The following is a 72,089-nucleotide window of genomic DNA, read 5'->3' as shown; positions in this document are numbered from 1 at the left end:
CCTAATCTTCCCTGAGAAGTCACCGGGCATATAAGGGGGTTTACTCTGTCCTTTTGGTGGAGGGAACGGGGGGCAGGCTTAGTTCAGGCAGGGTCCCCTATGCTTTCTGTTGCTTGCTATGGACAGATTGGCCTACCTTCCCCAATACTGGCAATTGCTGGGCTGTGACTAGTTCTCCCTATTCTTTTTATATATTTTTTAAGTTTATTTATTTATTTTAAGAGATGGAGAGAGAATGAGAACATGAGTGGAGGAGGGGCAGAGAGAGAGGGAGACAGAAAATCCTAAGGAGGATCTGCACTGATGCCGGGTTTGAACCCATGAATCATGAGATCATGACCTGAGCCAAAATCAAGAGTCCAATGCTCAACTGATGGAGCCACCCAGGTGCCCCTCCCTATTCTTTTTGGAATGAAACATTGGCACCCACCGCTGGAGTCCATGGCTCCAGGCATTCAAGTGCTCCCCAATTCTATTATCACTTTCTCCTGTTCACTGTGACCCTGTCTTTGCAAAGTTGCTTTACTCCTTTCTCAACACTTCCTCCCCATCTAGGGCACATGGGGACTTCTGGATTCTTGTCATACCAAATGCAGACAAAGAGGAACCAGGCCCATATCTCAGGCTCATGCATCTGAATCTACCCTGCAGTATCCCTCAGCCCCACAGGATTGCTTCAGTGCCACACGGGGTCTGGCTTTGGCTGAAGTACAAGTCATTTTAGGGGTCTGCAGCCTCCCCAACAGTCTGTTCTGGAAAATAAGCTATTCCTTTGATATTTACATGCTGTCTCACACTCATTTCTATGTTCCCAAAAGACTTCTGCATTTGATGTATAGGATTCTTAGGTGGGGAATTAGAAGTAAGAGCCTTTTTGCTTTACTGCTATATTTTTTCTTCTCCTTCTAGGATCCCTTAAGGCAAGAAGGGGTGAGCTTTTTCCTTTTTTTTTTTTTTTTTTACTTTTCCTTTCTGAAAAGAACTTGTCCTGTATCATTTTCTCCTCATTCCTAATTTCCTTTAAGACTCCAGTGTCATGTTCAGTCCAAATGGTGGGAGGGGGTGCAAGAAATCAGTCCACCTACAAGAGAAACTAAGTAGGAAAGGATCTCCAAAGCCTTAAAATTGTTACAGATAAAAAAACACTTGGGGCAAAGCCTGGAATCTTCTTGAATTCACAATAGGTAAATAATCCATACTATATGGTCATTTCTGTGCATAATTTAAGTTATTATGCTTTGGATTGGTGGATCCTAAACATCTTATGTGACAAACACCAGACTCGATAATACCACTCTACCATCTCTAGGCATCTTTATGATGGTTGCACCACAACCCTAAGTAACTAATCCTAGTATTAACCAGCAGCTACTCTTAGGAAAGTTCTCCAGAAATTCACTTGGATTCCAAACACCTAATGCCAAAGACAAAGTGTGTGCTTCTCTCATTCTGTTTATTTGTGGATGGTTTTCAGTGATTAGGAAAAGAACCAAACTGTAAATGCAGCTTGTCAACCCCAACAATGTGGCTTTTCAACTTCTGGCTGATCAAAACATGAAAAGGTAACAATTTGACTACTTTTTGTATAAATATAAGTGCATATTTTCACAGCTTTGCTTCCAGACTTAAGCTCCCCCAGCTGATTATTAATTGCCAGGAAATGTCTGCCCAGTCTATCACAGGGTCTTAATTAAGAAAATTCATAGAAATTATAAGGGGGGCGGAGGCCCATGGAATTCAGCAGGTGTAATGAATTCTAAAGAAGCAGTAGTTAGAGATTTCCCAGGGTGTGCTAATAATACACACAAGTTGGAGGACAATAGAATTAAGAATTCTTTTTTCTCCTTTCTACCAATCTCCTCCCTTTTTAAAAGATACTAACTACTCAATCTTTAACCCTCAATTCAGTGCCTCTTCTTTCCAGGGAATTTCTTAGTCTCCCTTTTCTGCACTCGATTAGGCTGCATTAAGTGACCCTTCTCCGCACTCCGACTGGTAAACAGCATTGCTATTGTTCTAACCACACTCTGCTTTATCTGTTACATGTTTGTCTCCCCACAAAAGTCTGTGGCTTTGCCTGGTCCATGCCTTATTCATCAAAATACCTCCTGAATGATATAAAATGTCCAGTCCACAGCTACCTCTCAAAACTTGTGTTGGTTAAATAGAACGTACAAAAATCACCATTTTGAGCTATCCAGAGCACTTTAGAGAGCAAGAGAGCAGAAGGAGTTATTTATTTTTACATTTTAAATATTATGCTTATGAGTGGAGCCCACAGTGAGCAAACCTTTAGTTAATTTACTACCTATTTTTGCCAAGCTGGGAGAGAAAACATTTTTGGATCATATTCCCTGTGAGCTGCTGTGTTTTCCATAATTCATTCCTCCAAGGGCTTTACCAGGGGGCGGGGGCAGGGAGGGGCCCACCGGTAAACAGCAGATGCCCAGCAGGCCCAAGGCATGTCTGACACACGGATGATGAAGGGGAAGGGAGAACAGGAGCAGCAGCTCCTGGGATGACATATTTAGGAGCCTGAGGAGGTGTATTGCTTTAAAATTACTGATCATAAGAAATAGTCCCTGCAAATGGTGTGTGGTATGTGCCCTTCTGTCCACACTAATTCAGTTGGTAAGCACAGGGAAACAGAATTCTTCTTGTTGAAGCTCATAGAAATGTCAAGAGTGAAAAGGATAGGGCCGTTAGAATTCCTTTGCAATCTGAAGCTCTCGCTTGAAGATGAGACAGGAGGAAGGAGCTAAGAGTGAACAGAGGGGAAACACGCAGGAATAATATGTGGTTCAATACTTGCTTAAAGTAAGGGGGATGAAATATTCCCTACCTTAGAAAAAGTCAAGTGATCACTTTTCTGAGGTCGTGCCCTTCCCAGAAGAGAGATTTCTGGGCAGTAGATGAGCACTTTCTCCAAGAAACTGAGGGTTTGACTTTCTTAATCCTGCAAAAGAAGAAAAGTAAAATGCAGTCACTGATGTTTAAAGACGGAAAGGGGAGTCAGCAGTCACTGACTGCAGAACTGTTCATTACAATGACGTTCCTGGATTACATCCTAAGGAAAGGCACTGGCCCTGTTCAAGGAGGACCCATTTGGTTAATAATTATTGAATTTCCATTCACTTTGGAATTTAAAACAGCAAAGTGTAATAGCCACACATTATGAGCAAGGTAGTTAGGGGGTACAAGAAGCAAGAGACATTCTCTGTCCCAAATGACTTTAAGGGCTTGTTGTGAAGATTGTATAAATACATATAAGTGACCAAACAACAGAATATATTGTTGGCATAGAGTGGGCAACAGGTTAATACTGGCATGGATTTCTGCTGAGTGATGAAGTTTGTGGTCTATGTACTAGATACTACTAGATTTTAAGTACATAATATTATCCCAGCTATGCTCATCCCAGACAAATAGTGAGGCCTGGGCTTGGTAATGCCCCCTCCTCAGGCCTGCACACTGAGCCCCTGTGTTTGCTCTTCTCAGGGACTGCTGCCCTTTGGTCTCCTGGGGCTTTTTTCAGACCCAACCCCCTCACTCTGCCCTTCTCTGCTAGCCTGTGTGACTGTGAAAATACATACTAATATACATGAGGGGAATATGGGATGATTTTTGTATTTAGATTTTGTATTTAGACAAGAGATGGATTAGCTCTAACACAGAAGATGCTGCACTTGGAGTCAGAGGTGCAAAGTGTGACCCACTTCTGTCTCTTACAAGCATGTCCCCTTGGGTAGCTCACTGACATACCCAGCCCAAATATCCTCATCTTCACAGGTATCCCAACTGTAGAGAAGGTCACAGTGTGGGCCCACCAGGAATGGAAAGTATTGAGTCCATTAAATGCCTGGAAATACACATGTTCCTGGAAGTCCTTCATGGGTGAGTATAAGAAAAAGTAAGTAAAACATAGGTTATAGCCAATTTTTAACCTCATTTATGAGTCCTGTGAGAACTGGGAAAATTCAGACTACATATAACAGGAAAGTATGTCATTTTCCTTATAAGGTTTTATGAGAGTCAGCCACCAACCACAGTATCCAAAAGTGTCTAATTGCATTGCCCAAACATTTCTTGAAGCTGCTACTTTGCAATTGAAATCATTTAGTAAAAAAAAAAAAGGGGGGGGGGGGTGGCGCCTGGGTGGCTCAGTCGGTTAAGCGTCCAACTTTGGCTCAGGTCATGAACTCGCGGTTTGTGAGTTCGAGCCCCGCATCAGGCTCTGTGCTGACACCTTGGAGCCTGTTTCGGATTCTGTGTCTCCCTCTGTCTCTGCCCCTCCCCTGCTCATGCTCTATCTCTCTCTCTCTCTCAAAAATAAGTAAAATATAAAAAAAAATAATAATAAAAAAAAGTTGTTAATAGTAAAACTAGAAGGCTTAGGTCAGAGGCAAGTAATTCAGGGGTTGTATTCTTGTGTTTTTTTTTTTTTAATTTTTTTTTAAGTTTTATTTATTTATTTTGAGAGAGAGAGAGAGAATGAGCAGAGGAGGGACAGACAGAGGAGAGAGAGAATCCCAAGCAGGCTCCACACTGTCAGTGAAGAGCCTGATGTGGGGCTCGAACTCACAAACTGTTAGATCATGACCTGAGCTGAAATCAAGAATCGGACGCTTAACCAACTGAGCCACCCAGGTGCCCCGGGGGGTTGTATTCTTAATACGAAGGCAATAGTCACACATTCTGTATTTCCTCTGGGGTCACTCCAGCTGCCAGCTTTCAGTACCTTGAGCCACTGACTCCAGCTCATTGATCTCCATGTCCTCCACAACAGCTAATAAAGTGGCTTATGGCACCAGAAGTTCAATATAGATGTGCCAAATAAAAGATGAATAAAATTATAATTAGAAGTTCATGACTGCAAGGAGCCGCAACGCTAATGCAGGCGATACTGTGTTTACCGAGGAATTGTTGAGGAGCCCACCATTGGGAAATGCTATGCTCATGGGGTACACCGTTAATTAACGAACAGCCAAGTGCTGAGTTCAGGAACGAGAAGAGACAATTATAGCTCTGCTGCTGGCGAAGCAGCTCTTTCACTGACATGTAAGCCCTGCATAAAGCCTTGGAAATTTCCATGTTAATAAAAACAACCCTGGAGAATCACAGGAGACAGGGGAATCTGCTTTTTATCCCTGACAGTGTGGTTGTCTCCTAAAATGAGGTTTTGCCAGCCTAATGCAAAATTCTGGTTGCAGGTTTCGTTTACATTCGCAGGCCACCTCTTAGTGCTCTGTAAAAGAGATCAGAGAGAGGTTGTGGATATTAAACTCCTACCAGGCCTCCTCTCATGCTGAGTATAATTAGATTTTAGTCTGAGGTCAGAGGGAAATGGGTAATTGGGGCAAATTGCTATCAAGCCAGGCACTTTCTCATATGACTTAGATTCTGAACTCAAATGAACTTGACCTGTCTTGCACAGTCCTGCCTCTGCTGGGTCTCTCCTGTCACTCCTGGAATCTTCCTCATTACTAACGGCCCTCTGCACACAGCAGGCCTCTTTGGGATCTCTCAGTCATTATTTATGTTCTTGATAGACCCTCTTACTCTTTCCCCCTTAGATCTCTGGCTAAAGATTCCCGTTTTCAGTAGTCCGCAATACTTTGCAACTCTAAGAGAAACGCCCTTACTTAATAGTTCTTTGTGGATTGGCAAGAACTGGACCCCAGCAGGATAGTTTTTCTGGTTGACATCAAGGATTCAGTCAGAGCCAAGCTGGGTAATTGAAAGCATTTTTGTTTAAAAATTGTGCATGGAGAGTTCAATCGAGATGACTGTGATTCATCCATGTGCTGAAAACAGTCACCTAAGTGCGTTTGAAACCTGAAGGGGGAAAAGAAGATACAGTATGCAACCCTCTTTGTCTCTATACAATGTCAAAGATTCTCAGGAGGTTTGGTGTCCTTGTCGATACCCTTTTCCAGGGGCTAACGGTGAGTGTGAGGGAGGACAGCCAGAGCTAACTCAGTGACACTCTGCAGTTCTGGGACTCCAAGCCAATAAGGAGCCAGGACTGGTCCACGTGCAGTATGGAGAGGTGACTGGGTGTTCTAGCAAAGCAGAGGACATATCCTGTAGGAAGAGGGAACCACTCCTGGGAACCAGGGATTAGGGACAAGGACAACAAGACCAGAGTAAATGTCCTAAACTAAAGCAACCAAGCAAGAGGACTAATAATCAATACAATGTTGTCTTTTTTAGTTTCCATTACTGCTGTAACAAATTACTACAAATTTAGGGGCTTAAAACAATGTGCATTTATTATCTCACAGTTCTGGAGGCCAGAAGTACAAAATGCATCTCGCTGGGCTAAAAATCAAAGTGTTGGCAGGTTGCCTTCCTTTCTGGAGGATCTAGGGTGGCATCCACGCTCTTGCCTTTTCCAGCTTCTAGAAGCTTCTTTGACTCGCCCTTCAATCAAATGTTTCTCATGATGTCGTTTCTTTGGTTCTGCCTCTTCTGCTTCCTTCTCCCACTGTTTTGAAATATTCTGGACATCCTGTGTTGCCTTACTTCCACAACACTGACTAGCAGTCAGAAGCTATACCCCATGGCAACAGTGAAGTCCTCTCTAGAGAGATGGAAAAGTCCCAGAAAATCTGTCTACATGTTGTCAGTAAAGGAAGGCTCGGTGAAAAAGCCAAACTTGGTAGCAAACTCTACCTATGCACCCCAAGGGAAACCCAAAGAAACTCAGTATTAGGAGCTCAGTATCCATGGGTGTTACAAACATGCAGACATTTATATAAACTGTTTTCATTCCCTAACGCTCAGAGAACCTGGTGTCTAGATCCATCACACTCTTACTCATTTCCTCCCAGAGTTATCCTCCTGAGATGTGAGAAAGCGGCATTATGTATTCTAGCAGCTGTCAACCAATAGAATATCCAGAATACATAACTGAAACATAACGTGTCTGATCTGAAGGCCAAAGTACGGTGACACTCACATGCACTTAAACAGATATGATACACATTATTTTAACAGGAGTAAAATGAGGAGTTGGTGAGAACACAGGAAAACGGAATGCAGAGTGGTGACACAGAGGAGAGAAACACTGTATCTCTCGGGGAGAGTTTTAGAAGCCTTTCCAGAACGAGGAACCTTTGAACAAGAAGTTTCTGAAAGAAACATGTAGATAGTATGGTTGAATTCCCAAGTAGAAAGAGGCGTCAAGTAAGGTATCAGGAAATCGTAAAATCGTCTGTTGTTCTCAGGAAATAAAAAGAAGTTATGAGCAATGGAATGTTGGCCCTGAGAAGAAATATTTCTTCACTCTCAGAATCAAGATGCACAGCAGCTATGCGCCTAGACCATGATGTTGTTTCAGAAAAATACAGTTGTTTACCTACTCCTTAAAATGTTTTAGGCTGTCCATTTTCATTGTCTTCCTCACTGTGACTCTGTCTGCCCACCTGTTACTTCCTCTTTCCTTAACTACTTTGGTTCCTGTATGTCTTCCATTACTCAGTAATTCAGTAGAGATATGAGGCTTACTGAATCAAAAGGAAACAGGAGTGATGTAAACATATGTGATGGGAGCTGCAGTTTTAATCCATATCTACTGCTATCAGAAATCTTGGTGGATTTCAGCTTTGGCTGTGAGTTTTGTAAGAAATCATTAAAATGTAGATATTTATAGCTAGATGACTATATATATATGTATATGTATATGTATGTATATGTATATATATATATATATATATATATATATATATATATATATCTAGATATGTTATAACATTGAACAAGGTTACATGGCTCTTAACCCTTGCACTCCAAAAACTTAGATCTCAGGTACACCATGTCAGCGTTCCTTTTATTCTGCTTCAGCCCTGCCGAAATCAAGAATCAAGTTTCTCCCTTCAGTGGAAACAGGGTCACAAGCCACCAGGTGGCAGTGGTTGTTAAAAGTGGTTACAAATCAAGAATATTCTGTACTCACTGCACCTCTTTTCATTCTGGCCATATGTGAAGAACTTTTACATGTTCTGAAGGTTCATCTAAAACACCATCCAGACATTCTTTTCTATGGGCAATGTCATTCTCTCAATTTCCTAAGTTTGGAATTTTAAATTATATTATACCCTTCTAATTCCTTAATAGTTATTATCCATTAATCTTTACTTCTTGAGAAAACACTTTTTATTTTATAAAGCATCTCAAATACTCCCAATGGATTCTTTTTTTTTTTTTTTTTTTTTTTTTAGTGTTTATTATTTTTGAGAGAGAGTTGGGGAGGGGACAGAGAGAGAGAGGATGACAGAGAATCTGAAGCAAACTCCTCGCTGAGAGTGGAAAGCCCAATGAGGGGCTCAAACTCATGAACCCTAGGATTAAGACCTGAGATGAAGTCAGACACTCAATCGACTGAGCCACTCGGGCACCCCCTCACAATAGCTTCTTAACTACTGAGCAGAATCCAAGCATTTCAGGCTAATAATCAGGACTCGAACAATCCATGCCAATCTACTTTTTATATGACCATGGAATCATATGGTATAGTGTTTAGAAGATGCTTGATAGAATTTGTCCTTTGATTGATATTTGTATATAATGATAAATATACAAGTTTATACAAATGAAAATATAAGAGATATTGTCCTTCAACCATTTTAATTACTGCTGGCTCTCTGCAAATAATATACCCAAAGCAAGAAGTCATTCAAAGGAAACAAGCCACTGAAGTATAAATATTATTTAAGATTTCATTATCACCTCAAAGTTTAACCACAGACCCATGCTAGAAGACTGTACATCCCCCTGTGATAAGAACTAGCCCTTTCTTCCATCAGATAAACTAGTTCAGTTCATTCATATCAGGAAACAAGCTTAACAACTGATTTAAAATTTCATGGACAGTATTGGTAATAATAATTCCATCTTGCATGCACAGAATGATTTATAAGTACATAAGATGATTTTATTTATTATGCCACTTGAATTTATTATATCATTTGAGATATCACATGTGGTTGACAGAAAAGTATTAGTTGTTCTATCTTACAGAAAAGGGAATTTAATTTTAGTGGAAATAATGTATTTGCCTTGTCCTTGTCCCTGGTGACAAGGACAAGAAGTGGCAGAAATACAACTTACACTGGGTCTCTAGACCCCTGGTTACAAATATGAACTGAATGGACTTGGAATGCTGGAGGAGAAGCAGGCAGTCACTCTGGCTCACTTTACTACTAGAATTTCCCACCCACGTCTGGAAGAATAGCTCTGTCTTGGTATCTAGGGGAAATCCAGAAAAATTAATGGAATTTGATACACTAAAGAACTTCTCTGCCACCCAAATGTAATTTCTAAACTTTTTTTTTTCTTTCAGAAACACTTTTTCATAAGAAAATGTTAAATTGAGCTGCTCTGGTTGAAGGGGACAAAGACCCCAGGAAACTGCAAGTCTGGCTTACTCTGTTGCTCCTGAGATACTTGCAGAACCAGAAGATTCTAAGAAATAGAGAGAGAGAAAAAAAAAAAAAAAAACATTTGCAGTATTCAGGCTCTTTCTTTACAAGCAGCACAAACTGGGTCTAGTTAATGTGGGGGAAAAAGACATTAATACTCTTGAGAACTTTGCTGGTCTCACAGGGAGGCCTGGAGAAGACAGACCAGAACCATGTCTGAGATGATGCACTGGGGTTGACGTGGTGAGGTGGCTGCAGCTGCCCCAGAGACATACTACAGTAGACCTGATTCGACTGCTGCCCCAAAGTCATTCTTGGTGTCACAGCCACTGCCAGCAAAGACAAGTCTCGGTGACTCTTGCATCCTGGGGTCTCCAGTTCCCATTCAGAGTCCAGGACTGTGTCTGATTGAAGGCCTTAATGGCTTGGTTCTAGCTGCGAGGGAAGCTGGTGAACCTGGGGGGGGGGGTGGGGGGAGGGGGGGAAGTCCTGAACACAGAGGGCGTCACATGTTGGGTGGCCGAAACAAGTGACCAAAGCATATTATACGTCTGGTTCATGTTTGTCATTCTCAAACCCAGCCATCCAGATTAATCACCTGGAGAGCTTCAAGGATAAATTAAGTGACAAAATATCATAGAGACCAATTGGATCCGAATCCCTAGCAGCGAGGCCCAGGCATCCATACATTTATATCAGTCTCTACTGGGGAATCTAATACATGGTGAACATTGAAAACCACTGGCTGTGCTGGTCTCTAAAGTAGTTCCAGCTCTGTTTTTAGGATTTGATTACAACAAGCCCAGTGCTCTTTCCACAATGTTTTGCACATTTTACTTTTAGGAAACTGAGTATCTCACACCAAAATAGAGCAGACCCCAGGAATAATCATCCTAAATCTTTTGCCTTCCAGCGTATCCAAGTTTCACAAGAGAAAACCTTTTATCCCTGTTCTTAAGGCAGAAAGAGTGACTTTACATTGTCCCAATGCTACTCTTGGGGGGCTGCCCATGTACCCAGAATTAACTGACGTGAAGTCCATTCTTCCTACTGACCAAAATGAGGAATGAAAGAGAGACAGGAAAAGTCTTTCTCTGACTTACAAAGGAAAGGAAGCACAGCTCTTCTGAAATATAGTGATGGACACTCCACAGCAATCCAGTCCATCTATTAGTTTAACTTATTATCATGTGCCAGGAACCGTGCGAGGCATTGGGGATCCAATCATGGCTCAAACACATGCTTCCTTGCCCCCGTGGCATGTCAGCCTAACGAGGGAGAGTTTTACAAACACTTTGAAGGAAAAGATCTAAGTTCTATCAGAGAGTAATAGGCTGTAGGAGGCCAGGGAGGGGACTGGATTATGGGGGGCGAGGACCATCCCTCTGATGAAATGACTCCGGTGCTGCTTGATGAGTTACTAGGACCAGGTCAGGGCTAGAATGGAGCCACCAACACTCTTCTACGTTTTTTCTCAAGTCAAAGACAATTTCTTTTTCTCCATTTAAAGAGGAGATCAGACAACCAGATGGGCATTTGCTCAACTGGTTTGCTATTTATACTTTGAAACATATTGAGAAATACTGAATCCACTACAGAAGGCAAAACATACAACATTTGGCAAAACCAGTCTCTTGAGGAAATTTCTCAGGAAGTGCTGGGGCCCATCTTTCTTGAACTATATCTGGTTAATAGGACTAGATTTGTGCTTTCCTAGACAGCTCTCTCCAACCATTTGTGAAACAAGGCACAGAATAAATAAAGATATTTATCTCTAGTTTACCACCTCCTGCCTCATAAGAGAAAGCCTGTCTTACGTGTTCATCCTTGAATTGGTCAAATTTCTCTCCTTCAGCACATGGGAGATGAGATCTCAGGCACTATTTCCTGTGTTTCGATTTTCAGTTTGATGATGCCTACTCTGGAGGTGGTCTTTCACTTAAACAACACTGTCCCACTGGAGCTACCTATTTCTGTGGCTTTTCTACACCCAGCTGAAAGGGTAAGAGTGGGCCCATCAACCCGGAATTAGCTGCAGTGCCATCCCTAAAAGACAAGCCCAAAGTGGAGATCATTGATTCACTTCCTACCCATGTCCTTTGGGCAGCAGACCCCAAGGACCTCAAGGATTTCACTGGATGTGACACTGCTATCAGGAGCTCTGGACAGCAGGGCCTACTTGTGGTTGGTTGTAGCCTGACACCAGTGCTTAGAACCAGGAATTCCAGCTCAAGTACAAGCTTTTTCATGTACTAGCCTTGTGACCATGGACAATTCATTTTTCTGGGCCACAGTTTTCTCATCTATAAAATGGCGGCAATGACTCCACCTACATTAGCAAGGTGTCAGAATATTAAAGGAGCCAGTTTCAGATTATCATAAGCCATGACACACTTTACAAATAGAAGGCAGGGTTATCATGATAGCCTTCTATTTATTTCTTCCCTATTCCCCACCCTTTGGTTTTGCAATTTGCCCCCGTCAGGCCAACCTGTCTAGACGCCCTGTCCCTGCCAACATTCTATAAATCTTTTCCCAGAAGCACATTTTCTCCACTATCAGATTGCTCTTGCCCAGGTCTGAATTCTTTTCATCATCATTAATTTGAGGACTTGGTCCGCAAAGGTTTTGTTTTGTTTTGAAAAGAAGAGAAACCAGAAAATCATAGCAAACCCTGGGAAAGAGGTGAAACTAAGGAGAGGTGGAAGGGAAGAGTCTTTGAAATAGTAATTAGGGAGGCAAAGAAGTACTGGGTAAATGTCAAGTCTACTGGTGCACACATATAACATAAAGCCAAACTGATGCACTTTAAAAAAATGTCAAAGTTGACCATGGTTGCTTGTTTGTTTAATTTTTAATTTACAAAGAGTAAAATCCCTCTTCCTGGCATACAGTTCCAAGGGTTTTGACACATGCACTACCATGGCACCCAGAGTACAGAGTTCATCACTCCAAAAGGAGTCTCTCTTGCTTCTCCTTTACAGTCTGCTCCTCCCCCGACCTTTAACCCCTGTCAACCACTGAGCCAGCTCTATGTTGCTACTAGAATTTTAAAACGGGAAATGAAAATCTCCCATCTGGTCGGTAAATGCAGTTTCCTTCCTATCTCAGCATCGCCCTTGGTCTGGAGTTTTGTTGTACTGTAGCTCATAGTAATAAAGTTCAAAGAAGAGCTATTGTTTTCTAAGCATCCCTATCATTGTTTTGGCAAATACTCTCCTGTCTGGGTGCCAGAGAAAGGTCCTGGGGGTGGGGATATATTGTGTTTGCAAAAATGAACACGATCTCATAGAAAGGCCATTTTCAGCACAGAAATTGCAACCCTGGTATAAAATTAGAATTGCTTCTCAAGGAGAAACAGCCTTTATTAAAGTAAGTACAAATTCTTTCTGGAGAATCCCAGGTTTGATATAACTTTTAATTAAGTTTCTCAAAAGCTGGAGCTCATTTATTCTTCCCTCTGTCTGCCACCTAGCAGCAGTATGCAGGGCCCCGTATTCACTGAGACCTTGCTTTGAATTCTAATTCCAATTTGAGTTTTCATATATAATTTTGGCTCATTCCATGAGTTTTCTAAAATCATTTGTTTGAATATCATCAATATCTCCCTCCACTTTCACTATGGAAATCTCTCTGGATTTGGCTATTAAGGAGTTTGAGCTATCTGTTCTCAATACTGGATTGCCATGAGTGTTTTAGAGCCAAATTAAACAAAACGAATTCCCTAAACAAATTAAATTCCAATATGCATTCATTTCTTACCCCGACTAGAGATAAAAAGGTGATAAAATGAACTTTAGAAAAATGATTCTAACAGCAATATTATGAAAAACAGGTGAGCTTTTTGTTGTTTATCTGAGGAGTGAAAGGGCCAAATACTGCAAATACTGTGAAGTTTTAACCAACTTTGAAATTCCAAAGAGAGCTTCCTTTGGCATCCAAAGTTAAAAGCAGACTATGTAATACACAGCAGGCATGTGTGGGAGGCAAAACTCACTCTGCCTTTTTTTTTTTTTTTTTGGTGGCATGACATTCCAGAGGCAAGAGAGCTCACATACGTATTCAGAATTCCCAAAAGCAAATTTTCAAAACTTAACAAGTCAATGCCACATACCTTCACCATCCTTGACCCAATCTGTATTTCATTTCTGCTAGAACTGGATCAATGGAAGTATTTATTTGCACTAGGCAAATAGAGAAGTTTTGTAGGCACTTTGTACATATCATGCCTCCTTCTTTAACCCTGTGTTTATTGGCTGCAAGTTTCACTTGACTGCACAAAATGGATTCACAATTGATAACTCTGAAACATAAGGGCAATTGTGTTTATGGAAGACCATCTTCTAGCTACTGAAACTGGCTGACACCCCCTGTATAATGTCTGATTATAGAACATGCTGGGAAAGGAGCTTATTCTTCAGGTCCTATAGGTATCCATGAAAACTCTTAGAGGCCTAAATAGGAAATAATAAAACAAACATTGACACATATGCTTTTTGTTTTTAATTAGCCATACTGATAAACAGATCTTAATTATTTTCCACTGCCTGAGAGCATATGGGTAATTAGTATGATTTCCTCCTGTTTTCCAAAGAGTGCATTCTGATGGTACAATCTGTGCTTAAAAATGGAAAATAGCTTTGGATTTAGAGAAGGGGTGGTACCATAGAATCAGAGAATGAGGTATACAGAGTGCCAAATTTCTGAGAAGTGGCATCCTGCTTCCAACCGGAAATACTAGCCACATCTCTGAATACCAGGTTTAAACTCAAGTATCCTTAGAATTTTAGAACTGGAAGTGAGATGGTGGGATCTAGTTCTTCACATTTGAAGAAACTGAACTCCCACTGAGTTAAGTACTTACCCAAAGTCACACAGGGAGCTAGGGAGTAGAACAGAAGAAGAACCAGGGTATCACACACTACTCCACTTAGTAACTTCCTCCGACTGTCTGAGACAGGGACCTCCTGACTTTGCCCGCGGCTAACTCTGCAACTTTCAGAGGCTAGAGGAGTCCCAGGTGCCCACTGATGGTTCTTCCTCATGAATTTAATGAACTCTGATGAATTCCGAAGAGATAATTTCCCAGCAAATACCTTCCTCATAAACAAAGCCAATCTTCCTGATGTCCTAAGGGAGTTAATGATCATAGTCAATCGTCTCCACTCTTTAAGATTTCAATAATACAGCCTTCTTTTGACCCTATAGCTATCATATTAACTATAATAATATCATATAATATGCAACATGCAATAATATCATAATAGCTATAATAATATCATAACACAGTGAAAATACCTTTATTTTCACTATTTTACTGTGATTACCTGGCATTCATTGAGCATTTAATATGTTCTAGGTGTTTTGCTTTACACTTTTATACTTTTTTAATTTAATTCTCACAACAAATCAGCATAGTAAGCACTTGTGCTAGTCACTGGCTGCTATCAGATCCACTTTTGGTCCTTCTCCTGCTCTGTTCAGTATTACAGGGTGCTGAATCTTGCAAGTTAAATCACCCATGCTTTCTTGCCAACTTAGCTTTCACTCAGCTTTAGTAAAGAGGGACACTGGCAAAGATGAGAGCATAAGAAGAGGGAAGATGCTGGGTATTTCTGTCCATTTCCTTTGGTTTCAGGCAGCATCTCCAAGAGTAGCTGTGTCTCGTCCATTGTTCTAGCTCTTACTGGGTAGCCCAGGCTCCAGAGCTTTGGTAACACATGTCCTCCCTTTATTCCTCCAGCCCTACAGGTGGTGGGAGCTTCCTGATAGGTTGCCTCAACATCTCTGTTTGCCTTTTCAGCTCTTTCAAGACCTTTTAAATTGGTTGACAGTATTAAAAATTCCCTCTGAACCACCTCACAAGAATTCTGCAATTTGGACTGAAACCTGGCTAATAGAGTATTATTGTCCTCATCCTATAAATGAAGAAACTGAAGGTTAGAGAAATCTGTCTCACTCCAGAGAGATTACTATGGTTTAAATACTATGCCGGACATTTTATACACAAAATATTATGTGGTAATATTTTAATATTACCTCACAAAAATATTTAATCCTCACAAAAATATTATGAGGTAATATTATTATTCCTATTTCACAGATTAAAAAAACGAGGCTCAAGGAACATAAATTACCTATCCAATGTCATACTAGTTAGTGGCAGACCCAGGGTAATGCTGAGATCAGTTTCTAGATCATAGTAAGAGGATAACCAATTAATTAAGAGATGTTGGAATAGGGTACCACTTCTTCCAGAATTTGAGTGGTCAAACTCTTTAGCAAGGTCATGCTAGAAAGTTGAAAAAGGAGGCCTTTGTCACATTGCCATAGCTCAGCTGTTTTACCAGAAGGCTCAGGGCCACCCAGCAGCTTTGCAAATAATCACAGGGCTAAAAGCATCTGTGTACTGCTGTTTAACAATCTGCCCTCCAGGAAAAATTAAAAAGTCCTGATTCATAGTGTTTGCCCATCTCCATAGTGTAAATATTCTCACCACGGCTGATTTTAAGCTATTGATATGATATCAACCAGCTCCCAGAATTCCTGAAACTCCACCATACTACTGGCTAAAGGTCTAAAAGGCACATGATTGGGGTGCCTGGGTGGCTCAGTCAGTTAACTGTCCGACTTTGGTTCAGGTCCTGAACTTGCAGTTTATGAGTTTGAGCCCTGCGCTGGGTTCCATACAGACAGCTCAGAGTCTGGAGCCTGCTTTGCATTCTGTGTCTCCCTCTCTCTCTGCCCCTCCCCCACTCACACTGTCTGTCTGTCTGTCTGTCTCTCTCAAAAATAAACAAAGATTTTTTTTAAAAAGGCACATGGCTAGTTTTTGTTGACCTGATTATATTAAATAAATACATTTTTAGATTAAGGATTTAAAAACTGTAAGTTGATGAATTTCTGTTTTTCAAAAGACATCATCGAAAAATGAACAGCATGCCACAACCTGGAAGATATTACATATATGTATGTATATATATGTATATAATGTGTACATATGTATACATACTCACACGTATATGACAGGACTCATCTAGAATATATAAAGAAATCTTATATAAATCAATAAGAAAAGAAACAAACAATACAGGCTTTTAAAATGGACAAAAGACTTTAACAGACCCCTCATGAAAGACTACACACTTTTTATGGCCCACAAGTATTTGAAAAAACACTCAAAGTCACTAATCGGTTGAAAATGAAAATTGAAACTACAAAGACATACTGCCATATACGCCCAGAAGGGATGAAACAAAAGTGATTGGCAGTATCAAGAATTGATGAGGATGTGGCACCTAATATCTTTATATTTTGCTAGTGATTGTGGACATTTGCAGATCTTTTTGCAATATCTTCTAAAGCTAAATATTTGTTTATCCTATGACATAATTTCACTCATGGCAACAAAAACGAGTGCGGCAAAAGACATGTATAAGAATGTTTCCATCAGGTTTATTTATAATAGCCCCAAACAGAAATGGCCCAAGTGCCCATTAAGAGAAAAATAGATAAAAAATAATACATTATAATAATATTCAACAATAAAAAGAATTAACTGCTGATGCCCCACCCCCCCCCCAAAATTATGGGAATATCTCAAAAATATTATGAAGAGAAAGAAGCCAGACATAAAATTATACATTCTGTGTGCCCCTTTTATAGGAAGTTAAGAACAGGAAAAAGTAACCTATGGGGATAAAAATCAGAATGGTCGTTATCTGAAGGGGGGGGGCTGTATTATTAATTGAAGACATAAATTAGTCTTCTAGGGTGTATCACATATAAACCTTCCTCAAGCTGTACACTTGAGATTTGTGTACTTTATTATATATAAATTGTGCTTTGATTCTTTTTAAGTAATATCTGAGCCTCATAGGCATGTGCATCCTTTTAGTCTCTGGATCATGTACAAGCAAGGCTTCTCAGATGGGAGAATGTTTTAACCCATCATATACTTGAACAAATGCCTCTGTACCAAATACCAGAGTAGTCTGTTTACCATTAACACTCTCTTTATAAAAATTTTCTTACATGACCCCTTAACCTTCACAGACCCCTAATTCAACACTAGACTTATAGTCACTGAGACAGTAACTGAGATGATCTGTATAATGGACTCAGGCAAAGGTTGTTTGATGAATTGCATTCTTTTATGTTTGTTTTGTTTTCATAATTTCCCAGTTCCTGATAATATATCAGGTTCTAAATATTTACCGTCTTCTATCTTTGGAAGGGGATCTAGACCTTTCCAGGTTACTTTAAATTTTTGGATTATTAAATAGGAACTAAGTTCTCTATTTCTTTTTTGTCTTGCCTCATTACTTATTCCTACCCTTAAACATTTCTTAAGTCTCTAGAATATCATTGGTTACTCTTCTATATTTTTTACTTTCTGTCTACTCATTCACCCTCTTACCTCCCAAGTAATTATTCCCCAAATATTTATTCTGCATTATTTCATTTGGTTTGTCTTCTCTCTTATTGGGTATTTTGGACCTTTTTAATTTTTCTGTTCTAAGTTAATTAAAACAAAAGCATAAACTCCAGGCTAAAAAAGAGCAATTGAAACAACTATGCCATTAAAAACAAGACATAATGGCATTATTACCAGTTGTGTGAGTTTAAGAAACTTCCATTGATAAAATGTGGCCAGGGATATTTCACATAAAGTCAAGGGGCTGCTTACCCAGAGATTATCTTCAGGTTATCATTTATGATTCATTGATAGTCTTTGTATACGGTGGCTCCGCTAGCTATGAATACATCTAACTTTAGTTTCATAAGCCCAAAGTAATTTATCTTTTTTAAAAGATGAAGACTAATCAGAACTTCAAGGAACCTTAAAGGTCATCTAGTCTACCTTCTTTCCCCATATTTATATATAGTAGGGGTGGTAGGGGATGGGGGAGGAAGTTTAAAGCAGTTACATCATTTACCTGATGTTATTTACCTAGTAAGAGGCTAAGCTTGTATATAGTACTCAAGTTTCTCGCTTCTTAGCTTATTTCTACCCTTACGAGAAACTTAGCTAAATGTCCTGTTAAAAGTAAGATTCTGATATCTATCATCTGTGCCTGATGTTACCAATCAAATTGAGCTCTAATATTTTATGTACTATGATTTCAAACCTCCCTTCAAGACCACAGTTGGGCTAAACTGCTTGTTAAATTTCAAGTAAACTAGCACATCAAATAAGCCAACCAATTTGTATAAAATACCTTCCTCCTCCATGTTTGTCAAGAGAAAATAAAGTGGGACTCTTGTAACTATTTGATTAAGATAATTTAATACTATTGTCATTATCATTTACATATATGTTATGCTATGGGGCATATAGCTAAGGATAAGAATAAGGCCAATAAAAACAGTGTTCAAAAGACTACAGACCAGAGTGGAGACTGCTGAAGAATGTTACGTACCATAAAATGGGTCCTTGGGATTTTGCTATCGTTTATTCCTCTTTTGTTCATTTGTTTGTTTTTTGGCATAGCACATTCAAAGCAATAAGAATAAAAGGAAATTAAAAAAAAAGCAGAATCATACCTATAAATAGAGAATAAATTGATGATTGCCAGAAGGGAGCGGGGTGGAGGTAAAAAAAAAGTGGGTGAAGGGGAGGGGAGATACAGGCTTCTAGTCATGGCAAGAATAAGTCACGGGAATAAAATGCACATTGTTAAGAATATAGTTAATAATACTGTAATAGTGATACATCAGGACAGACGGCAGCTACACTTGTGGTGAACACAGCGTAATGTATAAACTTTTCAATTCACTATGTTGTACACCTAAAACTAATGAGACATTGTGTGTCAACTATACTCAAATAAAAAATAAAAAAATAAATTTAAAAAAGAATAGGGGTGCCTGGTAGTTCAGTCGATTGAGTGTCCGACTCTTGATTTCTGTTCAGGTCATGATCTCATGGTTTGTGAGTTTGAGTCCTGACTCAGGCTCTTTGCTGACAGTGCAGAGACTGCTCAGGATTCTCTCTTTCTCCCTCTTTGTTTCTCTGCCCCTTCCTCACATGCTCTCTCTCTCTCTCTCTCTCTCTCTCTCAAAATAAACAAATAAATTGTGTTTGTTAAGAATAAACAAGGGAAACCCTTTCCTTTATGACCTAGCATGGACATTATTATATTAATAGGTGATAGGAAGAATACAGAATCGCTCCACTTTTTGTTGGTTCCAGAGTTTTCTAATATGGAAAATAATCTTCATGTTGATAAGGTACAGAGTGGTAAGAAGTAGTATGATACAATTTTTAAAAATAGTCCATGGAGTTAAACAACATGAATTTGAATCCAGATTCTTCTCTCACGAGATATATGATCTTGTACAATGTATTTGTTCTGAGTCTTGCTTGATGATATCAATAGTTCCATTCCCAGAAGATTAGGAGTATAATGAGATAATGTGTGAAAGGTACTTTGACACAGAAACAGCTTAATATATGGTAAGTAATAGAGGACAGAAACCCCAATAGGTAAGAGAACATCTGAGAATTCTAATTAAGACAATCTTTCACAGCCTAGAAGAATCACATCAGAATATACCAAAATAATTTATAAGAGCAATGATGTTATTGCCAGTAAACTTTGAGAAGTCATGGCAAATGACAGATGTGCCAGACAGTTGCTCCCATTTTCAAAAACGAGGGGGAAAGAGGGCTCTTAAAATTTAGTTAATTCCTACCAGCCAGCTAAATGTTTAATCCCCAGGGACATTACAGATGTGTTTTGGATTATGAAACAGATATTCTATTTGCAATTTTATTTTTTTAATGTTTATTCACTTTTGAGAGAGAGAGAGAGAGAGAGAGAGAGAGAGAGAGAGAGAGTGCACGCGCAAGCGCGCGCGCTCGCGCAAGAGTGGGGGAGGGGCAGAAAGAGAGGAGGACAGAGGATCCAAGCAGGCTCTGAGCTGTCAGCACAGAGCCCAACGTGGGGCTCAAACTCCGTGAGATCATGACTTGAGCAGAAGTCGGAAGCTTAACTGACTGAGCCACCCAGGCGCCCCTCTATTTGCAATTTTAAAAGGAAGCTGTGATTGCTAAAACCAGCGTTCAGTTAAGTGCAAGTCATGCTGAAAGCAACAAGATTTCCCTTTTTTGAAGAGGCTGAAAGATTAATCAGAGAAATGCCAAAATGCCATAGACATGGTGTATCTGCATTTTAACAGGGCATGTGGCAAAGGTTTTATAAACCTTTCTTATGTTAATGTGAATTATGACTGTCCAGAGGAATCTGTTGAACTCGGGGCTTTTTTTGTTTTGGGGGGTTTTTTTTGGAAAGCAGTAGTAACATCTGAAAGAACTCGGATTGGACAGAACATGGTTGGGAAATATTAGTCTAATCTGTACTTCTTAGGCAACTTTTGGGAGACTGTGTTTATTTCCAAACACCATTTTTTAAAAAAAATATTTATTTATTGGGGGTGGGGGGGGAGGCAGAGACAGAGAAAGAGGATTTAAAGAAGTATCTGCGCTGACAGCCCGGTGCAGGGCTTGAACTCACGAACCCTGAGACCATGACAGAAGTCAAATGCTTAACCTCTTAACTAACTGAGCTACCCAGGCGCCCCCCACAACACCAATTTTTTAAAGAAAACCTGACAAATTCGTTTGTCCAAAGGGGGAAACTAGCATAATGGATTATATAAAGCTATACTGGAAAGGAATGATTAGTAACTGTTATGGACCAAGTATTTGTGTACCCATCAAATCACATGTTGAAAGCTTAAGCCCCAATGTTATAGTATTAGGAGGTGGGGTCTTTGAAAGGTGATTAGTTCATGAGTGTGGGGCCCTCATGAGTAGGATTAGTGCTCTTAGAAAAGAGATTCCAGAGAGCTTTCTTGTCCCTTTTAACATGTGAAAAGGCAGTGAGAAGATGACTATGCAAAGAAATGGGTCTTCCCCAGACACCCAGTCTGCCAGCACCTTGATCTTGGCCTTCCCAGGCTGTAGAATTCTGAGAAACAAATGCTCCTTGTTTAAGCCACTTAGTGTATGGCATTTTTGTGATAGCAGCCCAAATGGACTAAGAATTATGGAACTACGAAACAGACACCTTTGAGAGTAGGGCTATCCTATGAGCCAATTTTTCAATAAGTGTTATATGGGGAAGAAACTAGAATCCTTCCATTCAGTTTAAGCAGTACCCTATATAAGTTACAGGGAGGCAGATTTGGGCTGAACATAGTTTGTGAGAGCACTGGTTAGGGATTTGAAATATTAGAATTACATTCCCAGTCCTGACCCTTCCTTGCTAAGCATGCTTGAGCAAAGGACGCAACCTCTCAGAATCTCAGTTTTCTCATCTGTAAGATAGGCAAGCCCACAGAGGTGCTTCAAAGTTTAAAATCCTATACTAAGTTAGAAAAGATCCATATAATTCCTGGCACATAATAAGAACTTGATGAATGGAATCATAGTTGTATTTTAAGAGAGTCCCCCAATAATGTAAAGGATGAAGAGTATCTGACGGTGGAGAGTAGCTCAATAGTGAAAATGATAAAGTACAATTTTAGTCATTTAAAATAACTGAAAGCCTACTGTGGGCAGCACACATCATGGAGAGTTGTGACTCAATTCCTGTCTCTATTAGCTAGCAATAACATAGGGACTAGCAGGGGGGACGAGGCAAGTATGTTAGTAAACCCTAACATAAGGACAAATGCCATCAAAGTTGTAAGAGGCTGAAAGTTAAGAGCACAACTGCTAATCCTTTTGGGGGGAATATGGAAGGCTTCATGGAAGTGGTAGCCTATGAAGAGTAGGAATATTTTCAGTGGGTGAGGTAAGAGGAGGAACAGAAGGAGGGGCCGTTATGTGGAGAGGGGTAGGAAGGAAAGCACAGGGATACATCCAGAGAAGCAGCACAGTTGGAAGGGACACACTGGAAAGTCCAAAGGAAAATGAAACAGAAGTCTGGATGATTTGGGGCAGGGGGAGAGGGTGGTGGGCAAAGAGTGAGTCTTGGACTTAACTTGGGGTATGGTGGAGAGACAGTACACATTTTGCAGGGAGAGGAGTGACTTTATCATTACTGTACTTTAAAAAACTGAATTTGGCAGTGGCAATAAAATTGGCGAGGATCTGTGTGACTCCTAAGGCACGAAGGCCAGGAAGAAAATAGCAGAGTAGGTCAACAACAACAGCAACCAGAATCTCAAGTAGGATAGAGGCCCTGAGAATGGGGAGGAAATCCTTAATGAAACATAAATGAAGGGCTGACTGTTGGAGAAAATTTGACAAGGGACGCAGGTGATGGTCTCAGGTGAAGAATGAGTTTTAATTAAAAGCAGGTTTTAGTAGGCACTTTTGAAGTTAAGGTCAATGACATTTCTTCACAGCTGAATACACCCTTACTAAATATTTGTTTAGTAGATGAATATGTAAATGAATGATTTGGATTGAGTGCTTAAGAAAAGAGCAGAGGTGGTAATGAAGAACCAGAAGCTTGTGAGAGTCAGTTTGAGGAAGACAGGGCTGGTTGGATAGACATGACAGTTGAGTAGTGTATATTTGTATGTGTGTAGCCCTAGCTGCTAAGTTAGTGCCTGGTGGTCAAATCCAGCCCAGCAACTTGTTTTTGTGCAGCCCATGAGCTAAGAATAACTTACATCTTTCCATGACTGGAAAAAATCCAAAGAAGAGTAATATTTCATGACATGTGAAAATGACATGAAACTCAATTTCAGTGTTTTTGTTTGTTTGTTTGTTTTGTTTCTCATCCAGAAGGGACCAGCTTGCATTTTATGGGAGCAGTAACAATGTGCTAAGCATAAGGTACTTGTTATCCACATAATTCTCACTAAAACCCTATCAGATTTTAATTCATTGTTCCCAGTTTACTGATGAGCAAACAGAAACTTGTCTTTCAGCCAAGGACACATAGTTACACACTACACCCACATGAATCTGCTTTTCCGGGTTTCCTACTTTCTCCTAGGATAAAAGCACAGTTCTAAGAGTAGTGAGACCATGAGTGCTTATAAAAGAGGGTTTGTTGAATGCTTGAAGGGCAGTTTTGGAGCTGAATCCGAGCAGAGGAATGGCTTAGGCAGGTACATTTCTAAGAGAGGCATATGAATTCACTCATTAATTCTTACAACTCTTCCATGAGTTGGATACTATTATTAACATCCTGTGCTGGAGAAGGAGTGGTCTTCTTCAACACCACTTCCCAAACAAAGCTCTGGCACATGAACACTCTAACACTGTGGGTCTCTGATAGGTGACACCACTAGGCTGCCAGAGGTTCATCTAACCCTAAGTATCTAAAATCTCATGTTCAGAAGAATTTAGGGAATGACTTTTATGGACTTGGCTTTTACCCCTTCTCCTGCATTTTGTGCCCTAAGACTACTCTCATTCCCCTGATTCTTCCCCATACTCCAGCAGGCTTCTCACACCTTCCAATTAATAATTTCCAGGTCCCTCCAGGATGGTTTCTGCTAAGGAGACTTCCTGAATCACAACAAACCAGGATTTGAAGAAACGCAGTGGAGGAGTGTAAAAAGTTCATGTTCTGAGAAGGGTGAAGGCAAGAAATTCTCCTGTAGAAAGCATGGAGGCGGACATCCATCTTCTGTCAAAGATTTCAGCAGGGGTATATTTCTGAAAGTGGTTTGTAGCCTTGTAACTGGCTGTTTACCCTGTGTTTGTCGCCTTTGGCCCTTAAAGCAGCCACTGTCCCACTTGGAATTCACTCCTGGCAAAGGGTGACAAAACAGGAAGTGATTAGAATGGGATCAGTTTTTATGACTTTCTGAACTTCAGACGTTTAAAAACAAGTTGTAACAGTGGATTTATTGCTTTGCTTTACCACCTCCATTTCTTATAAAGGAACACTGCAGGGGTTAAAGTATCAGCTCAAAGTCCTGAACAAATAACTGACGTAAGAATGTGATTTGCACACCAGCCTTCGTTGCATGTTAAAACTCAAAGCAGGCTTTTCTGGCATGGGGGGGGGGGGGAGGAAGTGGTGCGAGAAGTGGGGATAGGAATTGGTGGGGGTGAGTAGAGAGACAAGGAACTGGGAAGAGGAGGGGAAGTTAAAGCTTCTCCTCCTTTTCTGCCTTCCATCAGAAACCAAACATGGCATCTTCCATGAGGAGCCTGTTTTCTGACCACAGCAGATACGTTGAATCTTTCCGGAGGTTTCTCAGCAGTTCCACGGAACACCAGTGCATGCAGGAATTCATGGACCAGAAGCTGCCAGGCATAATAGCAAGGTAACAAAAAAGGACGTTTTTGTCAGAGCCAAGCCTCGGGCTCTTTCTATGCGGTGATAGATGGGTCGAGCCCAGCCCTGCAGGCTGGGCGAGGGGATAAGAAGAAGCTACTGATAGCAGCTGCCGCCTGGCGCTCCTCGCCCCCCTGGCGCCCCTTCTCCTGCGGCGCTTTAGTTAGACGCTCGCTTTCAACGTTCACAGGCTGTGATTTGTGCAGTGTTTCCAGCCGCGCCGAGATAAGCGTTAACCATTTGAAGGCACACATCCATATGTTCATTTGGGAAAAGATACAGATCTTTGAGCTCAGATTTTTCAGCCCTCCTCCAGATTTTACGTGTCTCAAAAAAAAAAAAAAAAAAAAAAAAAATCCCAAACGGAGAGTCTAGTATTCTTTTCATTAGAATCAAATATAAATAATTACCAACTCCTGTTTGCCCCTGAGGATTGAGTGAGTGCTTCTCAGTTCTCCTAATGTCCATTTAAATTCACTTCTGTACTCATTATTATAGTTATCACTCCAAAAAAAAATTGTCTTTTCCTTTCAACTTAATATTAGCAATGTGGTTCTTAAAAAAAAAAAAGCATTTTTCCATTATCAGTGAAACTCACTAGTTCCTATCCTTCTTGCAGACTTCTTTTTTTGGTGATTAATGTGTTCAATTTGTGCCAGAGCTGATAAGCATTACGAGAGTAAAAGATTCCACATGCTAAAGATAATCAAATCACCTATCTGGAGGTGGATTGCTGTAACTTACTCTGCTTCAGGAAATAATGATAGAAAACTGGGAAGAAATGACTGACTGTGGATCCAATTTACAACAGCAACAGAAACTGATATTTTATCTTTTGCTGGATTTCTCTATTGTAGGCCTGACATTCTTTCACCAGGACAGTACCTCTGCCTGATCAGAGCAGGTATTGCTGGATGTGTAGGGGATTCCATTCCCCTATTTTTCTTTTTACTGTTAATTTTTTTTTAATGTTTATTTATTTTTAAGAGAGAGAGACAGCCTGACAGAGTGTGAGTGGGGGAGGGGCAGAGAGAGAAGGGAACACAGAATCCGAAGCAGTGTCCAAGCTCCAAGCTGTCAGCACAGACAGTCATGGGGCTCAAACTCATGAACCTCAAGATCATGACCTAAGCTGAAGTAGGATGCTTAGCCCACTGAGTCACCCAGGCGGCCCTCCCTTTCTGTTTTTTGTGGTTCAGTTTTTACTTTTTTTTACGTTTATTTATTTTGAGAGAGGGAGAGAGTGCATGCTCCAGTAAGCAGGGGAGGGGCAGAGAGTGAGGGAGAGAACCCCATGCAGGCTTTGCACTGTCACTGCAGAGCCCAACACCTGGCTCAAACTCACAAACTGTGAGATCATGACCTGAGCCAAAACCAAGAGTCAGACACTTAACCTACTGAGTCACCCAGGTGCCCCATGGTTCAGTTTTTAAATGTTTTTTTTTAATAGAGTATTATATAATTTATTACTAATTAATAAGTAATAGATAATGATGCCAAAATCAAAGCATACAGTACATTAAGATAATTTCTTCTCTAGGAACTAATAATTTACTTCTTTGGGTCTTTTTGCTCATTTATAAAATTAAAGGTAATGACTTAATTTCTGAATTCTTTTGTAGTACTAAAGGTCTGTGTTCATGTCTGTAGTTTATCCAGATCCTTGGTTTTCTTCGGTCATCAGTGGCTTGAATAGGTACCATGGATGGTTATAACATAATGAATGATGACCCCTATCTTCACAGAGTATACAATCTAGTTGGAAATCTTGAATATAGAATTTCTGAAAGACTGTAGAACTTTCAAAGGCACAATTAAATTTGCATTGCAGTGGTAAAAATACTGAAAATATTGCAGTGGTAAAAATTCCTAGCCCTACTCACTCCCATCTGACTCCCATTCTCCAGAAGCAACCACCTTCAACACTTTGAAATATTTCAGTTGTTTCTTATGAAATTTTCTTTCCTAATTCTAAATAACATGTTATTCTTGTCTTTCTTAATTTTACTGCATTAAAATAGCTAAATACGCACATTTCCTCCCCTATCATGTCAGTATATTTATTTTTTTAATTTTTAAAAAAAATTTTAATGTTTATTTATTTCTGAGACAGAGAGAGACAGAGCATGAGTGGGGGAGGGACAGAGAGAGAGGGAGACACAGAATCCGAAGCAGGCTCCAGGCTCTGAGCTGTTAGCACAGAGCCTGACGCAGGGCTCGAACTCACAGACCGTGAGATCATGACCTGAGCCGAAGTCGGTCGCTCAACTGACTGAGCCACCCAGGCACCCCTCATGTCAGTATATTTATGTCAAAATTTTTGGTTAAATAATTTGAATGTTTATATCATTTTGCCTATGTACATATTATTCATAATTGAATGATGGGTTATACTACAATCACATTTCCTTTCAGGTATTTTTTTGTTTTTCCTAGAGATAACTATTGTTTTTATTTTAGTTTCTTTTCTTAGTTTTCCATATATCTACTGATGTGAAAATGTTGGGGTTTGGGAAGGAACAGATAAGAAAGAATTCTTGAGACGTCTTTGGTGCAAAAGGTGTTTTTTAAATTTTTAGTTATTTAATTTTTCATATTTACTTATTTTGAGAGAGAGAAAGAGGGGTGGGGAGGGGCAGAGAGAGGCGAGAGAGACTCCAGAGCAGGTTCCATGCTGTCAGTGCAAAGTCCTACACAGGGCTTGATCTCACAAACCATGAGATCATGACCTGAGCCAAAATCAAGAGTCAGACACTTAACCAACAGAACCACTCAGGTGCCCCAAAGAAGGTGGTTTTATTAAAGCACAGGACAGGACAGGACCCATGGGCAGAAAGAGCTGTACAGGGGTTATGAGGAGTGGCTGATTATATACTTTTGAATTGGAAAGGGGTTAGAGATAGCATTAAGTATCTAAAAATTTGGAAGCAATGTTTCCAGGACCTTGAGGAACTAGCTTTTGTTAGGAAAAGGTCATTTACTACTATTTAGTTAAACCTTAGTCAAGAGACCCTTCAGATGTATATCAAAGGGCCATCTGCTTGGAGGATGATTGCTAACATATATCTGGGGAGAGTAGAGAGAAAGGAAGCTTCCAAAGGAATTTTTATATGTTAAAGGAGACTTCTAGAATCCTGAAGTTCAGGCTAATGTTAAGCCAAGGCTGCCTTTTGCCCTTAGCAAAATATTAACATCGAGGTAGCTAAGCTCCTTGAGGAAGGTCACTCTGTCTCAAGGACATGTCAATGGGCTGTAAGTTGTAAGGAAATTTAATTTTTTTCTTTTGTTTCGTTCTCCACATCACTATCACTACTTATACCCCAAGCAGAAGTATTAATCCTCTCAATACAGTCCAGCAGATCAAGACATCTGTTAACTTTTCCCCATGGGAACATCTATTCTGGAGCTCTGTTCATTTTTTCAGTCTGTGGCGATTTGCTCTCCATCTGCTATACAATTATTAATAAGATAATTTATTTCACCTTCTAGATATTCTCTTCCCTTCTCTGAAATATTGGATTCCCTAATTCTAGATCTCATGCCATTCTTTTCTTGATTTCTTTTGGATTGGAAACAATCCCCTATCTGTAGGTGAAGCATGGGGTGGGGAGAATTCCAGTATAGCTGTAAATAATAAAGTTTTTTGTTGTTGCTATATGTAATGCATTTAGAGCCTTGACTCTAAAGTCAAGTAGTAAGTAGTAAGTGGTAAGTTTTCAATAATTATTAATCATTACAATATATGAAATGGGATAATAATAGTGTCTAACTCATAGAAGAGTTGTGAAGTTTCAGAGTGAAATCACTTAGCTGTGCCTGGAATAATAATAATTGCTAATACGTGTTGAGCGCTTGTCACGTACAGACATATTTCTAAGAGATTTACATGAATTAAATAATATAATACAACTCCTCCTTAAGCCAGCTACTATTATTACAGTCCTACACAGTAGATGGTATTATTATCCTATTTCATAGGTAATAAAGATGCAGAGAAATTAGATAATTTGCTCAAGGTAACATATCAGTAAGCTGGGATTTCAACCTTGGTACTCTGCTTCATAGCTTCCCTGTGCTATCTACAATATAAAGCAGTTTTAAGAATTAACCAAGAGCATAGATAGAGATGGGTGTATCAGGACTATGATTATGAATGGGAAGATAATTAGAACTAAGAAAGGCAACTCATTCATATGTGCTCTTGACTCTATCCTTTCCAGTTTTCTTAAAAACCTTGCTTCAGTCTCTGTTTTTGTCATACTACTCTGTGTAGGCTCTTTCACTTCAGGGGGAAAAAAAATCTAAAGTGCCAAGAAACAAGCACTACTCTTTCAGTTCCTGCTTCCTCTTCCCATTCTTACTCTTTTGTCCTATGTCAACAATCTCTAGCTTCTTCCTCTTTATTTGGTTTGCTTTTAATCTCACTGCCATCAGACTTATGCCCTCAACCTTCTTTTAAAACTATTATCAAAGATATTCATATTGCCAAATTCATTGCAGATGATTCCTCCTTTATTTTTTGGTAGTACACTCGGCTACTGTTGACACTACCTATGGCTTTCTCAGAGTTTCTCTAATTCTATCCTCTATGAGCTTTATTGTTTTCCTCTTTGTCCCCTTTGTGGGTTCCCCATAATGCAGTGACTTTTAAAAGTTGACATTGCATATCATCCCACTGATCATCTAATTCTTTGTAATATGCTTGGGTGATAAAATCTAGTCTCCTAGTTTTGACCATTAGCTTTATGATGCTAATTCTCCAGAATACATCACCGACCCTGATCTCTCTCCCACTCAGCTTAAATCTTGCATATCCAAATGTCTGTAGATACATATTTATTAAAAACATTCTTGAGGGTTTTTATCAAGAAAGGATGCTGTATTTTGTCAAAGGCTTTTTCTGCATCTATTGAGAGGATCATATGGTTTTTATCCTTTCTTTTATTAATGTGATGTATCACGTTGATTTATTGTGGATATTGAACCAGCCCTACAGCCCAGGAATAAATCCCACTCGATTGTGGTGAATAATTCTTTTAATGTATTGTTGGATTCAGTTTGCTAGTAGCTCATTGAGAATTTTTGCGTCCATGTTCACCACAGAAATTGGTGTGTAGTTCTCCTTTTTAGTGGGGTCTTTGTCTGGTTTTGGAATCAAGGTAATGCTGGCCTCATAGAATGAGTTTGGAAATTTTCCTTCCATTTCAATTTTTTGGAACAGTTTCAAAAGAAAAGGTGTTAACTCTTCTTTAAACGTTTGGTAGAATTCTCCTGGAAAGCCACTCAGCCCTGGACTCAAGAAAGTAGGGAAAGAAACACCTCATGATAATAAAGGCCATATACAAGACCCACAGCTAATATTATCCTCAATGGGGAAAAACTGAGAGCTTTCCCCCTAAGGTCAGGAACACAACAGGGATGTCCACTCTCACAATTGTTGTTCCATATAGTGATGCAAGTCCTAGACTCAGCAATCAGACAACAAAAAGAAATAAAAGGCATTCAAATCAGCAAGGAAGAAGTTAAATTTTCACTCTTTGTAGACGATATTATATTCTACATGGAAAACCCAAAAGACTCCACCAAAAAACTTCTAGAACTGATAAATGAATCCAACAAAGTCAAAGGATATAAAATCAACATACTGAAATCTGTGGGCATTTCTATACACCAATAATGAAGCAGGAGAAAGAGAAATGAAGGAATCAATGTAATTTACAATTGCACCAAATACCACAAAAAACCTAGGAATAAACTTAAGCAAAGAGGTAAAAGATCTATACGTTGAAAACTACAGAAAGCTTATGAAAGAAATTATAGAAGACACAAAGAAATGGAAAAACAATCCATGCTCATGGATTTGAAGAACAAACATTTTTAAAATGTTGATACTGCCCAAAGCAATCTACATATCCAATGCAATCCCTATCAAAATAATACCAGCATTCTTCACAGAGCTAAAACAAACAATTCTAAAATTTGTATGGAACCAGAAAAGACCCCAAATAGACAAAGTAGTGTTAAAAAAGAAAAAGAAAGCTGGAGGCATCACAATTCCAGGCTTCAAGCTGTATTACAAAGCTGTAATCATGAAGACAGTATGGTACTGGCACAAAAACAGATACATAGGTCAATGGAACAGAACAGAAAACCCAGAAATGGACTCACAAACACATGGAAAACTAATCTTTGACAAAGCAGGAGAGTATCCAATGGAAAAAAGACAGTGTCTTCAGCAAGTGGTGTTAGGAAAACTGGACAGCGACATGCAGAATGAACCGGGGTAATTCCTTACACTATAAACAAAAATAAACTCAAAATGGTTGAAAGACCTAAATGTAAGACAGGAAACCATCAAAATCCTAGAAGAGAAAACAAGCAACAATCTCTTTGACCTCGGCCACAGCAACTTCTGAGTATACCTGTCTGCAGAGGGAAGGGAAACAAAAGCAAAAATGAACTATTAAGATCTCATCAAGATAAAAAAGCTTCTGCACAGCAAAGGAAACAATCAACAAAACTAAAAAGCAACTAACTGATTGGGAGAAGGTATTTGCAAATGACATGTTGGGTAAAGGGTTAGTATCAGAAAATCTATAAAGAATTTATCAAAATCAACACCCAAAAAACAAATCATCTAGTGAAGAAATGGGCAAAAGACAGGAACAGATACTTTTTGAAAGAAGACATCCAGATGGCTAACAGACACATGAAAAGATGCTCAACATCACTCATCATCAGGGAAATACAAATCAAAACCACAATGAAATGCCACCTCACACCTATCAGAATGGCTAAAATTAACAACTCAGGAAACAACAGATGTTGGCAAAGATTCAGAGAAAGGGGAACACTTTTGCAGTGCTGGTGGGAATGCAGACTGGTGCAGCCACTCTGGAAAACAGTATGGAGGTTCCTCCATAGAGGAACTACCCTATGACCCAGCAATTGCACTACTATTTATTCCAAAGGGTACAGGTGTGCTGCTTCGAAGGGGCACATGCACCCCAATGTTTATAGAAGCACTATTAATAATAGCCAAATTATGGAAAGAGCCCAGATGTCCATCGACCAACAAATGGATAAAGAAGATGTGGTGTATATATATACAATGGAATATTAGCAATATAAAAGAATGAAATCTTGCCATTTGTAACAACATGGATGGAACTAGAGTGTATTATGCGAAGCAAAATAAGCCAAAGGAAGATAAATATCATATTTTCACTCATATGCGTAATTTTTTTTATTTTTTTACTCATATACAGAATTTAAGAAACAAAAGAGATGAACATATGGGAAGGGAAGGAAATATAAGATAAAAACAGAGGGAAGCACACCACAAGAGACTCTTAAATAAAGAGAACAAACTGAGGGTTGCTGGAGGGGTGTGAGGAGGGGATGGGCTAAACGGGTGATGGACATTAAGGTGGGCACTTTTTGGGATGAGCCCTGGGTTTTATACATAAGTGATGAATCACTAAATTCTACACCTGAAATCATTGTTACACTATATGTTAAGTAGCTTGGATTTAAATAAAATTAAAATGATTTTTTAAAAAACAAAACAAAAACAAAAACAAAACATCTTACAAAATATAAACTTGTCATCAAAGTATATTCTCCAGCTTCCTTTTTCTCACCATGATTTTTGCAGTTATCCAAGCTTGAAATTAATCAGTCACTGTACTCTAACTTTTTTCTAATACCCCCCACCTTTTTTTATTAACATCAATCAAAAACAAGTCAATGTTACCTCCCAGTCCATAAATTCCATTCCATTTCTAGTACTAGAACCAAAATACTGGGCTCTATTTTTTTCTTTATTTTTATTGTTTTAAATGTTTATTTATTTTGAGAGAGAGTGCAAATGGAGGAAGGGCCGAAAGAGAGAATCCTAAGCAGGTTCTGTGCTGTTAGTGCAGAGCTTGATGCAGGGCTCAATCTCACAAATGGTGAGATCATGGCCTCAGCCAAAATCAAGAGGCAACAGTTAACCAACTGAGGCACCCAAGTGCTGCAAGTATTTTATTCTTTTTAATGCAGTTGTAAATGGGATTGCATTCTTGATTTTTCTTTCTGCTAGTTTGTTGTTAGTGTACAGAGATGGTATAGATTTCTGCAATTAATTTTGTATCTTAAAATTTTACTGAACTTCTACTTTTAATAGTTTTTTAGTGGAATCTTTAGGGTTTTCTATATATAGTGTCGTGTCCTCTGTAAATAGTGGCAGTTTAACTTTTTCCTTACCAACTTAAATGCCTTTATTTCTTTTTCTTGTCTGATTGCTGTGCCTAGGACTTCAGTATTGTGTTGAATAACAGTTGTAAGAGTGGAAATCTTTGTCTTATTGCTGACATTAGAGGGGAAGCTTTCAGCTTTTCACGAGAGCATGATGTTAACTGTGGGTTTTTCCTATTTGGCCTTTATCATGTTATGGTATGTTCCCTTTAATCCCGCTTTGTTGAACATTTTTATCATGAATAAATGTTTAACTTTGTCAAATGTCTTTTTTTTTGCACCTAATGAGATGATAATATGATTTTTATCCTTCATTTTGTTAATGTGGTATATCATGTTGATTGATTAGCAGATATTGAATCATCCTCATATCCCAGAATAAATCCTACTTGATTGTGGTGAATGATCCTCTTAATGTATTGTTGAATTCAGTTTGTTAATATTTTGCTGAGAATTTATGAATCTATTTTGGATCTTGGCCATTTTATTTTGTCTTCTTTTGTTTTTGTAGTGTCTTTGTCTGCTTTTTATTTTGGTATTAGGGTAATGCTGGTTCCGTAGCATGAATTTGGAAGCATTCCTTTCTCTTCCCTTTTTTGGAATAATTTGAGAAGTATAGGTATTAGCTCTTTAAATGTTTGGCAGAATTCCCCAGTGAATCCTTCTGGTCCTGGACTTTTGTTTGTTGGAAGTTTTTTGATTACTGATTCAGTTTTGTCGATAGTAATCTGCCTGTTCAGATTTTCTATTTCTTCCTGATTCAGTCTTAGAATCTTCTATTTCTTGGTGTATGATTTGTTGGTATATAATTTTTCATAGTAGTCTCTTATAATCTTTTGTATTTCTATGGTGTCAGTTGTAACTTCTCATTCATTTCTGATTTTATTTGAGTCCTCGCTCCTTTTTTCTTAATGAATCTGGCTAAAGTTTTATGAATTCTGTTTATCTTTTCAAAGAATCAGCTCTTGGTTTCACTGATCTTTCCTATTGTTTTTTAAGTATTTAATTTATTTATTTCATCTCTGATCTTTATCATTTCCTTCCTTCTACTAATTTTGAATTTTGTTTATTCTTTTCCAAGTTCTTTTAGGCGTAAGATTGTTTGAGATTTTTCTTGTTTCTTAAGTAGACAAGTAGCACTATAAACTTCTTAGAATTGCATTTGCTGCATCCCAAACACTTTGCACTGTTGAGTTTCCATTTTTATTGTTTCCAGATATTTTTTTTTATTTCCTCTTTGATTTCTTAGTTGATCCATAGGGTTTTTAGTAGCATACTGCTTAGCCTCCATGTTTTTTTTCCCCATTTTTTTTCTTGTAATTGATTTCTACTTTCATATGGCTATGATAAGAAAAGATGTTCAGTATGATTTCAGTTATCTTAAGTGTATTGATACAAGTTTTGTGGCCTACCATGTGCACTTGAAAAAAAAGGGTATTCTGCTGTTTTTGAATGGAATGTTCTGTATATATCTGTTAAGTCCATATGATCTAATGTGTCATTCCAAGCCATTGTTTGCTGATTAATTTTCTGCCAGGATGTTAACTGATTCATTGATGTAAAGGTGTTGTAAAGTTCCCTATTATTATTGTATTACTGTTAATTCTTTATGTATGATAATATTTGCTTTATATATTTTGGTGTTTCTATGTTGGGTGAATAAATATATATAGTTGTTAATTGTTTTTGTAGTTCTTTTCTTTTTCTCTTGCTCTATTGCCATGTGATTTGATGACTTTCTTTAGTGTAAAGCTTGGATTCCTTTCTCTTTATTTTTTGTGTATTTATTACAAATTTTTGGTTTATGGTTACTATGAGACTCATATATAACATCTTATGTATATATCAGTCCATATTAAGTTTATGGTTGCTTAAGTTCAAACACATTCTAAAAGAAAAACATTTTTACACCCCCCTCCACATTTTATGTATATGATGTCATATTGTATATCTCTTTATTCTGTGTAATCCTTAACTAATTTTTGTAGATATAATTTATATATATATATATATATATATATATATATATATATAAAATTTATTTCACTACTTTTGTGTTTTATACTTCATTTTAGCTTTATTTGCTTTTACCAGTGATTTTTTTTTCCTTTCATAATTTTCTTACTTCTAGTTATGGCTTTTTATTTTCCTTGTTAAGAAGCCCCTTTAACATTTCTTGTGTGTCTGGTTTAGTGGTAATAGACTCCTTTAATTTCGGTTTGTCTGGGAAATTCTATATCTCTTATTCAATTTTGAACGTTAACCTTGCAGGTAGAGTATTCTTGGTTGTAGGTTTTTTCCTTCTGGCCTGGAAAGTTTCTGGTGAAAAATCAGCTTATAGCCTTATGAGATTTCCCTTTTGCACAACTGTTTTCTTTTCTCTTGATGCTTTTAATATTTTCATCTTATCTTTAATTTTTTTATATTGTAATTATTATGTATCTTGAGATAGACCTCCTCTGATACATCTTGTTTGGGGCTCTCTGTGACTCCTGGAGCTGTTTCCTCCCACAGGTTGGGGAAATTTTCAGTAATTATTTCTTCAAATAAGTTTTCTGCCTCTTCTTTTCCTTCTGGCACTCCTGTAATATGAATGTTAGTACACTTGATGTACAGAGGACCCTTAACTTATCCTCATTTTTTAAAAAATTATTTTTTCTTTTTGCTGTTCAGCATTGGGGCTTTTCACTATCCTGATTTCCAGATTGATCTGTTCTTCTGCATCCTCTAATGTGCTGTTGATTCCCTCAAGTATATTTTTCATTTCAGTTACTGTGTTTTCAAACTCTTATCGTCTGAGAGTTTCAAAACTCTTATTGGTTCTTTTTTACATTTTCTGTCTCTTCACTGAGGTTCTCATGGAGTTCATCCACTCTTCTTCCAAATCTAGTGAGCATCATTATAAACATTACTCACATTTCTTCATCAGGTAGTTTGTTTAGTTCTTTTTCTGATGTTTTGTCTTCTTCTTTTGTTTGGAATGTATTCCTGTGTCTTTTAATTTTACCTGATTCTCTGTGTTTATTTCCACACATTAGGTAGATCAGCTATATCTCATAGTTTTGAAAGTAGTGGCCTTGTGTAGAAGGCATCCTGAGGGAGCCAGTAGTGCAATGCCCCCATTCACTAAGGGTACTCTAGGGGTATCCCCTCTGTGGGATACATATGTATTCCTGTTGTGACTAGGCTGAAACTACTATGGGCACACTGATGGGCGGAAATAGCCCATAGCCTGGCTGGCTGAGAGACCAAGCTATAGCTTCTGTGGGCTCACTGGTCAGTGGTATGAGCTCCCAACACAGCCCGCCGAGAGGCCCAGCCACAATTACTGCAGTCATATTGGCAGGTGAGGCTGCTCCCAGTATCCTTCGCACAGAAGTCACTTTGGAGGGGAACTGATATCAGCTGTGGTTGTCTTCTGGGTGTGGTGGGCTGCTTTGGGTGTATGAGCCGCTTTGTAGGGGTATCTGGTGGGGCAGGTCTGGTGGGGCATGCCGGGCAGTGCAAGCAGTAGATGGAGAGTGTCATCATTGGCTCCTACCAATATCCAGCAAGCTAGGCTGAAGAAGGGCAAGAAAAATGATGCCTGCCAGCATTTCCACTCCTGGAGAAAGCTTCTAAAGGTCCCTGCTCCTCCAACACAAATCCTAAAATTAGTCAAGAAACTTCCTTCCTATATGGTTCAGGCACTTTTCAAACTTCAGTCTCTGTACTGGGTCTCTGATTGAGTGATATTAGGAGCAGAGTCTTGGAGAGCCTGGGTGGTTCAGTCGGTTAAGCATCCAACTTTTACTCACGTCATGATCTCACAGTTTGTGAGTTTGAGCCCTGCATCAGGCTCTGTGCTGACAGCTCGGATCCTGGCGCCTGCTTTGGATTCTTTGTCTCCCTCTCTCTCTCTGCCCCTCCCCACTCACACTGTCTCTCTCTCTCTTTCTCTCTCTCAAAAATAAATAAACATAAAAAAAAAAAAAAAAAAGAGCAGAGTCTCAGTTTCCTATAGCCCTCCTGGCTCCCCTGGAGTTGAGTCCTACTGATTTGCAAAGCAAGATGCTATGACAGCTTGTCTTTTTGGTATAGGTTCCATGACAGGGGATGCCTCAGGTGGGGCTTGATCTCCTCACTCCTCAGGAAGGATCTCCATGCCTTTGATGTCCTTCCAGCCTGTAGTTGCCATAATAGGGTGTTGGTTCCCTAACACATCTCTGCCCCTCCTACCCTTCTCCAAAGGGCTTCTTCTTTATGTCTTTAGCTGTAGAAAATATGTTTTGCTAGTTCTCAGGTTGTTTTCAGGGTGAGTTGTATTATATGTCATTGTGACCTCAGTGTGTCTGTGGGAGGAGATGAGCTTGGGGTCTTCCTACTCTGCCATCTTTCCCTTCTCTTAATATTGGGCTTTATTATCTCACATTTCAACTTTAAAGCAAAGTAGTGTCTTATTCATTTTTATATCCTCAATGCTAAATATAGACACATAATAAATGTTTAATAAACATTTTTCATTGAAAGGAAGTTAGCAAGGAAGAAGGAAGGCAGATATACGGTATGAATCTCCTTAGCCTTTTTCCCATCTATAACGAATGGCTTATTAGATCACTAGACTCAAAGGCCCACTTTTTCTGTTCTTACTCTCCAAACAATCTGTAAACAAATGGTGTTTCCTATTTCTGAGATGTTTATAGTAATGTTTCTAAAAGTCTTCCAATCAAGATCATTAATGAGTGGGACATATTTTCTAAAGATTTCTAAAGACACTAGTGTAATCACTGACATGAGTGTGACCTTTCATGTTGGCCTAGTTTTTGTTCACTATAAATTTTTCTCTTCCACTAGAGTTGATAATCAGATTTTACAAGGCACATGGCAATCGTTTTCTTAAACTATACAATTTTTTTTTCAGGATTGGAGATACAAAATCAGAAATTAAGATTCTAAGCATTGGCGGAGGTGCAGGTATGAATAACACATTTTTAAAATTTTTATTTCACCCCAAACATCATGCTTTTTGATGGCATATTGTTCATTCTTTAAGAAAACTATTTTTCTTTGCTCCTGGAAGAGATTAGCTTATTAAAACTAGTAAGAGCAGGATCACTTCAACTAAGATTAAGGCCCCCATCGTTTTATAACACTTAGGACTTAAGTCTCCATTAGTATCCAGAATATGGATAAGATATGGCTTTTTAATTCTTTTTTATAAGTGGAAAACCACATAGGATGGCTTTGAGGATAACTTTTGTGCAAAATGATCTAACTGTTCACAGTAAAGGGAAATTTCATTAGACATTCCTTAAGCTTGTGCTACTTAAGTGAGGTCCATGGACCGCTTGCAGCTTTGCAAACTTACTGGACCAGGAGGAGGTAAGAATGCACTGGAATGAAAATCAGTGCACAGCTCCCTTCATTGAGAAAGTATCACTATGGGGGAAAATATGTTTAATGACATAGTTAACTTATACTGTTGTGACCCAACTCTGAGTTGCACTGGCTAAAACTATTTCCTTCCTCTGATTCAGTTCCAAAACTGCCCTCCAAACATTCAGCACACTCCCAAACCCACTTTTATAAGCACCTCATGGTCTCTCTACTCTTTGACCTGCGCTTTCATCCTAGGAGAAAATGGGAAATCCGGAAAAGCAGATTGATGTGGGTGTGGTATGAAACGTTGTGCCCTTGGCTGATACATAACTTCTGTATAATCATCAGTAAAATGGAAACAATGAATTATATCTTATAAGGCTGTAGTGAGAATTATATAGATAACATTTATATCATGGTTAGCACATTGTTACTACACCTGTAAGGTACAGGCTGGTCCTTCAAAAATAAAACAAAAAATTTCACGTGCAGACTTTGCCTCATATCAAACTCCTGAGTAGCATTTGTTTTCTTTTTAACTTGCTAGTCATCTGGAGATCTGATTTAATATATCAATATATAAAATAGAGTTACATATATTATTCACATATTTATATCTTTCTTTATTTTCTTTTGACTGAGCAATGGCTTAGTATTGGTTACTTCTTGGTAACAAGTCAACAGTACACTACAACTTTTTATATAGTGCCAAGTGTTAACCTCTTTAGTTTCTTAAGTACTCTAGTGACACATGAATGAGTTAAATTGTGGCCCATGTTTACACAAAGATAACCAGGAGCCCTCTAATGGAATAGAATTACTAGTTTTATGTAATCATTTGTTCATTTTTTTCATAAAATATACTGTGTGTGATATAATGTAATGAGGGCTAACTCTTAAAATAATTTTTCTTTATTATCATCTTTCACCAAGAAAATAAAAACCAACAAGGACAAATAATGAAAGATATTATCATGAATGATATTATAGAGATTGTTTAAGCTAAAGTACCCTCTCGTTGCCTACTGATATTCTAAGTCCTAAGGATTATAAAAGGGAATTCGTTTCACCAAGACAGTCCTTTCCAGTGAGTTTTGCATATTAGTTTCAGGCATCCAACAGTCACTGAGACTATCGTTTGATAGTGTCACTTGTGCTTGGACAAGAAGTGAAGCCCCACAAGGAAAAGTAATTAAAAACAATCTCTATCATGGCCAAGTTAATTGACCTTTTAATATAAAGTTAATTGAATTTCTAATGTAAATTTATCCAGATGCTTATAAGCTATCTAGAGAAAGGAACATTTGGCCCGCACAGTGATTCCTTACATAAAGGTGCACATAGGAGCTAATATAGAGAACTTACCAAAACAAAGGTAGCAACACTTGGAGTTTTTCTGACTGAGCGCTAACACTGTATTAGTAACAGGCTCTGCGTTGGATAGAATATGGGTGCCTTTTAAGGTTATTCTTCCTAAGAAGCTGATCAGAAATAGAAGAAGAACTCCAAGGGAAATTCAAATTATAGATAACTTAGTTTTCTCTGCTCCAGTAAATAAGCTACATGAAATTAAAATTGATTTATTTAAAATTCCTAGGTCTACATGTTCCTGGCATGAAAGAAGCAGTGTGTTGTAGGGAAAGGACCCGGTTAAGTTAGTTTGAGTGCTCACATAGAACAGGGAGATGCTTATCTGATAACCTGTCATTGCCTAACTGCAAGCACTGTGCAAAAGAACAATGTATCACTTTACAATGAGATACCTCCTGTCTTTGCCTTAGAGAAATGGTCTCCCCACATGTTCCGCAATCTATAGCATGCCTGAGAGTTTTGCATTTTCCTGTGGCTTCAATATCCTTTCAAGTCAGTCACTGAATTCCAATCCATGGCAAACAAGATCATTGGCCCTATCTAGTACTTGTGCTCAACAATGTATCTTTTTTTTTTTTTTTTAGTTTGTTTATTTTGAGAGAGAAAGAGAGAGAGAGAGAGAGAGAGAGTAGGGGAGGGGCAGGGAGAAAGAGAGAATCCCAGGCAGGCTCCACAGTATCAGCACTGTTAGTGCAGAGCCCTATGTGGGGCTCGAGCTCGTGAATCATGAGATCATGGCCTGAGCTGAAGCCAGATGCTTAACTGACTGAGCCACCTAGGGGCCCCTCCCATAACATATCTTACAAGGTTCTACTTCGTTTTTAGCTTAGGGACCTCTCTGGTTTCAGTGTTTAAATGTTCTCTTCCTGGTTGTCCAGATACCTGCAGATGATTTTCTGTATATCTTTGGTGCAAATATTTCCTCTGCATTCATAATGGTGCTACCACTTCTTCCCATCACAACAGAAAAACAAATCAAAAACAAACAAACTAAAAACCTCTCTAAATGAAATTGATGCTTTTATATCACTTAAGGCTCATGTTCTTTGACAGCCTATCTTTATTTTCAGAAACATAGGGGCAGGAGCAGGGGGTACATATACACCCTTTCTGTCTTCTGCCTCTCTTCTGTAGAGGTTGGTGATTGTGTAGAGAGAGATTCCATAGTTTAAGAGAATGTAACATTTTTGAAAAACGTGTTTGGTTATTCATTTCAGAAGCTGAGAAATTATTAGGGCTCTGAGCACTTCAAAAGAGAGGAAATTCATGGCAAACTTTTTAATGCCATTTTTAATCTTCCACATCAATTAAATACAATTGACAAATCGCACTGCTAGCCATAGATTATATATTTAATATTAGGAAAATGTATGAAATACGTATGTGAACCCAAAAATAAAGAGAGAAAATCTGGAGAAAAACATCATGAAAGGTAATACAGACCACGTAGCTTTTACAGAGCCCAAATGGGAAGTATAAAGTTGTGTTGTGTACATTGCATGAGTTTGTGCTTTAATGAAACACGGGGTATCTGGAATTGCTTTATTCAAGGTCTTGAAGTACTCACACTATGTTCACTTCAGCAGTTGTTTTTAGATATTGAGAACAACTGCACTGTATTCTAAATCTCGTAGAATATGCTTTTTGGTTCATCCTCAATATTGATAGTTCTTGAAATTAACCACCCAATGGAGCTTCATTATTATTTGTTTTTTAATGAATATTGTGTCTTTATGTTACATAGTACATGGAGAAAAAGAAACCCATATTCTTTTTTGGTAAAGGAGAATGCTAGTTATTTATAGTGCATGCATTTATTCCTGGAAAAATGTTCCAAAAGGCAGTAATGGGCAATGTATTCTCCTTGCCCTGGGCTCTGCTTAAAGGAGAATCTGTGTTCAGTTCCTATGTTCAAACGCCAGAAAGTTTTATAAGGATTAGACAAAATGATAACTCAAATAATCTAATTTTACCTAGCTTTCTACTTCTATTTTTATTAACCTTTTGTGTACTAACTCAATTGCCATAACATGTATAATAGTATATATGTTAATAGATAATTTTCAATCAAGGTAAAACTCACATATGAAATACAGGTAGTATGAATGCTCCCATAACATTTTTTTGGTAATAATTTTGATGACATATATTGAGAGCAGTTAGGTAGTTTTATTGTTCTGCCACATACAGACATTGGCATTCCTACAGAGGTTAAAAAAGAGAAAGTTTGGAGACCATCAACATCTAATTTTAAAGATGTTGAAACCTGAGAAGCACCAAGGCAGAACAAAATCCAAGTCTCTTGACTTTAGTCCAGTTCAACAAATTATATTAAACAGATATAAAAGTTAATTATTGACTTGAAAAAGGAGATATTAGGTATTTAGTAATAACCAGCTATTTGAAAGTTTAATCTTTTCAGATTATTGATTTTGCCTCTGTTCATAAATGACATGTTAAGGTGACACAGAAGTTTAATTTTTTAAGCTAGTTGGATAGAAGTGAAACAAATATAATTAGGGCAGGAACTAAACAATCCAGTGCGTCAGGTTAGAAGCCAGGAGGTGGCAAGAAGCAAAGATTAATGTTTTCCGGTGATTCAGAGTAAGCCAACAGTCTGTATTAGCAAATTAGGAATAACTGGGGAAATGCAGAGAATCAGGGATTTTTTTTTCTTGGCCCAGAGAATAATTTTTTTTAATGTGCATATTCCCATCTTCATATATTTCCTGTTGATCAAACTACAGAATATTTGCTGCTAAAGAACCAATGATTGTAAGAGAGAAAGATTTCTTGATTCAATATGAGAATTTAGTAATGATCAAACCTGTCCAGAAATGAAAGCACACATCTTGAGAGATAAGGTATTATCTGTGACTCTAGGCAGCAGCCTAGGCCAGAAAGTTACTTTTCAAACATGCTGTGGAAAGGACTTAAGCACTGATTTCTTGGATGGTGGGGCCATTAAAGGTGCTTTTGGTCCAGAAAATCTATGGTTTCATGAGTAACCTTCTAGAAAAAGGTAGGCATTTCTCCAGAGTGGGATGGCTAACACTGTGTTTGGCTATATTAAGGAGGTGGAATTTAACTGTGACTTGTAGATACCTAGATAATTTTTAATCTGTATTGTTATTGCTTATAACTTGAAATGAGTAAGTACCATTTTACTAATATGCAGCATGCTAGCAGTTAACTCGATAGAAGGATAGAGACTCTACTGATTGACTAGAGAATTTAGGACTGTCTACTTTGTATAATCATAGTTTGGGGCTTCAGATATAAAGGCATTTTTTAAAGGCATCTATAACTATATCATTCAAAAATAAACTTCTCCATATATAATTTAAACAAAATAATTAACCCCATTGTATTGTATTTAAAACTTTCAGTGAACATAGAAGTATTGTTAACAACAGATACATTACCAATTTGAGAGAAGCAAACTAATGCTACAACATTGGAACCATTGGCATTAAAGCCAGAGTAAACAAGAGTGTTTTGACTAATTCAATAAGGCTTGAAACAGGAAAACAGGATAATGAGCAGAGTGAAGACAAAACTACCATTATTTGCAGATTAAATGACTGTATACTCAGAAAAGCAAATAAACTCAGTTGGACAGCCTTAGAATTAAGAATTCAGTAATGGCTTGATACAGGTAAAATAGATAAAAAGAAGTATGACAGATCCACATTCTTTTTTGTTAACACATGAATGTTTTCATTCACAGTTTGGAGTATCTACAATGTACTTGGAAGTCCTTAGCATGTGCTTATCTGTAATTTCCCTGAAGAAAAAATTTGTATCTTGCCAGTCCTTTTATGACACTTTAGGACAATCTCTTAATTAGTGAATAGGCTTCCACTTGACATTTACTATTGAATAAAACTTTGTGATTTAATATACATCCTCATGTAACCCTGGTGCAGGGGGTCTGTTATCATCTTCATTTTATAGATAGTAAGCCTAAAAATACAGAGAGACTGCAGTCAATGCACAGGGTCTTCTGTAGCTTTGTCTCTATTAGCAATAACAGACTGATAGAAATGATGAAAAAATGTTGGATTAGTTAGCTAATAATTATATTTAATACAAAAATAAGCAACCTATTTGGAGAAAAGTTCAAATTTTTTACTGAGAACAGTTTGAGAAGATTTAAAGAGCCAATATGTAATACCAACGAGATGATAGGGACATGGAAGCTTTCATGTACAAAAGGTAAAAACATGAAATGAAATGAAATTTTCCTGAAAGAAATGTGACATTATGTATCAAGAAGAGCTCTGACGTTCATCTAAAACACACAGGCCTGGTCATGCTGGTGGTGAAAATATTGACATACTTAATAAATAGCCACTCCCCTGCTGTCCTAACACACCCTAGCTGCTGCTTCAGCCCCTCCTCATGGACTCCTGGACATCCCTGCATCCATTCTGTACCCCTGCCCCCTTACCCCCCCATCTCCAAGTGCTCCAGCAATTAGATTGGTCTTATCCAATGAGAGGGCCTCTAAGAATGTGCGACAGGTCATCAGTCTGCATCCTTTCTCAGCATCTGGCACCTTTGTCCTTAAGGTTTTTTTTGTTTTGTATTTTTATTTTTAATACCACCAAAGATAAAGGGTCTCATTCTAACCATTAATTCTGGTCCTTGGAATTAAACTGAAAAAATTAAGATTTTTTTCACAAAAGTCACGGTTTATTGTCAGGTTCTTCATAATAGTGAAAAATTTAAAACTAACTATATAGTAACTATATGTAAAAATGTATTTACATATATAAATTTTTTATATATTTCCACAAATAAATGTATACATTTATATAAATTTATATTGTATTTATATTATAATATCAAAGATAATAATTAAATCAATCATTCCACATACCCATTTTAGAGGATATAGTGTTGCTGCCACAAATAATTACTCATTTAAACAAATTTTTGATATATTAGTGGTTTAACCCTCAAATAAGAAAATCAAAATAACTCATATGCATAATAATCTCACCTGGGTAGAGTAAAGAAAATTGTTTGTTTAAAAGTGAAAAAAAAAAAAAAAGGAAGAACTTACAAGGAAATAAACCAATATGTTAACTTTTGTTTTCTCTGGTAGTGAGACATTTATTTTATTTTCTATTTTATACCTTTGTTTATTTCTCAAGTTTTCTACAGTAGTTATTTATAGCTAGGTGCAGGAAAAAATAAACCTAGTTAAAACTATAATCTTATAGTTGACGAGACATGATGGTAAAGAGTAGACTGACTTCTGATAGCAACTTTAGCTATGTGGTTCATGTCCAAAGCACTGCTCCCACACATATGTTTTCAGGACAGTTTTCCTTTGGCCATTTTTTACCCACTGGCGATAGCATTATACCTGTATAAATATCTGAAGAACTATCTCATCTGTGTTGTAAGATTTTCTTCAGAGTACACAGATTCTATCATGCCTACTTGAAGTACAGGTTAGCCATGATGATGAGGTAAGGATGGACAAAAAAGAAGGTGGCTGTCCACTGTCTCTTCCTTAAGATTCTTGATAATACTGATTATTTCTTGCTTTTTATTCCATGAGGACAGCAGGTCCTCAGTCTCTACTCATAAAGGGTATAAATCACTGATAATTTTCCTCAACATTTGTGTTCTAACAATCATTAATGTTGCAGGCTCTTTTGAGAGCTTATGAAAGTTATTTGAGAGAGAGAAGAAGAATGAGAAAGCATGCATGCGTGCCAATATCAATGAAATCACACCATCTACCTGATTATCTTGGACTGTCTTTGCCAGTCCAACTACTTTCATCTTATAAATCCTGTCTTTGGGCTTGAGGAAGGTAGGAGAGAGTTGGCACTTCATTAAGGGTAACTCAATATAACTTTTAAACATTATAATATTCTATAGATAGAACTTGCTACTTTCTATGTATGTGCTAAAGTAGCAAATATCTATATGTTTAAAATTTAAAAATTAAAAGGAAAAATTCAGTCTTTTATGTGAGCTGTCTATTAAATATCTCTACACTTCAATGTTCAACACCCTTTGGGAAATTTTCTCTAAGTTTGTATTTCATACAACATTTTGGTAGCATGGCTTTTCTTAGGCTTCCTGCAATTGCAAAGCATCCAGGCAGTCTTGTTCCTGGGCTAACAGCCAGAAGACACATGAAAGCAATGGCAATGCCCTTTTGACTCAGAATTTATGTTTATAATCCCCTTCCTGAGACCCTATGGCTATTTTAATATTCTACTCTCATATTTCCATACTGACAGAATTGTCTCAGTGGTGAATACTCAATACTTACCCAGGAAAGAGAGAAAGAGAGATTGAGAGAGAAGGGGACAGAGATGAGGTGATCTTGTCAACAATCTTCTATCTTTCCCATTGCTGCTCAAAATCAGATTGTTCTTGCTCTGGTTGCAAACCCATAGCTGAAATTATTTTTCATCACTAAGCACAGAGTTATCTAGGCAATTTTTCTCCCTACAAACAATTTTATTTGTGCTCGATATTCTGGTAGAGAGAAAAGGAAGATAATAATCTTAATGCAACATATAATAGAATAAAATTTTTCCTACTGATAATCTAAGGAATTCACATGTATTTCGATATGAGAAATGAAGCAATAATAGACGGAAATCAAATGGCAAGAGATATCTCCACAGTTATTAATACTCCATTTTCTTGATCTGCAGATTTTCTCATTTGGGGAAGACCCAGGGTTCTCAAGCTGGGATTTGTGTTTCATTTGATGTAGGCTAAGATAGAAGAACAAAGCAGACAATATGAATATGTGATGTGCACTCTTCCAAGTTGTCATTTTATTATGGGGTTGCCCATTTAGAAGACAAATCTTCACTCCCTCATTCCCAGCCTCCTTCAACTTTCTCTTAAGTGTCACTTTTTCCATGAAGCCTACTTGACCATGCAGTTGAAAATCACAAACTCCCCACTATGGCTTCCCCTCCTTCCTATTTGCCTTGGTTTTCGCCATGGGGCTTATCACTATCTGCAACAGTTGAATGTTTTCATCTATATTATTCATTACTATATACCCATTGATTAGAACCTGGCAGTTAGTAGATGCTCAAAAATATTTGTTGAATTAATGTATAATAGTTTCAATTTATTGAACAATTACTATATAATTATGAACTGAAGTAAATCACCTCCATATAGTGCCTTCAACCTTTACAATGACCCAGTAGCATGAACCACATTATCCCTAATTTACAGATATGTACTTTAAAGGGCAGAGATATTAATAAGTTTGTATAAAGTAATTCTGGTAAATACTAAATTTGAGCCCAGTTTTGTCTGTCCATAACTTCTAACTTTTCTTTTCATTTTTTTCCATTTTTAATCAGCTGACCTTGGGTTTAGAGCAAAAATACAACATTCCTCTGCTATCTCAATATATCATGGAAGTTTAGGGTGAGAAAAGATGTCTAGAAGATGAGATTCCCTCCTTTCCTTGTTTTTGAGCTTTTTATAAGTTCCACTGTCATAGGTTTCAAATATATATCCCTCTAAATATAGGCATGATGAATTTAAAATATGACTCATGTGAAATCAAGATATTTGACTGTAAAATTAAGTAAAGCATTTAACATAGCCCAAAAGGAACCATGAGAAGTTATTTTATATTTATGGCTGATTTGAGGGACAGGGTGGTACAAAGGAAAGAGATTTGCAAGGAGGAGGATTTTAAGAAATGACTTTTCATTTAACTTTGTAAATCAAAATCAGCATGTTTTGTTTGACAAAAAATAACACAGGAAGAAGAGAGAGAGAAGAGGGCAGAAAATTTATGTGAAGATATAATAGCTGAAAACTTCTGTAACCTGGGGAAGGATATTCAGATCTAAAAGCACAGAGAACTCCCATCAAAATCAAGAAAGACAGATCCAATACCAAGATATATTGTAATTAAACTGGCAAAATATAGTGATAAGCAAAAAGTTTTTTAAAAGTAGAAAGACAAAAGAAGACAATAACATGCAAGGGAAAACCCATATAGCTAGCAGGAGATTTTGGAGCAGAAAGTTTCTTAGCCAGAAGGGAGTGGCATGATATATTCACAGTGCTGAATGGGAAAAATCTGCAGCCAAGAATACTCTATCCAGCAAGGCTATCATTCTGAATGCAGGAGAGATAAAGAGTCTCCCAAACAAACAAAAACTAAAGGAGTTCATGACCACTAAACCACATTGCAAGAAATATAAAAAGACTCTTTGAATAGAAAGAGGATACCAAAAGTAACCATATAGAGCTAGGAAACACAAAAGCAGTAATAATTAATATTTCTATAAAAAAGTCAGTCAATGCAGTCACAAAATAAAAGGATGTAAAATATGGCAACATATACCTCAAACATGGGGAGGAGAAAAGTAAAGAATGGGTTCAAACTTAAATGGTTATTAACTTAATATACACTGCTATATGCAGAAAAGGTTATATACAAACCTAATGGTAACCATATGTTAAAAACCACTAATAAATATCTAAAGAATAAAGAGAAAGAAATCCAAATATATCACTAAAGAAAATCATCAAATCATGAAGGAGAGAAAGACAAAAGTTCAGAGAAACTATACAGAAACAATCATAAAGCAAATAATAAAATGACAATACATATCTATCAGTAATTATTTTGAATGCAAATGGACTAAATGCTCCAGTAAAAATACTTAGGGTGACAAAATGTATAAAATTCTAAGACCCATTGATATCCTGCCTGTAAGAAACTAGTTTCAGACCTAAAGACACATGCAGACTGAAAGTGAGGGGAGGGAGAAACATGGATGTCAAAAGAAAGCTAGAGTAGCAATACTTATATTGGACAAAACAGCCTTTTTAAAAATGTTTATTTATTTTTGAGAGAGACACAGAGTGCAAGTAGGGGAGGGGCAGAGAGAGAGGGAGACACAGAATCCGAGGCAAGATCTAGGTTCTGAGCTGTCAGCACAGAACCTGACGTGGGGCTCGAACGCATAAACTGCTCATGACCTGAGCCAAAGTCACATGCTTAACCAACTGAGCCACCCAGCCACCCCAAAACAGACTTTAAAACAAAGACTCTAACAAGAGATGAAGGACACTATATAATAATAAAGGGGAAAATCTAAGAAGATATAACAAATTATAAATATTTATGCACCCAACATAGTAGAACCCACAAATATAACTGTTTTATATAACAGTTAATAACAAATATAAAGGGACTAATTGATAATAATACAAGAATAGTAGGGGACTTTAACACCCCACTGACATCAATGCACAGATCATCTAAACAGAAAATCGACAAGGAAACAATGACTTTTAATGACATACTGGAACAAATGGATTTAACGGAGATATTCAGAACATTCCATCGTAGAACAGCAGAATACACATTCTTTTCAAGGGCACATAAAACATTCTCCAGAATAAATCACATAAAAGGCCAAAAAACAAGCCTGAAAAATTCAAGAAGATCGAAATCACATTCTGCATCTTTTCTGATTAACACACTATAAAACTAGAAGTGAACCAAAAGAAAAAATCTGGAAAGACCACAAATACATGGAGGTTAAATAACATGCTACCAAACAATAAATGGATCAACCAGAAAATAAAAGAAGAAATAAAAATGTACAAGGAAACAAATGAAAATGAAAACATAACAGTTCAAAACCTTTGGGATGCAGCAAAAGCAGTTCTAAGAAGGAAGTTTATGGCCATACAAGCTGACCTCAAGAAGCAAGAAAAATCTGAAATAAATAACCTAACCTTACACCTAAAGGTGCAAGAAAAAGAACAACAGACAAAACCTAAGACCAGCAGAAGGAAGGAAATAATAAAGATTAGAGCAGAAATAAATTATATAGAAACTAAAACCACAACAGAATGTACCAATGAAACCAGGAGCTGTTTCTTTGAAAAACCTCAATAAAATTGATAACCCCCTAGCCAGACTTAGGAAGCAAAAAAGAGAATGACACATATATATAAAACCACAAGTAAGAGGAGAGAAATAACCAACACCCAGAAATACAATTATAAAAGAATATTATGAAAAACTATATGCCAACAAAATGGACAACCTAGAAGAAATGGATAAATTCCTAGAAACATATAAACTACTAATCCCCCCCCCAAAAAAGTGTTAGAAAATTTGTAATAACCAGCAAAGAAATTGAATCAGTAATGAAAAAACTACCAATAAACAAAAGTCCAGGCCCAGATGGCTTCACAGACAAATTATAGCAAACATTTAAAGAAGAGCTAATACCTAGTCTTATCAAGCTATTCCAAAACAATAAAAATAAAAAAAGCAAAGAAAACTTTCTAATTCATTCTATGAGACAAGCACTACCCTGACACCAAAACCAGACAAAGACACCACTAAAAAGGAGAACTACAGGCCAAATGTCACTGATGAACATAGATGCAGAAACCTCAACAAAATGCTGGCAAACAGAATCCAACAATACAATAAAAAAAAAATCAACACAATCAAGTGAAATTTATTCCCAGGATGCAAGGGTGTTTCAATATTCACAAATCAATCAGTGTGATGCATCAATCAAGAGAAATAATAAAAACCATAAAAACCATATGATCATTTCAATAGATGCAGAAAAAGCATTTGGCAAACTACAACATCCATCCATGATAAAAATCCTCAACAAAGTAGGCTTAGAGGGAACAGACCTCAACATAATAAATGGCATATATGAAAAACCCACAGCTAATATCATGCTCAATGGGGAAAAACTGAGAGCTTTTCCCGCTAAGGTCAGGAATAAGACAAGGATGTCCACTTTCACCACTTTTATTCAACATAGTACTGGAAGTCCTAGCCACAGCCACCAGACAACAAAGAAACCTTAAAGGCATCCAAATCAATAAGGGAGAAGTCAAACTTTCACTATTTGCAGATGACATGATACTTTGTACAGCAAACCCTAAAGATTTCACCAAAAATATAGCTAGAACTGATAAATGAATTCAGTAAATTCATAGATACAAAATCAATGTACAGAAATTGATTGCATTTCTATATGCTAATAATGAAGCAGCAGAAAGAGAAATTAAGAAAACAATACCACTTACAATTGCACCCAAAATAATAAGATATCTAGGAATAAACCTAACCAAAGAGGTGAAAAACCTTTACTCCAAAAAATATAAAACACTGATGAAAGAAATTGAAGACAACACAAAGAAATAGAAAGACATTCCATGCTGATGGATTGGAGGAACAATATTGTTAAAATGTCTATACTACCCAAAGCAATCTACACATTTAATGCAATCCCTATCAAAATACCAAAAGCATTTTTCAAACAATTAGAAAAAAAAATTCTAAAATTTAGATGGAACCACAAAAGACCCCAAATAGCCAAAGCAATCTTGAGAAAGAAAAGCAAAGCTGGAGGCATCACAACTCTGGACCTCAAGTTATATGACAAAGTGTAGTGATCAAAACAGTACAGTACTGGCACACAGTGCCACAAAATAGACACATAAATCGATAGAACAGAATAGAGATCCCAGAAATAAACCTACACTTATACGGTCAATTAGTTGACAACAAAGGAGGCAAGAACATACAAGGGGAAAAGAGTGTCTTAGGTAAATGGTGCTGGGAAACCTGGACTACATGCAAAAGACGAACCCCTTATTACACCTACATAAAATTAAACTCAAATGGATTAAAGGTCTAAATGTGACACCTGAAATCCTAAAACTCCTAGAACAAAACATTGGCAATAATCTCTTTAACATTGGTCTTAGAAATATTTTTCTGGATCTGTATCCTCAGGCAAGGGAAACAAAAGTAAAAATAAACTATTGTGACTACACCAAAAGAAAATCTTTTGCATGGTGATGGAAACGAAAAATCAAAAAGGCAACCTACTGAATGGGAGAAGAGATTTCCAAATCCTATATCCGATGAGGGGCTAATATCCAAAATATATAAAGAACTTTTACAACTCAACACCAAAACAAACAAACAAACAAACAATTCAATTAAAAATGAGCAGAGGATCTGAATAGACATTACTCCAAAGAAGACACATAGATGACTAACAAACACATGCAAATATATTCAACATCACTAATCATCAAGTTAATGAAATTCAAGACCACAATGAGATATCACCTCACAGTAGTCAGAATAGAGAGAATCAAAAAGACCAGAGGTGGCTCAGTTGGTTAAGGTCTGACTTTGGCTCAGGTCATGGTCTCACAATTCGTGGTTTTGAGCACTGTGTCAGGCTCTGTGCTGACAGCTCAGAGCCTGGATCCTGCTTCAGATTCTGTGTCTCCCTCTCTCTTTGTCCCTCCCCTGCTTGCACTCTGTCTGCCTCTCTCTCTAAAATAAATAAACATTAAAAAAAAAAAAAGACAAGAAATAACAAGTGTGGGCAAGGATGTGGAGAAAATGCACCTGGGTGGGAATGTAAATTGGTGCAGCCACTGTGGGGAACATTATGGAAGTTCCTCAAAAAATTAAAAATAGAAGTATACATACAATCCAATAATTCCACTTCTGAGGATTTACCCAAAGAAAACAAAAGCATTAACTTGGAAAGATATATGCACCCCTATGTTCATTGCAGCATTATTTACAATAGCCAAGATATGGAAGCAACCTAAGTGTCCATCAACTGATGAATGGATACAGAAGATGTGGCGCACACACACACACATATTACTCAGCCATAAAGAAGAATGAAATCTAGCCATTTTGCAACAACATGGATAGACCTAGAGGGTATTATGCCAAGTGAAGCGAGTCAGTCAGCAAAAGACAAATACTACATGATTTCACTTATAAATGAAATCTAAAAAACAAAACAAACAACCATCGGGTGCCTGGGTGGCTCAGTCGGTTAAGCGTCCAACTTCAGCACAGGTCATGATCTTGCAGTTCATGAGTTCAAGCCCTGCATTGGGCTCTGTGCTGTCAGCTCAGAGCCTGGGGCCTGCTTCGGATTCTGTCTCCCTGTCTCTCTGCCCCTTCCCCGCTAGCGCTTGCTCTCTCCCTCTCTCTCTCTCTCTTTCCCCCATCTAAAAAATAAATAAACATTACCAAAAAAAAATTAAAAATAACAAAACAAACACAAATGAAGTAGAAACAGACTCATATATACAGAGAACAAATTGGTGGTTGCCAGAGGGGAGAGGGTTGGGGGTATGGACAAAATGGGTAAACGTGAGTGGGAGATACAGGCTTCCAATTCTGGAATGAATAAGTCACAAGAATAAAAGGTAAAAAGGGTAATAATGAAAAATAACCTATAATTCCATCACCCTGAAATAACCAATGATTGTAAATTGGTGTGTATGTTTCCAAACACTGTATATTGAAATGAAATACTCTGTAACATTTTGACATGTTTGGATTTTACCAAGTTTGCTAAAATTTCACATATTAACCAACTGAGAAAAATCAGTTACATCAGAATAACATGCACAGACTCCAAAGAAGGATGGTATGTTGAAATAGAGTTGTTTAATCATTATAATTTTTCCATTTGTCGCAGGAAACTGCAGATTTTCTTCCAAAACTTTAAGGGGAAACACATAATAAGGCTTTAGTTAACCCAAACAATTGTTGGCATTTATTTATCTAAAGGTTAGGATATTAAAAATAGTCTACTGGGGCACCTAGGTAGCTCATTTGGTTGAGTGTCTGACTTTGGCTCAGGTCATGATCTCACGGTTTGTGGGTTCAAGTCCTGCATCAGGCTAATGTTGTCAGTGCAGAGCCTATTTCAGATGCTCTGTTCCCTGCTCTCTCTGCCTGTCCCCTACTTGCACTCTCTCTCTCTCGAAAATAAATAAACATTAAAAAAATAAGTAGCCTACTATTGTCAGAACTATAATCAAGCAATGCCTAATGAGAGATCATATGTAAAAGGAAACTGACTTTGAGATAGACATGCATGCCTTCTTCCCCTTAAATGCTGTGTTTTGGAACTCAAAGTTAAGATTCCCAGGAGGCTTTTCAATGCACAATACAAATGGGCTACTGGCTTCCACATTTCTTTTGTTTACCCCTGAATTTGCTGACAATTTCTGAATTATTTGATTGATTCATTTCTAGTTTACTTTTGGCACATTAGTCTGGCTTGTGTGCTCTCTAAAAGCATTTATAGGGTGCTTAATGCCTGATACTGGAACACATTCATAATGTTACAGCTCCTACTCAGGAGGACTCAGTTAAGAAAGAACAAATGGTCTCCTTCTCTCTCTCTCTCTCTCTCTCTCTCTTTGTTTTTGTTTGTTTGTTTGTTTGTTTGTTTGTTTGTTTGTTTGTTTGAATCTCTTTACTGCTGGCTCATGATACTATAGGGTCTGATAATCCCTCACATGCTTTTCAGTGATTGATGATCAAACCTGCTCAGTTGTTCAATCTAGCATTTTAGAGTCCTTGATACTTTTTAACAAACTCATTGGAATCAAGCCTTTGCTAGTGAATAAAATAAGTGAAGTAAAGCAATAATTTATATCAGGGCACACAAGGTTTTATCTTTGTTGCCAACTCTAGTCAAATGATGGGTAGTTTCTGTCTGAAGGATTTTGATGCTATCCCAGACTCTGTGGGAAAGACCACCAAGGTAATTGGTCATGTGTAGAAGAGTTCAAGACACATAGGAGTTAGATGATATAAGGAAGTGAAGGGAGAGGATTCCTGGCAGAGAAGCAAACATGGGCAAAAGACTAAAGGCATGGAAGAGCATGGTGTATATGGAGGGCAGAGAGAAGGGTAAAAATGCAAGAAATTCAAAGTTCCTAGAGCTAAATTTTCAAAATATGAAGCTGTGAGAGATGAGAATAAGGAATCAGGCAGGGTGGTCCATGCTCAGTTAAGGAGCTTGGACTTTATCCAGTTGATTAGTCCTTAGGTTTTAAGCAGGGAAATGATGGGTTTGCTTAGCATAGAGTTTTGAATAATTGTTGTAGTGGTGGCTTTGGAGGGACATAAAGTTAAGCAAAGATAGGGTGAATTTTTAGGGTATTTTTTGCAGTATTCCAAGACAGATAATTTTGGCCTGAACAAGGATTGCTAATAGAAGTAAAAAAAAAAAAATAAAGAAACATTTGGCAGGAAAATTAACACATGGCTAGGGAAGGATGAAGCAAAGAGCAAAGCTTGAAGGACTCGATGGATAGTGAACAGCACTGGTGATTTGTTAAAAACATAAAGAATTGCTAAATGTTTAGGCTAGACTATAGGACATAATACTGTAGGTCATCTGTTACTCACTTTTTGTTGAAGATGTTCATATAAATCATTTTTTTAAATTTTTTTTAACGTTTATTTATTTTTGAGACAGAGAGAGACAGAGCATGAATGGAGGAGGGTCAGAGAGAGAGGGAGACACAGAATCTGAAACAGGCTCCAGGCTCTGAGCAGTCAGCACAGAGCCCGACGCGGGGCTCGAACTCACATACCGCGAGATCGTGACCTGAGCCGAAGTCGGACGCTTAACCGACTGAGCCACCCAGGCGCCCCTATAAATCATTTTTTAAAATGTATGTCTCCTATTTCTGAGAGATACCAGAAAGCAAACTATGTAGGGTATGAGATCAAGGAATATTTTATATTTTGGGTGATCTCTACATCTATCTATATCTATCTATCTATCTTTTGCAATAAGAAAAAAAGAGTCCATTATAAATAATAAACATAGCACAGAAAATAAGTGTCCCCATATCACCATAAGCATGATGGTATTACTTACTGTCAAACTCAGGATGCTTTTATTAATGAGAGTTGTAGTGAGTGAGTAAAGAATTAAAATTATTATAAGTTTTAAAAATATTTATTGATATTTTTATTATAAAACTTCTTTATAAAATAGTTATGTATAAGATACTATAAGTACAATGAAATACTAAGAATACTATAACTATAAAATAGTTATTTAAAAAACTATTTACAAAAATAAAACTCTAACAATATTTGTTTAAAAATAATAATTAAAAAAATATTAGAATAAGAAACAAAACCAGATGGAACACCAGCACAATAAGCATAAAGTGGAACTGTCCCTGGCAAACGAGAAGTCTGGTTACTCAACTTATGAAGTCAGAAATGGACTTTATGTGCTAATTCCTGATGTAATAGTTTCATTATCTCCTTTTGTTGTTCACTCATTTCTGCTAGGGATCCAGCAGTGAATGCACAAATGTTCATGGGCTCACATTCTAGAGGCTGTCATGTAAACCCATGCTTTCCATGTTTCAGTTGTAATTCTAGCATTGTCTCTTCCATCACTGCCCTAAAAAGAGACACTGGCTGGCTCTGACTGTAGTAGAACATTCTGCTGGTTGGGAAAGTAACAATATAGGAATATACTGTGGATATGTGCTGGATACATTCTGCCATTTGGGCAGATCCAAAATGTTGGGGTCCATCTTAGGAGAAGCAGCTCATCAAGGCCCAAGAGGAAATTACTGCAACCTTCTGAGTTTCAAGGGATCCTCAGAATTGATGAATCCTCAGAATTTTTTTGTTTAAAATATATGGCTAGTTTGATAGAGGCAAGAATAGAATTTTGGGCCTCTGATTCTTTGAGGCAAGGTGGAATCTGTTTCTCATTAGTCCACAGCTTTTTGCTCTAGTTATTATTATTTTTTATCATTCAAAAATAGTTACTGGAAAGAAGGGAAAACATTTCTTATGCCCTTGTAGTATTTGGTGCCCTCCTCTTTCTTAGTATGAAGTAGAAGAACTAACACTTCAGAGTCAGAAAAGTGTGCCTTAACTTTAGGCATATTAATATCCCCTGTGTGTCAAATTACTCAAATCACCTTATGTGGTTGGGAATAATATTGTGAGTGATAACATTGTGTGCAGCATTAAGTGAGATGATCCAAGTAAATTGCCTAGCACAGTGTTTGACAAATAGTAGGTGGCCAGTAAGTGGGAGCTAGAAGAATTATTAAGGAAAGTATAAAAGGCTTCATGTTGGTGAGGCCAGAAAACTGTCACATAGGCTCCTTTATCCTCCATTTCAGCTTCCTTCCTGCTCCTTCCCCTCCCGACCTGCACCAGCTCCTATTACCAGTACTTGGGGCTTTCATGATACGGTTAAACTATCCTCTTTTCCTGGTTTAGCATCTTTTGTTCTTGATTTATCTTCCTCATTTCCCTCCTTCCAGATTTCCTAGTCTTATAACTTATGCTTTTGCTGCTGCCTGCTATATCTAACCTTGTAAAGGTTCTGTTAATGTCATTTATGCCAAAATGTTAAAGACTAACATCATTTTCATATGCTAGTCTTGCCAGCACATAGGTCTACTTTAGTAAAGGTCAATATCATAACCTTAGAGAACAAATGCAGAACATAAGTTGGAGGTATCAGCAATAGGGACAGAGGAGATATTTTCAAAGAGAGGCATGGCACTCAAAGATAACAATAAAACTAACGAACAGCTAACATTTATTGGGTGTCTATTTTGCACTGAGTTTTTATATGCATTGCCTCACTGAACTCTCACAACTAATAAATTCTGTACTATTATTATTGCTATTTTTCTGATGAGGAAAATGCAGCTTGAAAGGGTAAAGCAAATTGCTGAAAGTTACATACACCTAGTAAGTAGAGAAGACAGGTTTGGAATTCAAGTCCATCAAACATCACTATCTCTCACATGCAATCACTTACAAGCTAAATTTTCATGAAGACAGATGGCTCTGTGCTCTTCCTATCATTTGCTAGAGCCTAGTGCAGTGCTTGACACATAATAAACAAGTAATTGTTGGTGCATGAATTAATGAATAGGTATCTATTCTATCATAGCCTCCTCTTCATTTACCTCACTAGAATCATCTTTTGCTTGGAGGCTCTCCCTTGTCCAATATTCCAAAACTCTGAGCTTCCAGTAGTCCATGTACACCATTCCGTTTCCTGATTTCATATCTCTAACTTGCTATCCTATCCACCTGCAATTCTTCCTTTCCCCAGAGGTCTCTCAGTTAACTTCCACCGAGCCTGTAACACAGAGCTCAGGAGTGGTCTACTTCCATAAATCTTTCCATTTCTCTGACCTCTCCTCCTATCCTCTTCCTCACTGTCTCCTTTCCTCTTGCCACCATGGCCCAACTTGACAGGGTTCCTTCCATGTCTGTGTCTTCCACTAGACCATGGTGTATTTGAAGGTAGATGTCTGGCATATTTCTGTATAATTTTTTTGCACCTAACATATTTTTCTTCTGACACTTCTCTAAAGTTTATTTATTTGTTTTGAGATGGGCGAGGGGTAGAGAGAGGGAGAGAGAGAATCTCAAGTAGGCCCTATGGTGTCAGCACAGAGCCAGACACGGAGCTCAAACTCATAAACCATGAGATAATACCTAAGCTAAAACCAAGAGTCAGACACTGAGCCACCCAGGTGTCCCTCTTCTGACATATTTTATATGGTTCTGGCTTAGCCAAGTGTATCAATTCTAAGGTGCTTTTTTTTCATATTTTAACATCTTTGAAATTGGGATACATCTTTTAGTTGATGGAATCTTAAAATTATAATTGACAGTGTTTTTTTCTGACTTAGTAGAAAAAGAAGAGTTGATTGAGTCCTATAATCAATGGCAGCTTCGAGTTAACATAATGCAGTACTAGATAATAAATAAAGGTTATACGAATGAAGGAATGAATAGCAATCATAGCTCTCCTCAAATCATATTATTATTCCTAGTTACAACCTAGCACCACAGACAGTGTGGCAGGGCCACAGTTGAGCATCGTTCTTTACTTATGCTGAACTTTCCTAGTACAAGTAAGACAGGCAATAAACTACCTCAAATTATTCCTAAGCATTTCTTTCTGGAATTACATGATTTGTTCCATATGCTTGTCTTTTAGGTGAAATTGATCTTCAAATTCTTTCCAAAGTGCAGGCTCAATATCCAGGAATTCATATCAACAATGAAGTTGTTGAGCCAAGTGGTGAGCAAATTGCCAAGTACAAAGGTACCTGTAACCCATGGTGTTGTATGTCAAATCCTATCCCAAATGGCTTATCATTCCAAATATGTCGCCTCAATCATTAACAACATAATTGCTGTGATATATTCTTTGTAAGCTTACTGGGAAAAGAACATATTTAATTTTTTTTCTTGACAGACATGACTAACACCTCAGAAACATGAACAGTGAATAATTAGACTTCCTTTTTTACCGACTTTTCATCTATTCCCTGGTTATCAGCTATTATCGTTGATGTTTTTTCTTAGAGACGTAGTCATTAATTCATTAATAAATATTTAAACAGAATCCTTGCTCTTAAAGAACTTGTGTTTAATGGATTATAACAGGAGTCAGCAAACTTCTCTGAAAAAACACACAGTCAACATCTTAGACATAGAAGGCCACATGATCTCTGTCACCACTAATCAACTCTACTAATCAACTCTGCACAAAGGCAGCCATAGATGATACTGATAAACTAAGTGTTCATATGTTCCAATAAAACTTTATTTATAAACATTAAAATTTGAATTTTATATCATTTTCACATATCATGAGGTATTATTCTTCCTTTGATTTTATTCAGCCATTTTAAAGTGTAACGACATGAGATATAAAGGATAGGCATAAAGTCAGGAAGTACAGTAGTATATATATTTTAGCTTGTAGTCCATTTAGAAATAGGTGGTGGACCAGATATCGTCCACGGACCATGGTCTGCTGACTCCTGGGTTACAGAATCATATCACTTGTTTTCCATTGATAAAATTCACCAGTTGATTCCTCATCAACACAGAGATAATGTAACCTATGTCTGATAAGTGTTCTCATTATTTCTTACTGACTCTTTCTTTCATCTCTAATTTCATTTAACACTAGAAAAAAAATCAGTATGAACTCTGGTCTTCCAGAGCTACATAAAAAAGAAAAATGTGCTTTATATCTGTTATGTATATAACATTGATTGCATTAAAATTCGAAATGGAAATGGATTCTGCATTTGCAATTAAAATTGATGGTGTGCCACCTCTTCCCTGTATTTTAGAGCTTGTAGCCAAGACATCAAACCTTGAGAACATAAAGTTTGTTTGGCATAAGGAGACATCATCTGAATATCAAAACAGAATCACAGAGAAAAAAGAAATTCAGAAGTGGGACTTTATTCATATGATTCAGGTAAGAAATATTTATTGTTGTATATTCTCAGAAAGGAGATTTTTCAGAAATATGTATGAAGAGTGCCTAATATTATACCTTTAGGAAGAAAAATGAAAATCTGATTTCTGATTTTACAAGTGAACATTATCTGTCCAAAATGAGGATAAAAATGTTTATAATACTAAGAGATTCACTCTAACACTCAAAAAGCTAGTTTTTTATACGTGAATTACTTTATAGTTGTTTTTTTTTTAATGTTGGTTTAATTAACTTTGTAGGATTGAAAGTTCATAGGTAGGTTTGAGGACAGTAGAGTGTAACATATCCTAGCATAGTTCATCAGTAGTTCTAATGGTCTGGATGGGACTCTGATGTCCCAGAGTTTTTCTGAATCCTCTTGCTTTTGTCTTATGTTGGTGACCTGGCTAATGTGCATGTAACTGAAGGGGCATGTTAGGTGATTTGTCATGTCAATAAAGTTTACTAATACAGTCAGCCATTCAGTAGGAATTTATTTCCATAATCCAGCACTGATAGCGTATTTCTTAGAAATACACTAGAGTATGTCTTGGAAAGGACATGACTATTCATTATATGGTATGGGGACACAATTACGAGAATCACTGATATTTCTGGATAGCATATGGGTGTATAATCTTTGGGTGTTGACTACCATTAGAAAATGTGTGTACTTTAGAAATACCAATATTAACAGCAAGAGACTTCTTTCTTTCTATAGTCCATAAGTTCAGTCATCCCAAGGGAATAAACTTATAAGAAACCCAAGGAAGAAATGACTCTAACATTGGCATATCCAAGCAGTCCTACACCTCTGCTCTCCTAGCTGACAAAATCTTTTACCTATAAGGGAGCACGTAAATTGTCCAGCAAGCGTATAATGTTTCTCTATCAGACTTACTTTCCTATTTCCTCATATATCTATTTCATACCTCCTTCTCTCTCCTTACACTTCCTGTAACCCCTCCCTCATGATTCATTCCTAACTGATGACCTTACTTCATACTGTATAGTGAAAAGTGAAATCATTAGATGGAAAGTCATCTTTTACCCTCCAAATTTACAAACATAGCTGCTCCTGTACCTACCATCTTTTTCTTTCATCTTATTATAAAAGTGTCTTTTTATCAAAAGCCAATCTCTCCACTTGTGCTCTGGATTCAGTTCTTTACCTGTTATAAAATGTTACAGCTTTAGAGATCATTCTCCCATTTCTCTCAAAATTTGCACACGTCTTCTTTCTTAGAGCAACTCTGCTTGCTCTGCATTACTACACTATTCTATTTCTCTATCTTCTTCTCTGTCTACTCTGCATTTTATGGGTTATATTTTTGTCTCTTCATTGCTCCCTATAGTCTTAACACTCTCATGACATTCTTTCAACTTAATACTCACAGTTAACTTCAGAGATCTCAGTGTCTATTAGATCAAATTTCAAAGAATCTGTTATGGGCCACCTCCTCTTTTTTAGCCAGGTCACATCATAGACTGTTAGGCATCTTATGGATTAGATTATGTATCTGGGTATCTCTCCCCCTGTGAACAGCATGGAATGACATGAGACTAAATATGGCCCCGAAGCAGCATTGGCCATGTGCAGGTCCATTTTATCTCATTCATTCATGTGAGAGGGACACAGTTTAAGTTGTATTTGCTTTATGCAGTAAATTCTGTCATGGGCATCTACATAATATATTGAATTCTTGTCCAAGAGAGATGGAGATGAGATATAAGAAGTAAGTGTCTGTGGGAGTAGATTCCCAGGATGCAAGCTCTGGGGAAAATTTTCCACCGTCAGTGTATTCCAAGCTCTACCTGTATTGAATGAAAAGGCCTCTCCCTGTGCTTCACCAGATATAGTCCAGAGTTATTTAAAAGTGGTGGGTTGACCCCTAGCACCTTGTGACCAAGCATGTAACCTCATGCTTTATTCAGTCCATTTTCCTAGAGAATCTGTCAACATCAGAGCCTGCCATATTTCCTGTGATTTTAAAAAAGCATTTGTGAGCATATGGTGAAGCTAGTGCAAAGGGCTTAATTTTAAATCAACGTTCCATGAAATGGGGTCTGTTTTTATGGTGCCAGCACTATCTTCTCCCATAAGAACGATAATTCACAAAATATAGAGTACGCATAGAATCAATGCCCCCATGTGGAGAGGAGACTAAGTATCTCCAGCTATAAATGTCTGTGTTATTGAAGCCAGAAAGAGTAAATTTAAAACAACTTGGCTGTAATTGAGCAAATAGCATAGTTTTCCCTTTTCCCTAATATTTTATCACATTATTACTCTCTCTTTCCATATAACCTCTTTAATATTTAAAGTGTTTTGTTGAGTAAAAATCTACTCAATTTGAACATCAAACTTTCTAGTGAATATCTAGCCCAAGTAACAAAGACATTGATATAGAAAAGTGTCTAATTTCTCTTTTCCTTCATTTCTAGATGCTGTATTATGTAAAAGATATCCCAGCTACCCTGAAATTCTTCCATAGTCTCTTAGCTACCAATGCTAAGATTCTCATTATTCTTGTGTCAGGTAAATTTTTTACATTCATCCTGAATTTTTAAACAGCAAAAGTGCATATGTGCTTGGATATATGTATTTGAAGGCAGCTGCTATATTTTGTCTTTGTTATGAAATTCTTGACTTGGCTTCTGATCATAGTCAATTAATACAGTATTCAGAAAGTCCTTCACGATGGTTCTCAATACAGGGAGTTTAATGGAATTAAATGTCTATTTACTCCTTTCTCTTGGGGAAAATTTGTCTTTATTGTCTCTATATAAATTCTTCTTTATATAACATGGAGCAAATAGCACTAATAGGAATTTTTTTTAATGAGACCGAAAATAGTAAATATTTCTGTTTACCTCCTTTTTGTTTCTTGAATATCTCTTTTCCTTCTATGGTGTTTATTAATACATAAATACAGGCTTAAATATTTGGGATGCTTTCATATTTGATTAATTTGCATTTCTAGAGCTATTGTCAATATTGTTCATGATAGATTTTCTCAAATAACCAAAAATTGTTCACTTATTTTGTGTTATTATTTTCCAAAGAAGGCATTTGATCATGTCATGTTGCTCCCACTATATAATAAGTACCACACAGAAAATGTAAGCAAACATGTTAATAAATGAAACACTGACACTGTCGAGTTCATTAATTCACTACTTATTTCATTCAGCATTCTTTGTGGATTGTGCACACAGTGGGAGTCAGGTTGATTCTACATATACAAGAGTCTTTATCTTCCTAAACTTATATCAGACCCCGTACTCGAAACCATAACTCACAACATTTATCTATTCTTAAATATGAGGAATGACTTTAAAGATGGCAAGCTTGCCTGTTGCTTGTAATTCTAGGCTTGAACTCATGTGGCAGTTTTTCAAATGAGAGCTCCGCCATACAATCTCTTCCCCAAAGGAACATTTTGATAAACTATTTTTATCTCTGGTTGGTTAAAAATACCCATTTATGTGGGAGAGTTCTATCTTCCCATTTAGAAGGGCTTATGTAAACCGGATGCTTCCTACTAACCTCTCTCCAAATTAAGACACTTGGATAAAGCCTTTATAGTACATTTAGGAAATGTAAAAATTAGTTGTCACCATTGAGGGCAGTCTATTCTTGATAATCTGTGTCAATAGTGAAGAGAAAGTGTTACAGACAGAAACAGCAATTTATCCAGAAGTCATGTATGTTTGATTTTAGGATATATTTCATATCAATAGCATATCCACTCTTATTTATATTTTGTTTACTCTTAAATATTTTCAGAAGTGAAGTATTTCAACGTCAGAAAGCAGTTTTCTATGAGTCTATTTCTACCAATAGGAAAAAAACAGACTAAGGTTTAGAAAGTGGCATGAGTAGTCTACAAGCAACTGAGAATTGACTAAGTGCCCTTACAAATACAGTATTCTGCTCACTATCTCATGAATATATTAATACAATCCATGGCTTGTTGGCATCAAGAAATATGCAAACCAAAACAGGCACAGTGAAATGTATGACGACACATGCAGCAAGAATGCTGAGGCACTTCCTAGCTGTGTGAACTTGGTCTGTTAGCCTTTGTTTATTCCAGGGCTATTTCTGGATAATCATACCTATGTTACATTGCATCTATGTATATATGTGGTTCATATGTACTATGTGTATGTACATTAATGGGGAAAAAATCAAAGAAAGGGAATAAAGACTCAACTATCAGTGAGCTTTTTCTTAAAAAAGTATTTTGAATAAAAGTTAGTCTGTGTAGTTTGATTTTACTAAGTTTGTATTTTACTACCTTTTTCTTTATGCAGTAAACAACTCTTCATTACTGTACCAAGCATGGGAGACAGGTATCCCAAAGAAGAAAAAATTGTTCACAGATACTGTTCCTAAACATAAGAATGTAACAAATAACAAATGTCCAACTATTAAAGGGACTTTAAAGACCCCTACCTTTATCACATACACTTTTTTTTTCTTTTTTCTTTTTTTGTGGCTAGCAGCTAGGTTTGAGAATGCTCAATGGGTCATATGAGGTGACTGAGCAACTTACCCCCTCATCCCTGTATAAAAACCATTGCTCTAAACTGCCCTTCTCAGTCCAAACTATGATTCTTGAAGCCCCACTCTCCATATTTGCATTATGAAAACATTCATTAAATTTGAATATTGCCCTAAAACTTGGAACACACGCACATCAAAATGGTTCACATTAAGTTCTATTCTTATCTAGCTTCTTGCAGTCACTTTCTAAGTAGACTTTGCTTCATAATTACCTGGAAGTGAAAAAGCCTGTTTGCATATTATCCTTGTTTCAGGGCAGTACTGTCATCCATAGCTACACTTCAATGCAGAAAATTGATTGCTCATTATAGACAGATTCAGACAAGCCTGGAACTGGTCACTAAATTAAATTTCTAAGAATACTCATCTAGATAATATCTAGGCAGATAATGGTATTTCTGGATTATTATCTTGCTCCAAAGGGTTGTCTTAAATATGCTACATAACTAAGGCTTTTTCCTGTCTATTTCAGTCAGACAACTGACCTGTTACTAAGTTGACAATGTATTTCTCTGAATAGACTGAATTACTGTTTTCTGAGTACCATAGACACCCACCTTTGCAATTTATTAGATCATAAGATAATGAAATATGGTGTCAGTTTCTAGATTTAATTATACAGAGACCTAGGATGGCTATATGCACCATGTGTACCAAGGTATTATGTGCATTCAGCCATATTCAAAACAGTACATAGCCTGTGTTCTCAGTTCCTTGTTGGCTGCACAGTATAGCTGTTGTGTAGATTTGGTTCATGCAGCTTGTAATGAGTTCTTACAGTCAGTCACTGGTAGGCAATGAAGGATGCAGATGACTATTACTTTTTTTCTGCCTTTGAATGGCTCCTAACTAATGGAGGATTGAGACATGGAAATACTTGGAGCAGTATGCTAAGTGTGTTATCAGAGACATATGGGGAGTTTCAGGAGAGCTCCTTGAGAGCAGGAGTTCTGTCTCTTTGGCACCTAGAAGACAGACACTCAATAAATATCTGAATTGAACTGAATAAATTATTTTTTTAATGTTTTTATTTTTATTTTTTAAGACAGAGAGAGACAGAGCATGAGCAGGGGAGGGGCAGAGAGAAAGGGAGACACGGAATCCGAAGCAGGCTCCAGGCTCTGAGCTGTCAGCACAGAGCCTGATGCGGGGCTCGAACTCACAGACTGTGAGATCATGACCTGAGCTGAAGGTGGACGCTTAACTGACTGAGCCACCCAGGCGCCCCCTGAATAAATTATTTAATAACAATTTATTAGAGCTGCCTTATAATATTCTAAACTACTAGTTCTGAATGTCTTTCTACAAAAGAGAGTATGTTTTAGCTAAAACCTACTACATGATGGACATGGAATCAGAGGATATATTAAGTTCTGGAGATCTAAACATATGTTTAATAAACAGGAATAAAAGACTCAACAAAAAAGCTACACATACACACATACTCGCACACATACTACAGTGTATGCTGAAACAGGCAGACAAAAGTGATGAAGGGTAGGCAAGTGAAACTCATTAGGAAAAGAAAGAGAAATTGATATCCTAATTAAATGACAGAGTTTACTGGTCACCCTGTTAGAATACATGTTGCTTGAGGGAAGAGAGGCTTTCCTCTGTGTTCCTTAGTAGTCCAGCTCAATAAATATTCATTTAATTATAACAAGCAGAAGTTCCTGGTTATACAAAGATAAAATATTTGATTTGGATATGAAAAGGAAGAGAAATAAGGACAAAGTGGATTTATAAAGTGAGTATCTCACACTACAATGATATCGGGGGCACCTGGGTGGCTCAGTCAGTTGAGCATCTGACTTTAGCTCAGGTCATGATCTCACAGCTCAAAGGCTCCTGCGTTCGGGGCCCCCATAGGGCTCTGTGCTGATAGCTCAGAGCCTGGAGCCTGCTTCAGATTATGTGTCCCTTTCTTGCTCTGCCCCTCCCCGACTCACACATGCACTCTCTCTCTCTCACTTTCTCAAGAATAAATAAACGTTCAAAAAAAATTTTTAATGATATCAGTAGCACAGTTTTTTTCAAATATAGTAGCCAGGCATTAGTTGAGAGAGTTGCTAATTAAAAGGCAACGTTTCTGGTTAAGGAGTATTAGCCAGAAGGAGACAGTTTTGGGTTTTGTTTGTTTGTTGTCCTTCCCTCTCCATACCTGACTAAGGAAGGAGGCAAATCATGGTATGTTATTTTTAATACAGTGGGGATAAAAGAATCTCATTTATATCATGTTGGAGACAAAAGTAACACCATATGTTGTGCCCACCAAAAGCCATTATGATAACGCATCAGTTAGAAACTGTATAATTGCTCAGCTCAGAAATGGCACCAAGTCACACAACACTGACACCAGCAAATTTTCTGCAATCAGTGTTTGGATTGTTTTGTTTTTTTTTTTCCTCTGGCAGGTTAAAAATAAAAAATAATGATAATAGAGCCTCTCCTCAACCACTGAAATATTTACTTTCTTGTGAAGTCGTATTGGTAGGCAAATTCTTATTTGGGCAGATGATCACTCTCTTTGGAATGAAAGAATTTTTAATACATAATTGTGACCCTAATTTTTTTCCCCACTGGACTGAGGTTTCTTTTTTTTTTTCCTGCTTAATTCCAGTTGTACCTTCTAGAGAATACCCTGCAATTATTGCTCCCTCTTCTGAAGTATTAGTAGAATGTCAACTATCTAGACTATTTAAATTTTACCATTTCCTGCCTTGGATAGTCTCTTTTGTTGACGTCAGTTAGGAGACTTTAGCCTAGTCCATGGATGAAGGCCAGGGGTCTTTGAGCATCCAATAATTTTATGCAGAATGTATGCATATATATTGTTTGTGTACTTTTATGGAGAGTTAATCATTTCATTAGACCACAAAAGAGGTTTGGGAACCAAAATACCTTAAGCCTTTGAAATCTTCACTGATAATCCTGGAAGCTCACAGAAAATATAGGCTTTCCCTTACATTGCTTTGGCCAGGTCCAACTTAAATTTCCTAACACTTCAGCGATGTTTATTTACTATGTGCCTGTCATGGTTCTCAGTATCTTTACTTATTCTTGCCCCAATTCTATAAATAAATTCTATTATTATCCCTATTTTGCAGATAATAAAACTGAGGCAAAGTTTCATAAAGCTAGTCAGAGGAAGAGCCAGCCTTCATATTTAGGCAGTTGGGCTTTAGAGACCTTCTTAATTACTACACTGTATCAACTGTGTATATAACACCCCATTATTACATGCATGTATTAGAGGCTCCATAAATAATAGATGCTCATTTGTGTTAATTTATTAGTATTATAGATTTCCAAAGAGCAAGCTTGCTTTTTTCAAGATTACAACCAGTGAAAATACATTATCAAACTAATTCCATATAATGTTAATTTATTTTGTAAGTACTTATTACTCATCTGCCACGTGCTTAACGTTGTGCAGCAATTCACTTCAATTATCTCATTTAATAACTGTAGTTCCATGTGAGGTAAGTATGGTTATTCCCACTTTACAGATGAGAAAACTAAGGTTCTGAGAGACTAAATAATGAATCTCATCTTATTCATAAAGTGTCAAAAGTACATTCCAACCTGTGTTTCTCTCTCAGAGGCTGCATCTTGTAGCTTCTACACTGGGCTGGTTTTCAATTAAACATAATAGACATTGCTAAAATATCTTCTAAAGCTGGCAACAAAATTTCTAAGAATCAGCCTCATTTTTGGCAGTCCAAGGCAGCATCTTAGAAGTGGAGACATGAGAGGCTACCTCATCTTCCTTTTGAGAAAATCATGATTGTATTTATTGTGCTCTTTCTTTCTATTTCAGTTATTAACCTTAGATCCTCTCCTCTGAATGCAAGACTCACATAAACAACTGCCTTCCTCCAATCACCAATGGAATATCCAATAGAGATATCAATAGATATCTCAAATTTACATTTCCAAAACCAGACCCTGATGATACATTTTAGACTGCTCCTACTTCAATCTTCCCATTTCCAACAATGACAGTTCTCTCTTTTCAGGGGCTTGGGCCAAAATCATTGGGGTCATCACTGACTCTTTGTTTTCACTCACACCCAGTATCCAAATTGTTGGCAAATCTCACTGGATCTAGAAGCATAATAATAAAGAAAATAATCGAACCACTTCTCATCACCTCCAACTTACTATCATCTGTCACCCAGATTATTGCATAGCCTCCTTACTGTTCTCCCAGTTTCTGCCCATATTCCCCTATAATCTATTCTCATGTGTGTGACCAAGTGAACTTATTAAAATGTAAATCAGGTTAAGTCACTCTAACGTTGTGTTGTCCAATATGAAAGCCACATTTGGCTATTGAAATTGGTATTTAAGTGAGCTGCAATGCAATAAAACTTAAAAATCATTTCCTTGATCACACTAGCTGCAGTTCAAATGCTCCTTAGCCACAGATGGTTAGTGGCTACCATACTGGACAACACAGATATAGAACATGTTCATCAATACAGAAAGTTCTATCAGACAGCACTACAATGGCTTCACATCTCGCCCACATGATTTGGCACCTTATCTACTCCGCCGACCACTCATCCAACCTGTCTCCTTCTACTCTCCCCCTTGTTCACTCAATTCCAATCTCACTGGTTCCCTGACTAGTGTTTAACATGCCAAGCATGCTCCTGCCTCAGGTCCTTTGTAGTTGCTCTTCTCTCTATCTAAAGTAGAGAGATTATTCCCTCTGATATCTACATGGTTTGTTGTCATGGGGTGCCTGGGTGGCTCAGTCGGTTAAGCATCCAACTTTGGCTTAGGTCATGATCTCACAGTTCATGAGTTCAAGCCCCGCATCAGGCTCTGTGCTGACAGGTCAGAGCCTGGAACCTGCTTTGATTCTATGTCTCCCTCTCTCTCTGCCCCTTCTTGCTCATGCTCTGTCTCTTTCTCTCTCAAAAATAAACATTTAAAATAATAATAATAATACATGGTTAGTTGTCATGTCTCTGCCCAAATGTCACATTATTACAGAGACTTTCTGTGACCACCCTATATAAAACAGCAATCCATCCAACTCTTTGACCTTCCTTATTCCTTGCTCTAATTTGTTTTTTATTAGCACTTAGCAGCATCTGATATGTGATTTATTTACTTGTGTATTTAACTTTCTTTCTCCCTGCTGTGTACTCCTTAAATTAAGCTACCCAAAGGAAAGAATATTTCTTTATTTGACTGATTTATTCTAAACATCTACTATACTGCCTGCTAAAGTAGGTAAATGAAAATAAGAATAAATTAAAGCATGAACTTTGTTCTGTCACACAGGAACCAGTGGCTGGGACAAGCTGTGGAAAAAGTACCGATCCCGCTTACCCCAATATGACCTCTGCCAATATGTCACATCGTCTGACCTCTCTCAGATGCTGGACAAATTGGGGATTAAGTATGAATGTTATGACCTTCTGTCCACCATGGACATATCTGATTGTTTTATTGATGGCAATGAAAATGGTGACCTGCTTTGGGATTTTTTGACAGAAACCTGCAACTTTAATACAACAGCACCACCTGATCTCAAAGCAGAAATTATGAAAGATCTGCAAGAGTCTGAATTCAGTATAAAGAAAGAGGGAAAGGTTCTTTTTAATAACAATCTGAGTTTCATAGTGGTTGAAGCATAAATATCAATTATGAAACTGTATTCAAAAAGTTGTATTTCGAATAATGTTGATCACTTATTTCTATATTAAAATTACAAACACATCTTCTAATATAAATAGACAATTTTGTCTTATATATAAAACTTAGAGAGTTCCAAGAAATTCTCAGATTTCCATGAAGAATCATATATGATACTGTTGGTCTTACCCCATTCCTTCTCCAGGTCAAGAGGCCACATTCAGGCTAAGCTGGAAAAATGAGCCAACTAAGTTTCACTGGCCTATTGACCAGAAAATTCTTTCCATTTGTTGATTGTACTGGAATTTACCAAAATTTTAATAAAACATGTGCTGTGGATTCTTTAAATACTAAGAAAGTATATATTTATTGATATATAAGAAAAAGTATATGTTTATTGATTTTTCCCCTTTTGTGAAGAATTGTCTGTGCACATACCTCTAGTAGTTTCTATCTTGTTGTTATTGATTACTAAAAGTTAGCACCTTAGGATATTACAAAATTAATTCTTTTTCATGTGTTCTGTTTCCTTCCATTTTGTTTTCTCTTTTATCTTTATTGTTTACCTTTTTATCTTTGATTTTATAGTGTTTTGTTTTTTGAAAAGCTGAAGTTTTTCTATTGTATTCAGTCAGCTTTCAGAGTTTTTTCCTTTCTTATTTTCTGGGTTTCTGACACGTTTTAAAAGGCCTTCTTAAACCAAGCTTTTGGAATATTAACATATTTAATTACAAAAAATTACAATTTCACTTTTTTTTCTAAAAATAAATCTTTGGGTAGGAAGCTGGGAAGATTGCAGAATAGAAGGACCCTAAGCTCCTGTCATCCCATGGATACAACTAGGTAACATTCACATTAGCATAAATAACCCGGAAAATGACCCAAAAACTGGTAGAACAAACTCCACAACTAAAGGTAGAGAAGAACCCATATCAAGGAGAGTGGGAAGGGTGAATTCAGTGGAGAGCTCAAAGGTCCCTGGCTGTCTGAAGTTTGGAGGGAGTCAGGAACACAGAGAAAGGTGAGAAATACACTGTCACACTGGGAAACCTGCATGGGAAAGGTGAATCCTCATAACATTTGGCTTTGAAAGTAAGAGGGGCCAAATTTCATGAGTGCTTATAAGCAGAAGGGCTTAAAGCCTGGAATTTTAAAAATTAACAAGCTCTGCTCTGGGAGAGCCCAGTGAGCTATAGGAAAGTGAGTCCTCACCCCTAAAAAGATAGCACAACAAATAGCCCATGGAAATACAGCATTGAAGCAGCAGTTTGAAATGCACCTGGCCTATGGGAGGGAGAGTTATTTACTGATCACAGAGCATGTCCCAGAGAAACAGATTTCCCTGGGAAACTCCTCCAGAAACAAAGAAGCTGGCAGGCACTATTTCCTCCCCCATGCCTCAGCATAAACACTTGGCCACCTTCAGAAACTAGCAGAGTTCACACTCCTTACCTAACTTGCTTACACCAAGCACCTCTCCATATGTCAGCAGATCCGCTCTTCCCAGTCACTTGCATGTACTGCATGCCCTTCCCTAGAAGACTGGCATAAACCTTGCTAACACTGAGTCTCCCAATCTGCATGTTTTATGGGGGCTTGTTCCTGGCAGTGGGTCATCTCTGCACAAACCTTGTCCACATGCGCTTTGCAGAGCAGCACTGGCCAGTCCTGTACTGGCCAGCTGCTGTACGTACCCTACGGAAGATGACCAGCACCAACTTATTAAAAGTGTGTGCCCTGCCCATTACTTTAAAGAGTAGGAGATGTATCTGACTTTCCCAACACAAAGAAAAAGACAGAGAGTTAGACAAACTGAAGAGAGAGAGAACATGTCCCAAGTGAAAAGAACAGAACAAAACCACAGTAAGAGACCTAAGCAAAATGGATGTAAGTAATATGCCTGATAGAGAAGTCAAAGTAATGATCATAAAGATAGTCACTGTACTATCCTATGTCCTTATAAGTGGAGGACATCGGTGAGACCTTTAACAAAGAGATAAAAAAGAACTAATCAGAGATGAAGAACACAATAAATGAAATTAAAAATACACCAGATGAAATAAATATC

At 37.5% G+C, this 72,089-nt stretch overlaps 1 protein-coding gene across 1 annotated transcript; it reads left to right on the top strand.

Moving 5' to 3' along the window:
* Positions 1 to 24,402: 24,402 nt before the first annotated feature.
* HNMT (histamine N-methyltransferase) lies at positions 24,403 to 70,369 on the top strand. Its single transcript, XM_019454975.2, has 6 exons — positions 24,403 to 24,665; positions 37,818 to 37,870; positions 58,516 to 58,623; positions 59,666 to 59,796; positions 62,242 to 62,335; positions 69,668 to 70,369. Exons 1-6 carry the CDS (start codon positions 24,529 to 24,531, stop codon positions 70,021 to 70,023), a joined length of 879 nt encoding a protein of 292 aa, XP_019310520.1. The 5' UTR covers positions 24,403 to 24,528; the 3' UTR covers positions 70,024 to 70,369.
* The last annotated feature ends 1,720 nt before the right edge of the window (positions 70,370 to 72,089 follow it).

Source organism: Panthera pardus, unplaced genomic scaffold (assembly GCF_024362965.1).
Source record: "Panthera pardus isolate Hobbes unplaced genomic scaffold, ASM2436296v1 HiC_scaffold_10, whole genome shotgun sequence".
In the NCBI taxonomy this organism is placed as follows: domain Eukaryota; kingdom Metazoa; phylum Chordata; class Mammalia; order Carnivora; family Felidae; genus Panthera; species Panthera pardus.
Note: the sequence above shows the minus strand (reverse complement) of the source record. Positions and strands in the feature narration are given on the sequence as shown.

Coding starts and splice junctions, on each gene's coding strand:
- HNMT (XM_019454975.2), top strand. CDS start 24,529: ATGGCATCTTCCATGAGGAGCCTGTTTTCTGACCACAGCAGATACGTT. Junction 24,666..37,817: donor CTGCCAGGCATAATAGCAAG/GTAACAAAAAAG, acceptor TTTTTTTTTCAG/GATTGGAGATACAAAATCAG. Junction 37,871..58,515: donor AAGCATTGGCGGAGGTGCAG/GTATGAATAACA, acceptor CTTGTCTTTTAG/GTGAAATTGATCTTCAAATT.